General features: G+C 36.4%; 5 protein-coding genes across 5 annotated transcripts; 3 read left to right on the top strand and 2 right to left on the bottom strand.

The window, feature by feature from the left end:
• Positions 1–37: 37 nt before the first annotated feature.
• Positions 38–3860, bottom strand: LOC110915216 (probable LRR receptor-like serine/threonine-protein kinase At4g37250). Its single transcript, XM_022159881.2, has 2 exons — positions 1868–3860; positions 38–834 (listed from the first exon to the last, which is right to left on the bottom strand). Exons 1-2 carry the CDS (start codon positions 3474–3476, stop codon positions 134–136), a joined length of 2310 nt encoding a protein of 769 aa, XP_022015573.1. The 5' UTR covers positions 3477–3860; the 3' UTR covers positions 38–133.
• Positions 3861–7800: 3940 nt separating this feature from the next.
• LOC110917851 (glutathione S-transferase T3) lies at positions 7801–9225 on the top strand. Its single transcript, XM_022162290.2, has 2 exons — positions 7801–8644; positions 8730–9225. Exons 1-2 carry the CDS (start codon positions 8338–8340, stop codon positions 9164–9166), a joined length of 744 nt encoding a protein of 247 aa, XP_022017982.1. The 5' UTR covers positions 7801–8337; the 3' UTR covers positions 9167–9225.
• Positions 9226–34734: 25509 nt separating this feature from the next.
• LOC110915214 (DEAD-box ATP-dependent RNA helicase 28) lies at positions 34735–44500 on the top strand. The gene is made up of 19 exons (XM_022159878.2): positions 34735–34845; positions 35245–35593; positions 38942–39127; positions 39227–39295; positions 39444–39550; positions 40452–40533; positions 40837–41159; positions 41258–41353; positions 41462–41564; positions 41667–41729; positions 41821–41882; positions 42419–42515; positions 42614–42732; positions 42824–42866; positions 42969–43070; positions 43157–43246; positions 43675–43749; positions 43858–44129; positions 44298–44500. The coding sequence occupies exons 2-19, from the start codon at positions 35270–35272 to the stop codon at positions 44311–44313; spliced, it is 2229 nt and encodes a 742-aa protein (XP_022015570.1). The 5' UTR covers positions 34735–34845; positions 35245–35269; the 3' UTR covers positions 44314–44500.
• A 2097-nt stretch (positions 44501–46597) lies between these two features.
• LOC110920310 (protein FAM98B-like) lies at positions 46598–46942 on the bottom strand. The gene has a single exon (XM_022164527.1). The coding sequence runs from the start codon at positions 46940–46942 to the stop codon at positions 46598–46600; it is 345 nt and encodes a 114-aa protein (XP_022020219.1).
• A 190-nt stretch (positions 46943–47132) lies between these two features.
• LOC110915212 (60S ribosomal export protein NMD3-like) lies at positions 47133–50254 on the top strand. The gene is made up of 2 exons (XM_035977685.1): positions 47133–47241; positions 48525–50254. The coding sequence occupies exon 2, from the start codon at positions 48527–48529 to the stop codon at positions 50093–50095; it is 1569 nt and encodes a 522-aa protein (XP_035833578.1). The 5' UTR covers positions 47133–47241; positions 48525–48526; the 3' UTR covers positions 50096–50254.
• The last annotated feature ends 13442 nt before the right edge of the window (positions 50255–63696 follow it).

Genomic DNA, 63696 nt, shown 5'->3' with positions numbered 1-63696 from the left:
AATCACACTAAAGAAATCCTACTACTAAATAACACTATTTCAAATAAACATGCAAGACCTACCTTTCAACTTCATAATAAATACACATATCTCTAGAAAATTCTGTGTATTAATTTCTCCCATAATTAATAATTTATACGTGACCATAATAATACACAGAGGTAGAACAGGCAGAAGGGAACTTGTCGAGGGCATGAAGGACCTCTTTCATGTGTGGTCTCTTTTGTGGCACTGAAGATATACAATTATAACTTAATTTTAAAATTGCTAATAAGTGCTCTTCTTTCCCTTCCATCTCACCCCGAATTGTCGCGTCAACCATTCGTAACACCCTAATTTTCTCTTCATCTGTCAACGTGGAACTCCACGTCATGCTAGCGGGCCCAAACTCGTCTGACACAATAACCTTACCAGTCAACAGTTCTAGCAAAACAACACCATATGAAAACACGTCCCATTTTGCATTGGGCTTTAGGCTTCTTAGTGACTCAGGGGCGTAATATGGTGATATGCACCCCATCGCACTTGGGCTTGGGCTAGGGTTTGACCCCATCGTGACATCTTGGAAACTGTCACGAGATGCAGTTGACCTCTTGCTACCAAAATTCCGAGATGAACCTCCTACTTTACAACTGGTTTCACCCGTAACTAGTCTTTCAAGCCCAAAATCTCCTATCTTAGGTTCCATATCAGAACCCAACAGGATATTACTAGGCTTTAGGTTACCATGTACTTGTTTCTTGTCGTGAATGTACATTAGCCCTCGAGCAGTGCCTTTCGCTATCTTGAGCCTCACGTCCCACGGTAACGGACAAGGTGAAGATCCAACTTTTCCTGCATTGATGTACAAGTGATATTACTATAATGATTAAAGAGTAAAAGATAAAAGACAAGGAGGAAGATGAGTCTATATCAATTAGAGTGACCACCATGGAATACAATAGTATACATTAAAACTTTAGGACAAGTCAATTGCTATAATACGCCATGAGCTAAGTGGCAAACGCTACGTGACAGTTGACTTATGGTGTACAACTCGTTGCATTAATATAACAAAGGCTTCAGTTACAACCACTCCACTATCCACCGTCAGCTCACCTTAGTCAGCAGAAATATCCTATGGCTATACTGCGCATGCATGCTGATCTGATTACTATATTTGAGAATATATAAATAGGATCATGTAGTTTCCCATATATTTTTAGTAATAAAATAGCTAATTTTGATTTCATATACGTTTTAAATTCCAAAATTTTTATAAATTCTATCCAAAATGATGTCCATAAACCATTGTTCAACAAAAGATGTCAAATATCATCAATTAAATAACTTAAGAAACAAATTGTCAAAATTATTGTTAGTAAAATAATGTTATAATTCATTAGATTTTTAATAATTATACAAAGTTGTCAGACATACTTTTCCTAATTTCCTTCATTGCCAAGAAAATCTATAAGCTGGATCCAATTTTCTACTTCCCGTTTTACCCTAAAATCATTAAAAGCTTACATGCTATTGTGTACCTTTAAATGCTAACATGCACACTTTAGAATATGTAACTTTATACCCATCAAATTTTGGTTTTAAAAAAGTTTCAATAAACAAATGAAAGGGAAAAGTATTATCTATACAGTTTAGTAACCTAAAACAAAAGTATTAGCTTTATACATTCCTTATTTTGATTGTTTTTTTATGTAGATCTATAGTACTTTTCAAGGCTTTTGTGCTAGCTAAATTCTAAATGTCTTAACCGTTGGATCCTATTTGTCAAATATCCTGATTAACTGGTTTGGAAATGTATATTATTATTAATAACTAACAAAAATTAACATAGATAAAAATCAAGAAAAGAAAACAGAAAACTTACTATAACGTGCATTAGCTAAACTCCCATGAGGAACATAGTCATAGATAACAAGCTTCTCATCAACCCCCCAATAAAACCCACGAATCCGGACCAAATTCGGGTGCACAAGCTTCGCAATAACCCGAACCTGGTTCTCAAAATCCCTAAACCGCTCCAACCCACTCTCCCCAATCCGCCGGACCGCCAACGCGGTCCCATCCTCCAAAACCGCCTTGTAAATTATACTCGAACCGGTTGCACCCAAAATATAAGCCGACGCTTTCAAAAGCGTCTCAAGCTCCAACTCCTTCTCACCACCATCAACCGTTACCAACTCCCCTTTTTTCTCCACTTCTGTCATCAAAATGTCGCGTTTTGTTTGCGATACCGACGCCGCCACGTCATCCTCGTCGGTTTCCGAACTTATGTTGGAGGATTGATCATCTTGATTGGGTTTCTTTGTGAACAAACATGGCCATGAACGTAGCCATTTGTGTTCTTGTTCTTCTTCCGACGACCCCCAATCGTATTCTTTATTGGTATGATTGGTATCTGATGCAACTTTTCTACGTTTTTTCACTATGTAGATGAAGATGGTTGCTAAAACTGCGATCCCCACAATGTCTCCGACGACTATTACAACGATTGTGCTGGTTTTGAAACCAGTTTTTGATGCACTCGAAGTGTTCGATGAATTGTCTGAGTGAGATGAGTCGGTGGTTTTGGGTATGGCGGCGATCGCCGGAGGCGATGTCGCCGTTGCCGTTGCCGGTGCCGGTGAGGAGGCGTTGGATGAAATGATCTGGCATAGATTGTGTAACGGTTTGCCGCAAAGTTGTAAATTTCCGGCGAAAGATCTCTGATCTTGATTGAGGAAAACACTGGATTCCGGGATTGGTCCGGTGAGATTGTTAAACGACAAATCAATTGTCGCATTTGTGGGGATTTTGTTGGTGAATTCCGGTGGAATTATTCCTGAAATATTGTTGTGGGAGATGTTGAAGTAAACAAGATCTCCGCTTCCGAAATCTTCAGGTAATGACCCGGTGAGTAAATTCCCAGATAGATCTAAAAATTTAACCGAATCAAAACCTGCCGGAAGATTCCCATGAAGATAATTATTCTTCAAATTAACCACCGTTAAGTTAGGAAGACGAGAAACACTCTCCGGCAGCTTCCCGGTTAACGAGTTACCGGAAATGTTAACAAATTCAAGACTCTTTAATCCTCTAACATCCCGAAGCTCACCGGAGATCAAATTATTCGAAAAATCAAGAAACTTTAACTCTGTAGCATTGTATAACGATAACGGGATGGACCCGTTGATCGAATTATTCGATAAATCAAGTTTGTTTAAGTTTAGAATGAATCCAAGATTGGCGGGAATGGAGGCAGAGAGTTGGGAATTAGGAAGTGAGAGTTCGGTGACTAAGCGGTCGGGATTACTACAAACGACACCGTTCCATGAACACGGTGATTCATCTGAGTAATTCCAGCTATCTAGAACACCTAACGGGTCGTTTAAAACAGAGTATTTGAAAGAAAGTAACAGAACTCCGTCTGTGGTTAACTGAAAAGATTGATTGACAAGAAACAGAAGAATTGAGAGGATCAAATGGAGGTTGATCATGTTGTGGTTTTCAAGAGTGATGATCTAGTAGCATGTTTATTGTGGGTTTTAGAGAGAGAGAGAGAGAGAGTTGGTAGAATATTGAGTGAGATTTATTTATGAGAAACAGAAGTCATGTGAAGAGGAGTTAAAGTAAAATAATGAGAGGCAGAGGAACAGGAACAGTTCACCTTTTTATATAACCAAATTAAACCACAAATCCAGAAACCAATATGCTCTGTGTTCAGACCTTTTGACATAATAATAAACAAAAAATATTGTTTACCCATAGAGAGAGATGTAATGAATGAAACTTGAGACCAGTGTAGACATCTTGATCACTTTTTACCAACAAAATGTATTGTGTTTATTAACGACAGTATGTAATTTAAGTTTGTTGGTAAAGCAAATTGACCGTTTGTCAATTGTCATTATAGCTATATACAGATCATGTTTTTGTTTTCGATTTCACTTATGTTCTATCGTCCATGTTAATCAAACTACCATTTATCCTTTTTACTTCTTATTTTTAAATGAGTTAATTGCCAAAATCGTCCCTGAGGTTTGGGCAGGTTTGCCATTTTCGTCCAAAATGACACATTTGTACCAAATTGCCCCCAACGTTTGTAACTTTTTGCCATTTTCATCCAAACCACTAACTTAGTTTATTTTTTCTATTAAGTTGAGGATATTTGGATGAAACTAGCAAATAAATTTTCATCCAACCACTAACTAAGTTAATATTTCTATTAAGACGAAGGATGTTTATAAACTAAGACAGAAATTAATTTCCAATTTTTTATATAGATCAGTTTTATAAAAATAAAATCTACTTAAACCTCTAAATTTTATAAAACTAAAATGCTGATGACCTTATTGAAAAGGGTCAAATAAAAAAATATTATCATATGTACCAAGCTTGTAATTCATCTTCTACTCTTTTAAATTCGCTCCTAAGGAAAAACAGATTCCAGTTCCCCCACCCCTCCCCCCCCCCCTCTATCAAACAACGTATCGTTACAAAACCTTAAAATTACCCACCAAATTGTACTTATAATGCTATGAACCAAAAGTTTCTTTACTTAAGCGACTCAGAATAAGTTTTAGTTAGTTACCCTCATAATCTTAATTAAATAAATATTTTATTTCTACCAACATATTTCCTAGGTGCTCAACACATTTAAAAAATTTGTAACGTTTTACAATTTTTTCTATCTCTACAACTGATAAATACTAAAAGTTGTATCGATTATTATGTGTTGCACACCAATGACGTTTTCTCTTTATAAAGTTGATTTATATAAAGAAGCTGTAAATTAATTTCTGTCTTAATTTATAAAATTTAAAACATCCTTCACCTTAAAAGAAAAAATAATCTGAGTTAGTGTTTTGGATGAAATTTATAAAAATTATGTGACAAAACTATTAACTTTTTTTTTCTAAAAACTCCACGTATATTTTTTTTATTGTATATGTAACAAATATAATTAAATAAAAAAATTAAAAGGGTTCGAGTAAATTGCCAAAATCGTCCCTGTGGTTTTATATTTGCCAGTTTCATCCAAAATATCCTCAATTTAACAGAAAAAATAAACTAAGTTAGTGGTTTGGATGAAAATGGCAAAAAGTTACAAATGTTGGGGGCAATTTGGTACAAAAGTGTCATTTTGGACGAAAATGGCAAAACTGCCCAAACCTCAGGAACGATTTTGGCAATTAACTCTTTTTAAATATTTAAGATTTTGTAGTGAGATATAACATTTAAAAGATTAGAAACAATTAACAAAAGAATAAAACCATATATGATTAACCCCTCTATAACGCTTGTACGTATTATAATATCATGTAATATATTACATTCACGATCGGAGTTTAAGCTTTAAAAACATAGCTCGAACTGAGCCAAGCTTGAGGTCGATCGAGCTCAAACACGGCTCGACTTATTTACACCTCAAATAACAAGAAATATATGGTTGGGTCTTTAAAGAAAGCACTCGTGGTAGGTAATTCCCTTTCATTTTCATGTCATCATGTGGAACTATATAAATCATAACAGTTCAATTTATAATGTTAAATCATTTTTCTGTAGAGATACATGTGGAAGTGTTTAGCTAGATTTAGTTTCGTTTTTCTATAGAGGTATTTGTGGAAATGTTTTTAGTCCTTCACATAATGATTGCACTACTTGTAAGAATTTAACTGGTTAATAATTTTGGAACTTGTCAATGCACTTATGTATAATTAATTTTATAAGTTAACGTTTAGTAATTTGTTTTCTTAAATATGTATATATAAACTAGGAGGGTGCCTTAATGATATGGCGGGAAACACATATATTGTCAAAATGTGCATTGTTCGGTTTGTTTGGTTATTATCCTCAGCCAAAGACATTGATTAGTTTATTTTATTAATGAATCGGTTTTCGGTTAATCAATTTGGTTTATTCGGTTAGATTGAAGATTTTTCATTTGATTCGACTAATTTCAGTTCATAGCCAAAACCAAATTTGTGCTAAAGCTTTTACTTAGAAATACATAAAATTGAGGTATAAATACATGAAATGGAAATATAAATACATAAAATGTAAGTATACATACGATATACATGAACTGAAGGTATAAAAGCTAGAAATATATGAAATTATAAATAGTTTGGTTCGGTTAATTTTGGTTAAACGATGGTACAAAAAAAAAAATAACCGGTTTTTGTTCATTCGGATTTCGGTTAATCGGATTTCAGTTTAAATCAGTTTTTGGTTGATTTCGGTTCAGCTTCGGTTAACGATTAAGTTATTGTTCAACCCTAGACACTGTCAATCACGTATGTAACATCTCGGAAATTGGTGTCAAATAATATAATGACACGTGTCCGTTAAACTCTCATTTTATGCCACGTTGTTTGGTGAGAGGGACTATTTTTGTGCAAAATAATGGAAGAATGTTGTGGAGGGACCATATGTGTCAACATGCCAAAGTTTGGCCTCTGAGTGACACCATACGAACTGTAAGCTTATATTTCTTACGGACCGTAAGCAAGATAATTAATATTTTAGCTGGCACTTGGTTACGGACCGCAAGTCTTATAGCTTACGGTCCGTATTGAATTTGAAAACTAGGGGCGCCTACATGGCTTACGGACCGTAAGTCAGAAGGCTATACGGTCCGTAAGGGACTGCCAGTGGCAGTTTTGTTTGGGAGCCATGGCATTCTGCCCTCTGCCACATATCCACGAATTTGCCACCCATTCATTACACGTCCATGGACACTTGGATTGATCATATAACAACTCCTAACACCTAAACAATCCTATGCACTCTCTCCAAGTATAAATAGAGCCTTAGTTCAACACTTGAACTTGCTCATTTCTTCTTGATCAACTTACACTCTTCTCTGGAGCTCCTCTCTGGAGCTCCTGATAATAAAAGGACCTCCCTGTAGTTCTATTTTCATCTAAGGATCACAAGTAAGTGTTCCTTTTCTACTCTTTCTTTTTATAGGCTAAGATTTTAGCCGAAAGTCAAGTAAATTGACTTTTGCTTTGACTTTCGGTTTAGACCATTATGGTCTAGCCATTGTTTGAATCAAACGTGGCTACGTGATCGTAATAAGGTAGGTGTTAATCCCTAAAAAAGGCACCTCCTGAAAATCACGTTAAGTTGGTTAAATAACGGGTCAAAGTTAAGTCTAATGAAAAGTCAAATGACAGATTTTCGAAAAACTTATAAAATAAACTTGTAATCATTTAAACCCATGTTTTTTACATCATATGAATTGGTAATTAATATTAGAACATGTAAAGGAGTAAAGGAATAAAACAGATGCTATTTACATTAAAAATATTTAAAGAATGAATGTCCAAAGTACGTTAAAAAAGAAGATTGCTACAGATTACTTATTGAAGTTTTGCGTGTGTGTATATATATTCAAAGAACATTAATATTTTTAGAATTTAAATCAAATACGTAATATGTATATATGTTGAAGTTTTGCATGTAATAACGAGTTTTCAAAATTTTATTTACATTTTTTACTTTATATATTCATCTTATATTAAAATTTAACAAATATTAGTTTGAAATTTTTGGGTGTTACTAATAAATTCAAAACTTAAAAATAATTCTGTACATACATAATTGATACAAATTCAATATGTATTATCTTTTTTTTAATTGTTTAAAAGGGGGATTGCCATTAGAGCATTCACATCCATTTTATCATATTTTCACTCTAAATTACACTAAAAATTACTATATTTTCTCTCTTATTTTCAATTAAATAATATTTTTTATACCTTTATCATTACTCTTTCTCTCCCTTCCACTCACAACCACTTTCAAAATATATTAAAAAATTATAGCGGGTGAACAATGTCCCCCAAAAAATACAGATGAACAGTAACATTTTCTCTGTCCTCCACTCACAACCACTTTTTATACTCTTTATATTATAAAAACTCCACACACAGAATTTAATGGTATGGATGTAAATGCTCTTAGACCATCCCTAGTGGGGCGTTTTTTGTAAAAAAAAAAAAAAATTGCTCAATCACGCCGGATCACGCCCCCTGGGCGTTTTGGGGCGTTATTCGAGAAAAAAGGCGCTTGTCGTTTTTTGAAACACGCCTAATTTTTGCTTTGGGGGACGAGAAGACTGTTTGCAACGGTAACTTTCTTAATTTTTTTTTAAATCCAATATAAAACACTATAAAATACCCACTAGCTATACACTTTTTTTATAAAAAACTCAGACACCATCAAAACTTTCTCTCTACTACTTCTACAATTTATAAAAATATGAACCCATTCTGACCCCCATTTGGTGTCCCCTCAAGACCCGGGAACCCGAACACAACCCAACCGCAACAAACCTTTAACCTTCAAGACATGGACTCGAACATGTTATCGTATGCGGCTTTCTTGAGTAGCGCAACTCCATTCGTGCAACCCACTTTCGGCTTTTGCCAAGCCGGGGGCTCGCAACCATCACAAAAACAACCCGAACCCGATGTGGATGTTGTGCCGGAGACGCAACCCGAACCGGAGCGAGAGACATCGAAACGCGGCAAAATGTCGCATAAGAAGAAGGAACCGAACCAACCTCGACGTAAGCATTCTTACGTTAGTTGGACGAAGGACGAGGAATTCACGTTGGTTCGGGCGTGGGTCGATGTTTCGGAGGACCCCAATGTTGGTAAGTTTTATATTTTTTTTACTTTTTTTCCTACACGTCGATTTTATTTTATTTTTAACGTACAACTTTATTTTTCTATTTGTAGCAAACTTTCAATCAGGCCCCGAATTCTGGAATAGGATTCATGCACTCTTTTATAGCACGTGGGGTAAGGGCGAACATCGTGACAAAGATTCCATTTCTAGCAAATGGACCGACACCAACAATAAGTGTCACTCCTTCCAAGAAGTTTACCAACGTAACTACGATAATCGCCCGACCGGAGAAGGTGACGTCGGGGTTTTAACGAAGGCTATGGAAGAGTACAAGAGAATTAAAGGCGTTTTCCCGTACTATAAGTGTTGGGAACTACTACGAAAAAGTCCAAAGTGGGCAGGCGTAGTGTCCATGACGTCGAGTAGTAGACGTCGAGCTAAAAGGTCAAAAACATCATCCTCCATTGACTCTGAAACACCAACTTCCGATGCCCGCAATGTTGATCTAAATGTTGTTGTGGACGTTGACAAGCAAATTGAAGAATAGTTGGCCCGACCACCCGGTAGAAGAAAAGATAAGCGAACCGGGAAAAAACTGGTGGAGTGGTCTTCCGATCTCGACTTGAAGGAATATTTCGAGGAGATGAATCATTGTCTCCAAGACATTCGAGACCTCGGCCACCAATGTTTGGAGACTATGAAAGAACGCGTCGCCGAAAACAAAAAGTTTAACGAGATGCAAGCGGCGAGGCAAATGGAAAAGGACATTGAGTTTTTGTCCAACCGATCGACCACCCCCAAGGCGACGCGTTGATACTTGCGCAAACGCATCGCCAAAAAAATCGGGAAAAATACGGACTCTGGATTATCATCTTTTTTTTAAATTTATTTTTTTTATTTCCGTTTTTTTATGTTGCTTTTTTTTTATTTCTAGTAGTGTAATTTTTTTTAATTAATGAAGTATTTTAAGTTTTAAATTTAAAAAATTAAAGAATTTTGTAATGATTGCATGGGTGTTATTGGGCATTATTCCCATTACGGTACTTTTGCAATAACACCCAATAATTTCCTCATGCTGACTGGATTGTCACATGGCAGAAAAACGCCCCATGGTGGGGGCATTATTGGGTTAACGACTACGCGTGGTCTTACTAAAAATTAGAGAAAGTAAGTGTATTTAGGAGTAGACTTGGCTGATTTTCAACTCTCTCCTATTATTTTAGATTATGGGGTATGGGGCGGGGGTTGGGTACAAACATTCAAGTCACCACCCGGGTGGACTTGGGTTTCAGCGTGGCCCCTTGGGCGGGGGTTTCAGCCCGGGCGTTGGGCGGGCCTAGCGGTCTTTCGTGGCCGACTTCTCATTGGCTGGGTTGGCTAGGCTATAGGTGGCTAGGATTTAAAATTAAAAAACTATTGTTTGGCCAAGCCAAACCCATACCCCAACTACTATAAAACCCCCCACCGCCTGTCCACATCGCTACCCCAACCCTTCACTCCACCTACCCGAACCCACTACCCACACTTGAAAAATGGCCACATGGACGCACGAGGAAGAGATAGCACTTGTAACGAGCGTCGTGGACGCGATGAAGGGCCGCCAACCCTGTGAGACCCGTTACTGGCCGGAAGCTTTCGTTAGTTACCGGCACAACATGGGGAACGACCGACACAATCTAAACGCGTGCCAACACAACTGGCGCGAACTACGACCGAAGCTCGACCGTTTTAAAGTCTACTACGACAACGTCCCGGGCGATGATATAAGTCACGAAGACCGGGTGGCGGTGGCGAACATCGAGTTCCGGGGCAAGGAGCGAAAGCCGGTTGACAAACTCGCCCTGTTCGAAATCTATCTAACGCTTAATTATAGGTTTTTTTTATTTGTCTAATTATGTTTTTTTAGATTAGTAATCTTTTTTTTTCGTAGGATTTTGTAATTTTTAGGTGATTTTAATAATAATTTTAGGTTTTTTTTTTTTTTTAATTTTGTGTCTATTTTTATAATAATTGAAAAAAAAAATAACACGTAGCCAACCCACGCGGGCTAGTCACGTCCCGCTATACCGACCCAACATGCAACTGAGTAGCGATGTGTGCCAACCCATGTCCCAAACCCACCATACTCCAAGTCTATCTTGTTCATATGTGATGTGATGATGTTACATGTGGCAAATTATGCTACTATGTTGACTTTGCTATTCTCAATGCATTTTTTAGGAATTGGATAATTTATTTTGGTTGGATGATTATTTATTGATTTATTAATTCAAAGTTTATATTTAAATTTATTTGGATCCGTCGAAATTTATCATGACTTTTATTTATGAAGTTAATAAATTAGTCACGAATTCCCTATACATACAATTTCAAGCTGCTTACGTAAGCCGGGAATAGTTCCGACTCTTTATTGGCCGGCATGGCGGTAAAGGGCACAGTGCCAGGCAGCTGTCTGGCACTCCCCCTATTGGCCCACTTCATTTACGATTTTATCCTCGTTTTAAAATTACGACTTTGCCATCAGCTCGAAGTTATGCTTTTGCCCTCAGCTAAAAATAAAAATACGCTTTTGCCCCATCAGTTCCAAATTACATCTTTGCCCCAACTCCAAAAAAAAATTTTACACTTACCCCCAGCTAAAAATTACTATATATCTTTGCCCCGAATTCAAAAAAAAAATTTTGATTTTGCCCCAAGCTAAAAATTACGATTTTGCCCTTAGTTAAAAGAATATGATTTTGCCCCCGTTTCAAAAATTATGAATTCACCATCAGCTTTTTAGTCGTTTTGTTTTTTTTTTAATATCACAATATTGTGTTTTCTACACTCTTAATATACCATTGCAAGTTGTTTATCAAGTACTACGTTTCGTTATAAATTTTATTTAAAGCGGAGTCAGTCTATGTAATTTTATTGAAAGGTTTTTTTTTTCTTCAAAAAAACCTGTAATTATCCCTTTTGATTATACGTGGTCAGTTTTTCCTTTATACCCGTTACGTTTTCTATGTATAAGCCGGGTCATATATAATACATTATGACTATATGGTATAAATTTAACTTACTTTACAGTTTGATCAAATCACAATGCTTATATATGTTGCATTGAGTTCAGTCTAATACGTCAAAATGCGCGTTTTCATATGGTTAACACATCACATAACGCTTGGATTAATTCATTCAATGTTTGCGATGAACCCGCGCCGCAACGCTCGCGGGCTTTATTACTAGTTGTTTACAAAATACAGTTCTATAATTTTATTTATGAAGTTAGTAAGTTATTAACAAATTAGTTTTTTATGATACATAGAAAGTTATATCATAAATTAATTTTTTATACGATGAAAAAATACAAATACAAATGTAAACATTAAATTAGTTAAACAGTTTTCAAGAGTTGGAATATTGTTTCTAAAAGATTCAGTTTTCACTCATAGACAATTGTATATGTTGTTGTCAAGAGTTAAGAGCAGAGACAGATTTATAAAGTATTAATGTAGATATAGATGTTGGTTTGATGAAATACATTGTATTAAAAGAAGTATTTAGAGAGTTTACTTTTGTAAGTAATAATTCTATTTAAGGTTTTGTATTCTTTTAATCTAGAGTTAATAGCTAAAATAGTCTCTGAGGTTTGCTCACTTTTGCCACTTTAGTCCAAATTCCAAAATTTTTAAATCTGGGTCCCTGAGGTTTGCATTTATGCCATTTTAGTCCAAATTTCAAAAACCCCATTTTTTTACTGTTGCAACCAACCTATTTTGTCCTTTTGTGCAGGGGTATTTTGGTCATTTTTTAAATTTCATTTGTTGTAAATTCATTTAAATGTTTAGTTTTTTAGCAATAAAACACAGTCTCTCTCTCCTCTCTCTCTCTCTAAACTCATCTCTCTCTCTCATAAACCTTCACCCTTTTCTTTCCTGCATCTCTCTCTACTCTCCTGAGAGACGATTAAGCTGCAACCACAATCACAACCTGCAACCACCAACACCCAACCATTGGATTCCTCTCCACCACCACCATCCCCTCCCCTGGATTCCTCTCCACCACCACCACCATCCCCACCCTTCCCTAAATCAAAAGCCACCGCCTCCACCATCACCTAAACCTGCAACCACCAGATCGATTCATCGTCGTTGTCTTCACTATTACACCACCATTAAACCTGCAACACCATCTGATTTTTGAACTGTTACACCCTAACACGTTTAACCTTAAAAAAACGACGCAGCGGAAAAAGAGCTTTAAAATTTCTTTCCTTATTAACGACATTACTTTCACGAAGGTTCCAAATTCTAAAAATGTTGAACGTTCTATAAAGAATTCACAACATTCATACTAAAATTTAGATTTCTAGACATTATATACTTCAACTATGTGACCGATCTATCCGTACAATCCTTGCTCTTGACTCGATCTACGTCCGCTTCACTTCCTTAGCAGCAGAAGAAGTCCGTGTAGTACCTGTGGGCATCACATACAACTTAGCCATTAGTCAATGACAACATCATATAACATTAATCTCAAGTAATTAAAGATTGAATAACGTTCGATAATGTAACTTGATCCATTCGAATAACCCTTCTCCTTCTCTTGTTCCGGATTCGGCTTAAATTTCATAAGAATCCGATGTACTCATTCCTGCATTACATACCGACCTCAAACGCATAATTAGTAACGTTAAAATTCTAACAAATCAGTTCATGCATACATACGTACTTACATACAATCATACATACACATCTGCATACATACATACCTTTCCTACAACCTTACTTACGTGCATACACTCATACATGTCTTTACACATACATACATACACAACTACATACGTACATACCTTTCCTACATCTTTACATAATCATACAATATTTACATGGGTCTTAGACTTAGGTTTACAACTCATAAGCGTCAAGGGAACACTCGAAATCATGATTGGAAGGCTCGCCATAGACCACGGGTAATATACCGAAGCCTACGATGCATAATTAACATAAATAACTAAATTTCAGCTTTTTGGACATGGGGAGGGCGTCGGCGACGGCCCTAGGGGTCGTAGGCGACGGCCCTTGCATTTACACGTAGCCAAAAACCTCCGTAGGCAGCAAAATAACCCGTCAGCAAAAACTGACTTTCCAGGGGTCGTAGGCGACGGCCACTTAGGGCGTAGGCTACGGCCTCTAGAAAATCAGTTTTCCTGCTGTGTTGATTTCGTCGTTCGAACGCACTAAAACGCGCATAACTTTCGAACCGTTTACCCGTTTAACCTCCCGTTTCTTCCTACATGCTTGTAAATTTACATTCTATCATATTAACTTAAAATCCTACCTCCGGATTAAGAAAATTCTTAACTTATGTGCATTCAACATATTATCATTTTCTAACTATTTGACCCGTTTGTGCATTTATCAACATAATCTGTTTATTTGACCTCAATCTCATATGAACTTAATCATTTTATTAACGACTATCATAAAAGATTACAACTCTCGGATGCCTTGCATCCTCTTACCCATTTTCGCCCAAAAGCTCCTTTTTGACCCGTTATGGGTATTTGTGCATAAATGACATACAAAACCCTATACTTCGCTTTCATACTTGACAAAGACATTACTCTAATCGAATAACTCGTTTCCAAACGACTTTTAAGGTCGTTTGCCCCAAATACCCATCAAGGGCGTTTTTGTCAACCTTGCCCCATCCTTAACAACAAAGTACTATCTTGCATAAGTAACCAATCCTATCACTTAGCTACAATTCTTAATCACACCTACCTTGCTCGGATCAAAACGAAGATCCGTTTAACACTTCATCGATATCATACCATTCATTCCTATATGACCTCAATTATCATACTTAGTTTAAGTTGCACATAACTTCACATAAACAACTAAGAAGTAATTACGGAAATTACTTACCTTGTGCATCCGTGCTCGTAACCGCTTCATTGCCTCATCTTGACCCGTTAGCCTTCGTGCTTGGCCCATGCTCGTGTGATTCCAATTCTTTCATGTCGCCATGCCATAATCATGTTAGTATTCATGCTCATTCAAATTAACACATATTTAGCTATTCTTATCAACATCGGCTTTTACTAACATGCATACGACATGATTTGTCAACCATAATATTTAATATCTTCTAAATCCAAATTCATTATCACACATAACACATAATCAATGCTCACTTAATTATACTTTCATAACTCTACATTCGACAACCGTATTGTTCAACATTCACATAATCAAATTATCATCTTACATATGTACACGACATAATTCCAACATTATCACTTATCAATAAACTACGCATCTCACATTCGTACACATTTGCTCTTAATCACCATAAATCAAGCGCATAAAGTACATGGCGAGCATCACATCATTGGTGCATAAGATACAAGTTCCTAATGCATAATTTTACCAAACCATACATTCAAATCCGAATTCTCATAATGACTCTACCTTAAGCATACTTAACTTATTATTTTGCTAACGGCTACACCATAAGCACCTTCTATACATAATTACCCATAACCTTCATACAATTTCACAAGTTTGCTCTCTTAGGCATTTCATCGAACACTTGGCGGGTGTACTACTAACAAAACATTATGTACAAGCTTTTAAAACGTGATTCCTACTAATTCTTCACATAACTTATTCACAATCAATCAAGTTCATAACAATATTTCGTCCTAACTAGGAACACATGATTGTGACATCAATTAGTCATAACAAGATCATCAACAACAACCAATTAACAAGTAGAAACCTCAAAATTTCTAGTCATTCCTTGACATGCAAGTGGGTTTTGCTTAAATCCATGTTCTTATTCAAAATTCAACATATCTTGATGTCTACACAACTATGGCAACCATCATTCATACTAGATTCATCATTACATTCACGAATTATACTAAACCCACTAAATTAAACATCACCAAATTGCAAAATTCGACTTACTTGATGTAGGAAATACTTAGGTGATCATTAGTCCATGTTCCTTCTTGAATTTGAGCTACAATTAACCCCTCAATTTGGTGATCTTCATGATTAGGGTTTATGAACCTTCAAGGAGTTCCTGGTTCCTTCTCGAACACACGTACGTGTGTGTGTATTTGTGTGTTTATTTTACATATATTAACTCAACTTTCTTATTAACCCACCTTTAGTCCCTTGTGTTAGCCACGAAAGCACAAATGGGTACAACTTTAGTCATTTAGTACTTCTAACCACACACACACTTAACTAGGTTAAATAACCTAGTTATTCATTTCGTGCTAAGTCATATAAGAACACATGGCAATTATAAACATTCGGGTTTTGGGATGTTACATGAACATACATACCCAATACCTAAATTGCAAAATCAGACACAAATCTCACATCCACAAACCCTAAAACCCAAATCCCCCAAAAACCCATTAAAATTGGTTCAAGAAAGCTTACATGAGATCTTAAAACAGATTCCCTAATCTCACCACCCGGGTTTGGTCGGCTGTTGCCGGTGGCTCCGGTACCCACGATGGTATGGTAAGATTGAGGGGAAACCGATGATGGTGGTTGTGGTGGTTCCATGGTGGTCGTCTATTTCTGTTGCAGAGTATATGGTGGTTCAACCACCACAGCACCACCACCTAACCATCTCTCTTCTCTCTCTGATCTCCTGAACATACGTGTGTGTAGGCCTGAAATCAGAGTGTCGGCTGTCACCGAAAAACGAACCTGGTCGCCAGTAAACGAGGAAGGAGGTGTGGGTGTGACTGTTGGATGGGACGACGCCGGAGTGTTGGTGGTGAGAAGGGGGAGGAGGTGGTGGTGGTGCTATAGAGAGAGAGAAGAGAGAGAGGGAGGAGGTGGCGGTGGTGGTGGTGCTATAGAGAGAGAGAAGAGAGAAAGAGTTGATCTGAGTTTCAGGGACCATTTTGGCTATTAACTCTAATAGTTTATTAATATGTTATAAAAACCTGAGATGGACCAAAATGCCCCTGCACAAAAGGACAAAACAAGCAGCTTTCAACTGTCAAAATAGGGGGTTTTTTGAAATTTGGACTAAAATGACAACAAAATGCAAACCTCAGGGACCCAGATTTAAAAATTTTGGATTTTGGACTAAAGTGGCAAAAGTGAGCAAACCTCAGTGACCATTTTCGCTATTAACTCTTTAATCAATGAATTCATATAATTCTATTCAAAACATCTCTTACCAAAATATCCGTGTATCACGTTAGTAACTAACCCAGTGAACAAAATATATAATTCTATTTAAAATACATGTATGCTCCCTATGGTTTGCATTTTGTTACTCGGATAGTCCTCTGAGTAAATGTCAGGAGACTATCCGAGTAACAAAATGAAAAATCATAGGGAGCATACCTGCTATTTCTAAAAGGTAGGGACTAAACATGAAAAAATGTAAAATTACAGAGACCATCCGGACAATTAACTCTTATTTAAAATTCTAAAACTATTGATAACATAAACTAATGATCACTCATTTTGTTATGAGTACCGGTTTTATATAATATACAAGTCGACACCGCCTCCAGCTATCCCACCCCGAAAGCTTGGTGCCAAGATTTGGGCGGCTTCTCGTATTGTTTCCCGATTCTGCCGACTATATAGTCGTAAACATATTTAAATAAGATATAACTAAACTTTATATATTTTAAACAAATTAACAAAAATACATTAAAAAAACCACACAGCATTTATATCTCTCTCAACCTAAAATCTTAACCATTTCAACAAAGAGAACTACCACTATCCATACATCATTTTAAACTTGCACCCGCACCACCTAGTTCATCAAGTTCCAAGAAAGAAGATGTTCAAACGAAAGGAGTGATCTTTTGCCAGCATTGTCTGCGGTCGCGTGCTTATGTGGTCGTGTTTTGCCATTATTGGCTTATCTCGGGTAGTCGTGATTTTAATTCGTTGGTTGTTAAAAAAATATCGTACTATAGATGAATTGATAAATAACTATAAATTAATTTATATATTTTTTAAGTTATGTATGTCTCATACTAGTCATGTTTTTATTTGAAAGCTTGTTATATTTAAGTTTTTTATATTTCTATCCATACGTATGTTTGTGTATATATTACAACATGAAAGTTTATTTAAAAATAATATTATTAAGGATTCTAAATTAAATAAAACCAAAAAAAGATTACAACAAGAAAACAAAAAATACCAAAACAAATATTGATATATATAAATTTAAAAAATGACAAGGTAAACTTGGCCGTTTAACTATTTACTTTTAAGATGTACGTACAAGAGGTTAAAAAATAATTCATCCACTAACTTCCAAACTCTACTGATCAAACATATAGGTTAAAAAATAATGTATCCACTAACTTCCAAACTCTAATGATCAAACATATAATTGGGATAATAATTCTTGTTTTATTTATTACTTAAAATAGAAAGACGACATGTATTTTAAATCTAGTAAGAACTAGTAATTGATCAGCAGTGAGCAAAAATGGGACAATGACATCTTTACAAAAAAATACTTTTGGATGTATTCTCGTCACACGTTGGTCGCTATAGATATATCATATTTGTGTATGTATTTTCTTAAAAATAATTAGACAGAACAATCCTAGCGGGGCCGTGATAGATGTACGTGACAAAGGATCGAGTTTTGTCCATTCCAACACATGGCTATAACAAATAAATAGACCCATCGTTTTATACCATTTATTATTTATTTATTTATTTTCAAAAGTGAAAACTTAAATTTTGGTGTGACAATTAGGATTTTGCATGCAATGAGGTGGGAATCGGTATACGTACAAAACATAAAATAATATTTATAATTGTTTAAATAAAAGTTAAAACATAAAGTTATGAGTTATTAAGTTATGTTGCGTTAGGGTACTACTTTGATACAAGATCCTGAAAAATATCGAAACCCACTCATATATTGGAAATTAGAACCATAAAATTGAATACCGGTACTGATACTGATGTTGCTCGGGTGGTATCTTTTGGGAAAAATCTAGTTACAATGGTTTAATCACACAAAAGTTGTTTAATGTAACTCAAAAAAGTTAAGGCTATAATATGCTCAAAAGGATAACATTTGATTTACATAGATCGAAAACAATAAAAACAAATACCGATGTCAGTTTAATAATACCGATAATGTTGAGCCGGTGTTAATTCGTTTCGTTACGGTACCGGTACTTGTTGTAGTTTAATTTACAAATAAAAAAAAAACATTATGATAGTTTCATTAAACAAAAGCTTTATGACATAACCTAATAAAAAAGTCATTTCTACATTGACCGAAAATCATAAAAACGGATACCGTTACCCGTAACGATATTGTTTGGTCGGTATTAGTTCAATTACCGTGGTACCAGTATTTGCTATCGCTTACGATAAAAAAACTTGATTTTGAGTAAAACTCCAAGTTCAAAATAAAATATACCGGAATGTGAAGAAAACAAAACTAAATACAAAAGTGTAGTGGTTTTTTAAAATTTAATGAACAAAATTAATTAAAAAAATCAAATTAGTAAAAAGTTTAAATGCTTATATATGATATAAGGGATAACATGAAACTTAAAAAACATCAAATTAGAGCTCATCGAATATAGGTTCGTGAGTGGACCGACTGAACATGTGTATGTATGTGTACACACTAGTGACTGGTTCGTGCGATGCAGGATGTGTTAATGCTCTTTTGGATAGCGCAATCTAATCAGATATGCCTTAAACACTGATTATATTTAGGTATTATTATCATTATTTTTAAAATTATGTAAATATCTAGTAATTATATACTTGCAGTACTTAAACAAGATAATATTGCGAAATAAGGAGGGTGTCACCAAGGCTCTTTTGAAGAGAGCAATCTAACCTGATTTGCCTTAAACGCTTTTAATTATATACTTAAGTATACGTCAGTATCATTATTATAAATATTTAATACCTATATACTTAAGTATTTAAATAAGATAATACTTAATTTAAACCTAGTGGGATGACACGCACGATGTGACAGGTGTCACCGAACCTCATTCAGAGAGCGCAATCTTATCCGATTTGCCTTAAACACTAATTATATTTGGGTATTATATATTATTATTATTATTATTATTATTATTATTATTATATAAGAATTAAGTAATTATATACTTAACTTTTTAAATAAGATAATATTTAATTTAAATAGTATTCAATTATAAAAATATAAAAACTAATTGTAAATTTAGAGTAAGGTTAACATACAAAAAGCCTTATCATACATTACGTAGGAGACAATGGTAACCGTTGGATCAGGGGTATAATCACGCATGGGACCACATAATCACGCATGGGACCACATAATCACGCATGAGACTATAATCACGCACGTTCTATGATAATAACGCACGTTATATTTTTTGTCATGTATGTTAATGTAGGTTAAGCCTTGAAGTACATTATACTTTCCCTGTAAATTTAAATCTTTATTATATTATATTATAAATAAGATAATAGTTACTCTGATAAATTAAATAATATTATTTGCATTAAATAATATATTAACTTGAAGAAAAGTAAAATAAGACAAATAGAGACTATTACATAGAGCACTTTTACTTTATCATTTGAAAGTCTTAAAAAGTTTTTGAAATTACTATGTTGTTAATCTAAAATCTTTTATGATTTATTATCCTAGAATGTCGTCAAGTAGATTTTCAAAGCTACACTGCCCAGTAATAAAATTTTGTTTTATCTTTTTTTTTAACGGATAATGTTACTCTTTTACACCCATAATTCTAAATAATTACCTCTTGTTCATGTATAAACCTGAGACATCCCTTTTATGTGTCTCTATCAAGTAATGTAACTCACATTAAAGAAAAAAGTTTTATCAATGTCGCTATATAATACAAGTTAGACAGGCAAAATTGTAAATTCATAGTTATGTTAAGATAAATTTAATACAAGGCATTAGTTTAACTACCAATTTAATAGATTTAAATTTAATGAAGTTCGCTATTGATTAAATCATCTATTATTATTATTATTATTAAAATAAAACTTTTTGGCGATATTAAAACGCTATTAAAGCGTGAGATGTTAGGACCTAATACGATGTATTGGATTATAAAGTGAAAGCTTGAAATTTCATACAGACAGACTAAATCACACTTACCACAACACCGATGGCGAAAAATACCATTTCAAAGCGACTCTCATCGTCGGTCAATATGTGTGTCACAGTTCCTGGATTTGTCCTCTCCAAATTGTAGCAATAGAGTGGGAGTTCGGCAAAAGAATTTTCTGAAGTTCCTTGCAAAATTTGTAACACATTACATTTACCACACCAAGCTTGCATGTAGGATATATTGACTTGTAAATTTTGTCTACAATCTTTTAACGATATCAGTAGCTCGGTAAAAGCGTCTGCCATCCTTTAATTGTTCTTTTACGTAACTTCCCACCACCTTTGGGTTTGCTTGACGCAGACGTGGATGTGTCTGCGTCTTCGAACATGTATGACTATGGTTAAAATATTTTACGTAAAACACATCACTAGATCTGCGACTACATGCTTTAAAAAGCCACTCGCAGTAGTCAATTACACATGATGCCACAAAACTAGTTTTTGATCATCTATCTACTTTATACTCGAAACATTCTTCAAGACATAATTTCCTAATTCACTTTTCATATGTTCTTTGTTTGTAAAAATATACTTGTTTAAACCAACCTGATGAACAAGGTTTTTCTTTACCCGTTAAAGTAACAGGTAAAGGGTTTTCAAAAGAATTGTCAAAATTTGCTTTCCGACAATCATTGATATAAAAGTAAGCAGACCACTTCTATGCGTCAGCCAAACATCTTCAATAAACAACCCAAATATCTGACCACTCGAAGGCGTCGGTCCTTACGCTCTAATGCGTCGGGCTGACCACTAGAATGCGTCGGCCTTACAGTCTAGTGCATCGGGCTGACAATTTGTTGCGTTGGCCTGGCCTTAGATCTATGACGTCGGATAGACCACACCAATGCGTCAGCCAGGCATCTTTATTACATCAGCCATAACGCACGAGAGACGCAAGCCACATAACTTTTCTTTTCTTGACGCAAGTCGTGTAGGAGACGTCGATACTATGCGTCAATCGACGCAAGAGGTTTGTCGGACACGTGTCACCACCCCCTTAAGGGACGCAATATCTGATACATGGACGCCTCCCATGGTTGAGGCGCCATTCCATTGGACGCTTGAGGGTGAGATTTTGGTAATTTCCACTTTCTATTATCAACATTCTTTTTAACGCATATTCTTTTTATGTGAATTGGTATTTGCCAAGTAACAAGGTTTTACTTTTGCATCACCCTCAAATGCTTGAAGGTAGTTCTATTTTCGAATCTATAGATGCTTTTTTCTATAACGTTTTAATATGTGTATTATTAATTTTTCTGATTAGTTCTTTTGTATCATCAATATATTTTATCTATTTATCTAGTCTCAAGGACATGGCATGGTGGCAAATGTAAGGTGCTTCCCCTCTATTAAAAAAGGTAAAGGGTTCAAATTCTGTAAAATGTTAGTATATGCGGTTTATATGAGTAGATTAGGAGTCGTACTTATAGAAAAGTATTCAAATTACATCCTTTTAAAATTCTAACAATTGATATATATTTTCTAGAGATTAGTTCAATTCCCATTCTTTTTGTAGAGGACACTAGAGGTTGTATTGGATTAATTTTTTTAATATCTGAAACAGAACCCGACTGATTTATATAGAACCCAGTTCTGTTACCGGGGTAAACGATGTCCTATGATCAATCTTCACGTTTAACTAGACCGTATTAACCATAGTAACTATTTAATATGTATATTTTTTATATGAAATATTGGGTGTTAACATGTGAAGAACAGCAATTACTGTTTGTTGAACAGAAACATGGATGAGGGAGATTTGGAAGTTATGTAAAGGTACAAGAAGAAAATGACAAAAATGAACTCCCCCATCCCCTAAATATAAATGATTTGGGATCCACTTGAAAAGGGTGGTGAATGAGAAGGTGATTTGCAAGGTACTACTGCCTGCATGCCTTTAATTAATATTTTGTTGGTGTATGCATAATTGCAAATCGATATTTATCGGGATTGTTAGGTACTTGGGTGCCAGCCCTCTGTTGATTTCCTCATCTTTTCAGGCTGTACAGTACAAACTTTGGAGGTACCCTGCCACTAGGACCCCTTCAATTCCTTCACATCTTGTTACAATTTCTATAATTTAACAGGTTAGGTATCATGCATTGCAAATAGATGTACATGAGTTGTGGTCTAACAAGCCCATATAGGTTCAAGAATCGCAAGATGAGGCGTAGGCTTATGTAAACCGTCATGAGTTGACCTATGTTGAGTTGAACATATTCTATTTTTGGGGACAATTGAGCCACTGAACCAAACCGATAAGCGATATATATCATATGGTTCGGGTTTGGTTTGGTTTGGTTTGGTTTGTACACAATCATATAAATCGCCTTGATATAATTATAATAATATAAGCATGTACTACAATAATTTATAAGGTTATACAATGTATATTTATAAAGGCATCAACCAATTTAATCTAGAAATCTTTTACTACATATTGTGCTTCATCATTCATACTCTCATATAAAAAAAACAAGTGATGGCTTTTTGCTTCTCAAAGTAAGAAAAAAAAGAGATATGCAAATCATATTTGTATATACACTTTGCAATCATCCTAATAATACAACATACGTTCGTTAATACACACACACGTTAGAATCCCAAATGTAAATTAAAAGTTCTATTATTTTTATATATTTGGTTAAAGAAATGGAAAAAGAAAAACCAAAGATGTATACTGATTTTGGTTGGTTAACCAATTTAACCAAAACTCAAACTGAGCTATACAACAACCCAGCTACCATAAAACCGAATCCTATTTGAAGAAACAGTGATCTAATTAGGGAGTTAATTAGATTGGTTTATGTTCCTTTCATGATGGTTAATCTTCTTAAGGACATTTGAGTTCCGACTTGGTAATCAATCCTGCAAAACAGAACACCGTTACTCGTTAAGAGGGGAATGTGGGGGTTTCCCTCTTAACCAGGCTCCGGCGTGAGAATAAGCGACCGCTTTGAGAGTAATTAAGTGTAAAGAGTGAGAGTAGAGGGAATAGAATGTTTAACCTGTGGAATGAGGTCTCTATTTATAGCCGGAGAGGTGTAAGGGGTTATGGGCTGATGGGCCTTGGGCCGGAAGCGGACAACAAAACGGATATGCTCTTTGTCTCACTGGCGTCGACCGCTTAGTGGCTTCTAGACGTTCATCGGTGCTGGCGCACCTTGATTGGAGCCACGTGTCATTGTTGTCGGCCTTGTTGTCCTTCTGTCATCAGCAGACAAGTGGAGATCGTGGGACAGTTGTCTCCGTCCTCTGATTGGTGCCACGTAGGCGTCCTTGTGTACTTCTCGTCAGGCGATCGTGGCGCACGATTGTGCAGAGCCTGCTAAACGCTCATTGGCTCCTTTTACTGCCACTTGTACCTTATGTACCACTGTGGGTAGCTGTGCGCTTCCCTACTGAGTGGCTCTTGTTGGACAGCAAACTAATCCGCGCGGGGTTAGTATGCTCATTTGTTCCATTGTTTTATGCTAAGTGCTGATATCTGAGCCTCTTGTGGGCCTTGCCTCGCGCGAGATAAACTACAACGTGTGTAGCTCGCGCGTTGATATTATTAATAAGTTTTCTGAAATAAGGAGTATGGTTTCGCGCGCAACATGGGCGGAGGTTTGCGCGACTTTTTGGGACCATACCCCTTCACTATTGGTTTGTGAAATCCAACAATTTTATAGTTTGGTGTTGGATCATATACCTACATGTATCTAATCATGCTCACCCTAACAGTTTAACCCGTGGGTAATACATGGGTGGTGTGACTGGTGTCCACAAAGAGAGTCAAACTATAGAGTGCCCAACTACTGACAAAAAAAAAAAAAAAAAAAAACCCCTCAACGATGGCCTCTTGGCATAAGAGCATCAAGTTTTCTATTTTCGTCAAGTGGTGTGGCTACAACTACCACAAAGAGTAATGGGGGATTTTCGGAGTCGATTTAGGGGGTGTGTTTATCGTTTAGAAAAAACTTTGTGCTTGTTAACTTCAGTACGAGTTGAACCGATTGACAAATTTAGTTATACATATAGTTCCATGGATGAAAACTATATTCTTATTCAAGTTATGTTATTTAATAATAGGCACACTTTTATGAGGTTTCTCTAACCCCAAGCACACTTAACTATAGGGTTTCCTCTTATTTTCAACCAATACATCTAAAACATGTTCAATTTATGAGCTCAACATCTATTGTGTCGACGATAGATGTGACATTTGCCTAGGTGTTACAAACAATCTCTTTATGATTTCATTGTTCTTGATGCGATTTGTTCCACCATCCTAAATAACTCAGGCGACTTAGGAATGTGAGATTAATCTAAGTGTTATAAACAACCCATTGGATATCATTGTTCTCGATGAGGTTCGTTCCATTATCCCAAACATGACAAGATGAGTGATATTACTTATAAAATCCGGCCTCTCACGCAAACAAATATTTTCATCATCTGTATCCGCTAGGAACTCGTGGCTTTGTTTTTTTGTTACCCTGGTGGAGACTTCCCAACCACTCATCATGAACTTCTCTTACCCAAGCAAACTTAACTGTGGAGTTATCCTCTTATCCATACGAATTGTTTCCATAATGTGTTGTTGGCATCTAAGATCAGTTTTGAGTATAGCATCTTAATACCCATGACATATATCTGATTTATCTAAAGTTTACCGGTTAGGCGGAAGAGTTTATTATTGTAGGCTATTATTTCTATTCTGAAAAAAAAAAAACCTTCAACCCTAGTTCTCCCAAAGAGAATTTGCCCTCCCCTCCCCTCCCCATTTTTAAAGTCTTCTACTTAGAGATCTTGCTTTTTTTTACTCAAGTGTAATCTGATACATATTCAAGTTAGTGTCGTGTCGTGTGTAGAATGTAGATCTATTTTTTTTTGAACGGCAAACAATATTTTTATTTCACACCAAATTTTACATCAAAAACATATTCAAATGGCTAGTAAGAACTAGCTAACCACCTGAAAATTACTCACCAAAATTACATATAACTAAAACATAAAAATAGTCCTTTTCTAACCAATCATTTATTCCACTTTAGGTTTGATTTTTTTCCCTTGCATTTGATCCATGAGAAGAATGTAAATCTAATAACATTGTGAATCGTGGATATCCTCACTCCTCCATCAAAGCAATCTTCACATTAATATAAGGATGATCTATTCTTTAACTTTGTGTCCACGATCACAAGTTGACTAGCTAGTATCATGATTTTGGGGTTTTGAGTCACTAAATAAAAAAAACAACTTTATAATGTTATTTTAAATTGGGGAATTGGCCTGTAATAATCCCACCTAGACCTTGTTGGCCATTAATAATCCCACCTCAGATTATTCCCTCCACCAGTCCCACCTTTCACATATTTTTCCTACAATGGTCCCCCGTTAAAAAAACTTAACGGAGTTAAGCTTTTTTCCAAATTACAAACAGATTTTTTAGGGCTTTTGATCAGAACGATGATATGAGTCCGTTGATGTGAAACTTACTTCGAAATGGTGCTCCAAGTGAATTGATTTTGGTTAATTGGAAATTTAAACACCCGAATTGAAGCGCCGTTTTCATCGTTTGGAGCACCGTTTCGAGACAAGTTTTACATCAATGGACTCGTATCGTCGTTCTAATCAAAAGCCCTAAAAAATCTGTTGTAATTTGGAAAAAAGCTTAACTCCGTTAAGTTTTTTTAACGAGGGACCATTGTAGGAAAAATAAGTGAAAGGTGGGACCGGTAGAGGGAATATTCTGAGGTGGGATTATTAATGGTCAATAAGGTCTAGGTGGGATTATTACAGGCCAATTTCCCTTTTAAATTTTAATTGTTTAATTCTAAATTGGTCCTTAACATGTTTTATATAAAGAAACCTCTTTAATTATATATAACTTTAAGTTGAAGGACCTTTAATAGTTAAAATATCCTTTGAGATATTTACATAATAGATGTGAAAACATATTGATTCTTTTGTAGTATTTACATATCGTTTATGTACATAATAGATGTGAAAACATATTGATTCTTTTGTAGTATTTACATAACGTTTATGTAAGGGTCGTTGAAGTCAATATGAAAAGCATTACTCACACACAAAATCATGTTACAAAACATTTAGGACTTCTTTTTGCTTTAGAAATAAAGGCCTCATACTGTCATACATTTCTTAGTGAAAAAGTGATAGGATCAGTTACTTATCTCTCAAACCCGTCACTAAGAATTTGGAGTAACTATAAGATTAGAAAATATGAACCCTAAAATATAAAATTACATATATATATATATATATATATGTATATATAAAATCAACAATACGATGACAATTGTGATAAAAAAAACAAAAAAAAATGTTATTTAATTGGGTTTTAAATTTTGATTTTACAATAGGGTCACATAGGGTTAGTTGGTTAGATGAAACATGGGTTTAAATGAGACACAACTGAATAGGTTCATGAGTTTAAAATTCATGTTGGGTTATTAATATTATTAGGTTTTACATTTTTTAGTGTGTGTGTGAAATATATGAAAAAAAAGCCCCAAAGAAAGTAAACCCTGAAAGTCTCCATGTAGTTACCCTTCGTAAAGGCCGACCCTTTTACCTATCTGATCTAATTTAAAACAATATATGTTTTATTTTAAACCAAACTAGGTTTATGATATGGCTGTGTTACGGCGAACTTCTTTTATTATTTAGTTTATGTTTGCATGTGTTTTGAAACCACTACAAGCGCATTGCTCATGGAAACGCTGTAAGAATAAAAAAATATAGAAAAAAACACTAAAAGATAACTGAAATGAAAATCAACTAAAAGTTGTATGGTAATGATATTGTTCGTATGAAACCCATGGTCAGAGATAAGCAAATAATACTAGGTACCGGTACCGAATTTCCCGAACCGCAAGATCTTAAGTACCAATTCGGTACTGACATTTGGCGTTCCTGGTGTCGGTTCGCTATTGGTTTTTACCTTCATATACCGGTACCGTTACCGATTCGGTATTGGTATCGGTTGGCATCGAACTCATCCCTACCCCCTGAAACTAAAAAAAGAAATCATTAAAATTTGAAGAAAATCAACAAAAAAAATGAGTAAATTGCCAAAATCGTCTGTGAGGTTTAGGCCTGTTTGCCATTTTCATTCAAAACACTTAGTTTACTTTTTATGTTAAGTTGAAGGATATTTGGGTGAAACAGGCAAATATAAAACCTCAGGGACGATTGTGGCAATTTACTCAAAAAATATTGTAGAATACTGTTGTTGTTCGTACAGTACCCACGATTAGGGATGAACAAATGGTACTGGGTAGCAGTACCGAATTTCCCGAACTAAAAGATTTTTAATATCAATTCTTGGATATGTATATAAGGCCTTTGGGTATACAACCATCTTAACTTCACTTAAGTGTTACATCAACCTTTCTTTCTCATTTCACTTCCTCGCTTCAAGAAAATGGTTTAATGAATCTCCTTAACTTCATTTAACTCTATTTTTTAGTTGTTTTTGATTCAAAAAAGAAAAGAATAATTAATTCAGTGTTTTAACATCCGGTTAACATATAAACTCTTTAATGCCCCTTAACATAAGGAGTGAGTGGTGTACGATGTGAGTTAACATGTCCTATGGCCCAAACATTTACTTTTCTTGCTTTCTTCTTTCCTTTTTCCATATGAAATTACGTTTGCACCAAATAGATACGATGTCTTATGGTTTACCCCAAAGTTAAAAGATCTCATTCGATCCGTAAGAATAAAAGAGAATTTATTCTTTCATAAAAGCTTACAATCTTTTAAATGGTATTTGATGCAAAGGTCGATTATAATCTTGGTAGATTCAAACATATATAATAAAATTCAAACGCGATTAGAAATTTTCAAAGTTCACTTCTTACACTAGAATGTGGTTGGTGGGCATTTTATCGGTTTCTTGATATTTTTGTTTTTCATAATATTCAAGAATATTGCAAAATTTTGCCTAAAACATAAAAATTTGTTGTGAATGTTCCACTTTTTATAAACAAATATGGGACTTTTCCTATTTTGCCCATAGGTAAATCAATTGTGAAGCAAAACAGTTGTAACCTCTTCCCTTCAAACAGTTTAGCCACCTGTGATTTTAACAAAAGCCTTTTAGAAATTTTATGTGAATGTGATAATAATTTTCGCGTCGCATTGAATTACTATATATGTAATTGTCGGTTTCATGAATTCCGTGGATTTCACAATTTTTATATTTTTTTTGAACGACAAATTTCTTTACCCTTGTGTGAGACTTGAACTCAAGACCTTCCCACCCAAGGTGTTTAAAGGTTTTTTAATTTTGCCAATTAACCACCACCCCATTGTTTCACAATTTTTATATGATCCTACGAATTAAGCTTCACTTATACATTTACTAGTATACGAAACAAATTGTTGGCCATCAAGGAAATTCATGCACGAAAGCTAGATGTAGCGAAGATGAGAATGCTAAGATGGATGTGTGGGCATAAAAGATTAGAAGTCGCTAGTATTTCAGACAAGATAAGGGATGAGAGATTGTGATGGTTTGGGCATGTCAGGAAAGACCCAATTAGAATAGTCGAAACACTCACTGTAGATGGAAGGAGGAGTAGAGGCAGCCGAAAATGACTTGAGATGGGCGGATTAGACAAGATTTGCTAAATTTGCACCTCTTTGAGGACATGGTCGAGGACAGAATTTTATGGAGACGTAGGATTAAGGTTAAGGACTTTTAGGAGTGTGGCCTTGTTTTTGGTTTAGGTTCTTGTCTTATGAGTCTAATTTTTCAGTTTGTATGAGGTGTGATATACCTTTTTATAAGTTTTCACCTATTCCCGGTATCGTAGTTTTACTAACACGTACTTATTCTTTTATAACCAACTGGGGTAGCCCAGTTTGCCACCGACACCCACCTCTTCCCAAAGGTACCAGTTTCGAGTCTTGGGAGTGGCATATGTCGCTCAGGGTAAGAATTCGGCATGGGGAAGTCACCGCGGAGCTAGCTTGGTCGGGTAGCGGCTCCCGGAGTGAGATCATTCCGGCGGTTGGGAGGACCGTGCACTACCCCCCCCCCCCTATTCTTTTATGTGTTTATTTTTATTATTTTTCTTTCCACCCTTTTCAGTAGTTGTGTGCTTATATAATTTCCAAGAAGCTTATGTTTTGGTTATGGTTATGGTTTTAAGAGTTAGGGGTCTCACTTGAAGCAGGCTCTCTATTCCTGGGATAAAGGTAAGACTTGCCTACATTCTAGTATTCTACACTCCCCAAACCCTATCAATAGTTTCGCTATAGGTGAGATTATACTGGATATGATTGTTGTTGTTTATACATTTACTCGTATATTTAACTTATCACACTTGTAACATTCTAATTTCGTAACTTTGTTCGTCTCTAGCACCAATTCATGGTTTTATCAGCTCTAACGTTAGGAAAACTCTTCGCAATTAATAAAGCAGCTTACATCCATAAGGTAAAATAATTCTCAAACTCATACAACTTTCACTTTTTATTTTAGAACTTTCTTCACAATTAGATATTGTAAATCAGTTAAATATTCTTCGAAAATTCCAAAATATAATATGAAAGGGCCAAAATAAAGGTTTTATATAAGTCCATCGTTTAATATTTTAGTAAACATCAAATTAAGGAATTATTTGATATTATCGGAAGGGTGAACTTATCCTATAAAGTCTCTTAAAATGAGAAAAATAAAAAGACACAATAAATCGCAAAATATAACACAATGCCGAAAAATTTAACACATTGTCCATTTTATAGATAAATATGTTTTGATTTGCTTTAAATTAAAATTATGTGCAACAAGCCATACAAGTTTTCTATAACAAACTTAGTTTGTCCATTTTAACGGTAAATATAAAATATGTTTTGATGTGCTTTAAATTATGTGCAATAAGCCATTTGGATGATTTGCACGAGCTTGTAGATACAAATAATCACACACTCGTTCAGTGATGAAGCTTGAGATTTTCGACTGAGTGTCGAAAACGTAGATACCTAATAAATTTATAAAACCGTCCCTCTACAAGGTTACGCCCGTGCACTCATCAATGTTACTACTTGAACCTAAGTCGTTTGATTGATGGATAAATAGTTATAAGCAAACGAAATCACCTTTATTCGTGGTGAGACATTGGGACCAACATGGCATCAAATAACAATCTTTTTTTGGAAATCTAATCGCATTAACAACCCAAGACCGGGGAATTAAGCTTTCCTTTTTCAGCAAAAGATGAAGGTGTAGCTACTTTATGTTAATTATTATTTTAGATTTTAGATTAAACAAGATTAAAAAAAAAGTAGTTACACCTTTTTGTTTTTGTAGTTAATCTACTCTTATCTCCCATTAATGATATTGATTACCCACCATTACCACTTCACATCTATTTTTAACCAAACTTTTATTTTGAAATTTCATGAAATTCTTAGAAGTTATAAAAGACAAATAATAAGATCTACTTCTTTTTGAACTGCAATGCATCCTTAAAAGGAACCAAAAAATAACAATTTTGTATAGTTTTGCATTCATTTAAAACTCCTTTTATAGTTACACAAAGTTTAAAAAAAAATCAACCTCATTATTAAAACCTTCATATTATACCTTTAAGTTAATCAAGCATCATTTTAAATAGATGATCAAACACTCAAATATCTTTATTATTTGACATTTTACTTCTTTATTTTTTTTTGTAAACTTCTTATTTATTTATACTGTTTAACAAATATGTAACCCAAATTTATCAACAATATATTATATTATATTATTGTTAAGTATGGAGGATTTACTTTTATATTAGTTTCTAACACGGTGTTTACCGGCTCAGCTAACGATTTAGTCGATTTGTTTGGATTTGAATTATTTTTTCCCTAATCGGCAATGTCCTAGCCGATCCGAATCTATCTGAATTCAATTCAGTTCGGTTTCGACTAAAACCGAATTCAACCCGTAATTATTTTTCATTTAATCTTTCTAACGCTAACGTTATGTTGGAAAATAATATAAATTTGGAATAATTTACGCAACACATAAGGATCATAATTGATATCAAAATCAGTAGATCTAGAGTCTTGATTACAATAATTATTGTGATGTCGATATGATCTTATGTTGTAAATTTACTTTAGCCTGAATTATTTCATGGTAAATATCCGACTAGTCGACTACTTCACCTTTCGACCTTTTTTAATATGTTTACAAGAGGGTTTAAAGAAAACACTAATCAATTTGTTTGATTGATTGCATAGTGGCGATTAACTGAATGGCGATGGCCGGCGAGATTATGATAATTATCTATTAGCACTAAAAGTACACAAATTAAGCAAACAGGTTATCTATCTTCACTAAAGCTATCCCTTGCACTATATACTAGTCTGTCTTCTTTACTATTTATGTCATACTAAACAGATCATAAAACTAATATTAATAGTATATTACTTTTAAAATTTTACAAAATTAGAAAGGTATTTTCATACCACCAATATGAAAAAAGTGAAAACTAAAACATATGTACCAAAAAGTACATAATGATCATGAAGCCATCATCCACTCATAGATTATCTGTTAATTTTGCTTAAACAGTAATGATCTTCAAGTAATTAACTTAATGTTTAAGTGTGTGCCTTAAGGGTTAAGTATTTTGCCCTTATTGACTTAAACTGGATCACACTAATAATAATGTGCCAAAAAGTTCAAAGAAAAAGGAAAAAGGAAAGGAAAAGGATGGGGTATATGTTCTATGATCATGAACCCATCAACCACTCATAGATTTATCAAAAGTACTTTAACATCCACTTGTAAAACAATGAATTACCTGAGCTCAATATTTAGAGTTCCGATGATGACTTGTTTGTTAGGCTTGATGGTGTGGGGAACGTCTAACCCTGTTGACAAAAGACGACTTCCCCAAACTGTTGGGAATCATGGTATCAAAATATTAGCGGAAGCGGTTTATATAATTTACCAAAAGCCGATTATATAAATTTAATTTATTAATTCGATTAATAAATATTCCCAATCAGGATCAAGGTTATACGCATATAAACAAATAAACGGAATAAACAACCAAAGAGGGTTTTAATAATCAACCTTTGACGACTACACCGGAATTGTAATACACGGGTTACAACGAATCCTCGCTAGTAGGAAGTTCACAACCGAGCACAAGATACCCAAGAGTAGAACCGGCCAAGAAGGAGGCGGCGGCGATGCTTGGTCGACGGCAAGGGGATGGCGGCCAAGCTTAGGAGGGTGGCTAGGGTTTTGTGTTTTTATAAAAGTGTGTCTAAGGTTTCCACCTTAAACATCCTTTTATAAAACACAATCTTACATTAAGGCACTTTAAGATTATACAATTATAATCCTCTTAATAATAATCTAATTACTATTAAGTCCCTCAGGTTTAAACTATTATTATTTCATAAATAATAATCTACCTACTCGTGAACAGATACGATTCGTGTACCAACGTGTAACTCTTCGGGATCGTACCGAGTTAGTTACGTTGACTTTAATTAAGGTCGGACATACATATATCCAACACAAACACCCTCCCGCCAGGCTCGGCGTCGTCTCAAACGGCATGGCTGGGATGATGGCGACGGTAGCATAAGGACAAAAGTTGTTCCATCTTCTTCTTTCACACACATATACATACAACATATATATATATATTAGGACCATCCCCCATTTCCTTACCTTCATCCTTTTTGCCCCATCTTCACACCCGATCTACGTGGCGCTTACGTAACGGGTCATCCTCCAAGGATGAGCCTCAACCATACCGTCTAGCCTTAAACGAAGTTCAAGATAGCCTCTATTTTGTGCTAGAGGTCCTTCAAGCTTGGTTCAAATCGAGATTTTAACAAGTTAATTTGAAATAGAACACTATTTCATACAATTACAGTTAATGTTAATTCATTTAAACAATGTAAAGTAGTTAAGTTGCTGTGAAAATATAATATATACGTTATAATACTCTTTTTGAATTTCTAAGCATTTTCTTACACATTTAATAAACTATATATTATTATAAACCTGATTTACTTTTCCTACTCATACGGTTTAACATAATAGTACGGACTGGCAAAACCATAAATTTTATTAGGGGACGGTTGATTTGTGAAAAGTCCAAAATCTTTGGTTAGTCAAAAGTTTTGCTTAGCTGTAGGCCCACATGCTTATGTCTTAAAATAATTTCCCAAGATTGAAGCATTGCTGAATTTGGTGCATTATTATTTTTTAATTATGATAATATTTTTATTTTGTTATACATTTGTTAAAATGTAAAAAAAAATGTAATTAAAATATTATACAGAATCTCACTCAAGTGAGGGAAAATGAAATCCCTCCTTTTATCATGTCTCTAGCTTCTTGCTAGAGTTTGATTATGGTTTATTAATATACAACACCTTTAGCCGTTTATAAAAATTCACTATTAGGGTTTGAGCGACACCTTCACGTAAATGAATTGGCTTCATCAGGTACACCACCGTAACTATTGTGGGCTGTGATACAAGATCATTTTTTTGGCCGGTGAACCAGAAAAAGAAACCAAAGAGAGGGATTCAAGAAAGGGTTGGAAATAGGGTTCAGGTTTATCAGTATTTGGAAGAGGAGAGATCTTGTGTTCAAGTACCACAGATAAGGATTAAAAGAAATTTGTCGTTCAAAAAGAAAAAAAAAGATCCATCACATAGCTTTGAGAGTGCCCCTTCAACACCCCCCCCCCCCCCCCCCCCCTCCAACCGCTATTTTTTTGAAAACATCGATTTAGATCTGTTTCCAATATATTAATTTTAGTAGAGTCCACTCCACAATTTCAATGTAACACTTCAAGGGCTTCAATTTCATCTCGGTACATAAATTAAACTAGGCCCATTTTAGTTTCTAGCAGGCCCTAGAAGCCCACATTCCAGCAGCCCAACAATACCTATTCGGTACCTTCTTCGTACCTAAACCCACTAAAACCCTTTGCAGCCTTTCTTTCTTTCCGGTTTCAACTATCTTCGTCGGCTACATCTGCTATTCGACTCAACAATCTTCCTTTGGTAAGCCGCCAGTTGCATTGACAAAAGTTCAAATTATATTTGCCGTTAGTTATTGAAAACGGAAGCTTTATTTTTAGGTTAAATTGAAAGCTGTCAACACTCCTTACTGCAAAATAGAATTATTCCAGTCTTTTTTGGTTGAAATTTGCTTCGTTTTTGGATTTTCTTTCGCATATATGTGAAATTTATCTGTTTTGAAGTTGAAATTAGACTTAATTAGGGCTATTAATATGTTTCATTGAAAGTTTTATGGTTAGTTTCAGTTTAAATTGATTGTTTGTATCTGACTGTAAATAAATTATTGGGGTGTGGGTGTGTTAAAATCAGTGGTAGGTTGTTATGAATCATGATTCTGTTATTTCAGTTGTACTTAATTCACAACAAACATTGGCAATACAGGTAGTTCTTTTGTAAACCCTAAAGAATGATGGATTTAGAGTTTGCATTTGAACCTCCAAGTGATGAGGAAATCGATTATGACGATGTGAGCAGCGGTGGAGAAGACGAAGAAGAAGAAGAAGAAAACAGCGATGTAGAAGAAAAAATAAAAACTAAAAAGAAGACACAGTCTCCGTGGGACTTTTCTTCTTACACTGAATCGGTTGCTGAGGAACACGCTCGTAGAAGCACTACTTCTATTGATGAAAAAATTTCGAAGCTCATCCAACAGCGTGGTCATGCGGGAGTAATACCAGAAAAAGATGAGGTCGATGAGGATGGCTCTTCTGATTCTGAGCCAGACCGCCAGGTAAGCTGTGTGATTTATAATTTTTTGTGTACATAAAGTGATAAAGATCTATGCAACTAACTAGAAATAGATGTTTTAAATTATGCATCTTTGAAAGAAAAACTGCTAACGACGATAAGCTTAGTGACAAATAGATATCTTGTCAGAGTTTGTCAAATAAGTACTTGAGTTATATGACATGGATATTAAAATTGTGTGAATGAATGCAAACTGAATATCTTTCAGCTCAAAGTTCAAACACTTGCCACACCGACACTTAACAAGTAGAGGCAAACAGTTGTGTGTTTTATTAAATTTTCTGAATATATGACGGCTTTATGTTTCTGAAGAGATTTTTTAATTGCAAACTATTGGAAATGAATATAATTTCATCACTTTGTACTTCATGCTCCAAAGTATTGCGCTGCTTACTCATGGCAAGATAATGTGTTAGAAACTGGAAATTCGATTGATACAAACAAAAACAAGAACAGGATAGTGGGCCAATTCGAGAAGGCTAATCTCCGCTTCTAAGGTATAAAACCCTAATTTCAGATAAACAAAACAACGACCTAAAACTTGACAAATCTAGAAATATAAATACTAAAAATATGCCAGCAGTTTCTGCCCACGTCTCCACCTCCTTAATTCTCGACTAATCCCCTGTTTTCTTGGTCCTTTTTCCCGCCAATCAATTTTCCTCCGCCTCTTTTCCCCCCATCCAATCGCAACTGCTCTGACCCGATTTGACCTGACCCGGTTTGGCCTAACATCGGTTTCGTATCAATACTTCCTGCCGGGGAAAACAACTTGTCCTCAAGTTGGGTGACAATCAACTGAGCTGCTGGTCCAGAAGTGTGCTCCTCAAAGGGTTCGATAGCGAAGTGGTTAAATGTTGCGGATGGCTGCAGATTCGGTGGCAGTCCCATAAGCTTGTACTCCTTCCCATTGATAGTGAATTGTAGAAACATTTCCTTCCAGTTTGCTTGAACCGTGTTAAGCGTTGCACGCCATTGAATACCGAGTACCGCATCAGCTCCTCCCAAATCAAATGGGTGGAAGTCTTGTTTGATTTGTAGGTTCGCAATCTGCAGCACCAAATTCTTGCAAATCCGGTTGTATTCCAGGACATCACCATTCCCGATTTGGACTCCGAAAGGAGAGATGAAGTGGGTGACGAGGTTCAGGTTACTGACCAACTTATCTGAGATGAAATTGTGAGTGGACCCACTATCAATCAAAACTAAGATTTCAGCATTGTCTATATTGCCCCGAAGTTTCATGGTTGTTAGAGATGTCTGACCAAATAACGCGTGGAGGCTGATCTTAGCTAGTTTGTCGGTGCACTCCTGCTCGTTTTCAGCTGCTCCTTCCTCATTCGTGATCTCAAGGAGTTTGAACGTCCCCGTTTTACAACGATGTCCAGGGCCATATTTATCCCCACATCGAAAACATTCACCCTTGAGGTAACGGCTCTGTTTTTCTGCATCGGTGAGGTGGTTTTCAGTGGGTTTTTGGATGGGAACAACTTGGTTAACATTGCTTGAATAAGCTGGTCGTGGATCTGTTGTTGCTACGCCCGTAGACTTGATAGTTTTTCCTGATAAGGTGTGGCTGAGTTTGGACTCAAACTCGAGGGCAATGCTCATGGCCTTGTAAACCGTCCTTGGTTTATGAATTCTGACATCTGCCTTCGGTTCTTCTTTTAACCCATTCAAAAACACCCCTAGTAGACAGTGCTCGGGCCAGTTAGACACCCGAGAGGACCGTTTCGCGAATTCCTGTCTGTATTCTTGCACAGTACCGGTCTGCCTTACATTGCATAAGTGTTCATCCGGATTCTGAAACTCAGCAGGCCCAAAATTTTTATGAAGAGCATGGACCAGTTCATCCCAGAATTCAATCGCCTGATCTGTAGAAAGCCATGAGTAAAAATCAAGAGCATCACTTTCAAAATGCGTTGTAGCCACATCAATCTTCTCATCCTCAGGAATGTTGTAATACCGGAAATACTTCTCGGCCTTAAGGACCCACCCACGCGGATCTCCATCACTGAAAGTAGGAAAATCCATCTTGTTATGAGGTCTGAAGTGTCGATTATTGCTTCCAGAAGAATCTTCATCATCAAATCGGTTAAACCCCCCGCCAGTTTTTTCCTTCTTTTTGTCGCGTGCCTTGAGAGCAGCAACATCATTCTGTAGGGACTCCATAGAGGACGCGATGGCTGCCTAATTGGACAGCCACAGGGTCAGGGTTTGAAGGGTTAGGATCTGGATTCCCTCGTGTAGCAGGCATCTTCGATTTTGGATAATTGAAAGGGTGAAAGGGTTGAGTATCGGATTTCAGAAATTTCCGATGGAGTGAATGTTTCCCAGCAATGGAACCAAATGTTAGAAACTGGAAATTCGATTGATTCAAACAAAAACAAGAACAGGATAGTGGGCCAATTCGAGAAGGCTAATCTCCGCTTCTAAGGTATAAAACCCTAATTTCAGATAAACAAAACAACGACCTAAAACTTGATAAATCTAGAAATATAAATACTAAAAATATGCCAGCAGTTTCTGCCCACGTCTCCACCTCCTTAATTCTCGACTAATCCCCTGTTTTCTTGGTCCTTTTTCCCGCCAATCAATTTTCCTCCGCCTCTTTTCCCCCCATCCAATCGCAACTGCTCTGACCCGATTTGACCTGACCCGGTTTGGCCCAACATCGGTTTCGTATCATAATGCTTAGGGTATAGTTTCTATTATATATATTTTCTAAATGCTTCTCATTATTTACTGGTACTATTTGAACATAAGATCAACAATGATACCCACTGTTTTTAATAGCGAGCTTAGCGCCCACTATAGCGTTTAGCGTGGCGATTTGGCAATAGGTCGTAGTCTGATTTTGAAGCCGCCATAGCGTGAAAGTAGCGGGATTGTAGGTTTTTTTGTTTTAATGTAAATAGCGATAAAATATACCTATAAAATAGCGGATTTTAGTTTTTTTTTCCATAAAAACAGCGTATTTTGATAAAATATACACATAAAATATTTCTAAAATTTTCTAAAAACAGCGTCTTCTATATCGCTAAACATAAACTAGCGCCCGCTATTTCATTGCTATCGCTACGTAGTGTATAGGTAGCTTGTCACTATTGTTTACTATTCACTATTAACACCTATGGTGATACCTATTATGTCCTTAAAACAAGATAACTTATTATTGTGTTCATCAAATCAACCAAATATGTATATCATTTTTGGTCTGCCGTGGGGGTGATGCTGTTAGAATTTGGTATACCTTAATATTTATCAAATTGTTGAGTTGGTGAATGAGACTTAAAATTATCTTAATCTGTCATAAATTTGGCCTTTTTAGGAAGATTATAATCCTGAAGAAGAGGATGAGGCTCCTACCACAGCAAGTGGCGGAGATAATAGATCATTCTTTACGAAGGCAGATGGTGTTTCCTTTCATGCAAATTCTTTCATCGATCTCCACCTTTCTAGGCCACTGCTTCGGGCTTGTGAAGCCTTGGGATACACCAAACCAACTCCTATTCAGGTTTTGATAGTTTACTGCCACCTTTAATGAGATTTAATTGTTACATTCTTATGTTTGTATATATACACATATGTTAAATGTTAAGGTTTAATTTTATAGGCTGCGTGTATACCCTTGGCACTTACTGGACGTGACATATGTGGTAGTGCAGTAACAGGCTCTGGGAAGGTATGTTACAGAGTTTGCTCACTTCATTTTGTCAAGTGAATAATTGACTAATAATTAGAATATGGATATCCGCTCACTAATTTCTGTTATATACATAAAAGTTATGTCTTCGATTGAAGATGAATAAAATTTTGGTTCAAATTTGCAGACAGCTGCCTTTGCTTTGCCAACACTTGAGAGATTGTTGTTTCGTCCCAAACATAGACCTGCAATTAGGGTCCTTATTCTTACTCCTACAAGAGAGTTGGCAGTCCAGTAAGTTTTCAACTTGCGTTAATGTTTAACCTTATGTTTTCTTATTAATCTTGTTTGTCTTAGAAGTTAATATATATGATATTCGAAGTGTCACTAATTTTTAGATGCAAGGTAATTAGGGTGGAGGGTATGTTCAATCACTTTAGGGCGTTTGAGTTATTCTCTAGCCAATAATATCATGCCATGTCAAGTCCCCACTCCACATTTTGCACTCAATCACTGGCAATGGTTCAAACACATGGAGAGTGGTAAAGAATAAAAAAAATGTGATTGGTTGAAAGGGGTTGGGACCCACCATTAAACCCCCTCTCTCCTTCCCTCCACTTCCCCGCATCGGTGACTACTCACCGCACAAAAGAATCACCTCTCACCGATTTGGAGCCGGTTATCATTCACCGATCGGTGAATAATAGTCCCCGAAGGGTTCACCGAACCATACCGCCCACCCTTAGTGTTTAGTATCTTTATTATTTTGATTCACGTAATTAGTAATTGCAATTTCTATCCATTATTTTATGTACTGATCGATTTTGGTAATTATTTTATCTTATACAAATATGAGTCAATGTTAAAAATAAATAGTTAAAAACTAAATGATGGGTTGAAACTTGAAAGTTGATGTATGCAACCTTTTAAATGGTTTTTCTTATAGTATTTGTTAAAGTTTTATATCATCACATTTTTTATAATCATATTTAAGCTATTAATGTTTTATAAAAAATTAATAGAGAGACAAGGAAGTATTTGGTTAACTCTACCCTACATGGCCAGCTACAAAGTTAACAGTTTTTCACAAAACTTGCCCGTTTTGCCCCCCTCTACTTGTAACAGTTGTGCACTCTTTTGTTTAATGTTGAAGTTAGAATTTTATATATGATTGTGTTTTTGACTGATCAAACAGGATTCATAGCATGATTGGAAAACTTGCACAGTTTGTTACAGACATCAGATCTTGCCTTATTCTTGGAGGGCTTCCAGTGAAGGTATGCTTACTATGTCATACTTTCAGATCATTTCAGTTACCTACATCATTCTAGTGGTCACATAAAATTAGAAAAGAAATTAAAAAAAAAATTAATTGTAAACCGAACTATCCAATTTTTTATATCATAATTAAGAATAATCAGTATATTTAAAAACAAGGACTTACTAATCGGATAAGAATATGTCAACAGATACTTCAAGTTCAAATAGCATAATTGATTTTCTTAGAATTCTAAATGTAATTATTCCAAATATCTAATTTCTGTGAATTTTCTTCATAATGAATTCAAATTACTTGTCAGGCTCAAGAAGCAGCATTGAGATCCATGCCAGATATAGTGGTGGCCACCCCAGGACGTATAATCGATCATTTACGCAATTCTATGTCTGTAGATTTGGATGATCTTGCGGTTCTAATCCTTGATGAAGCAGACCGTCTTCTTGAACTTGGATTTGAAGCCGAGATTCGTGAACTGGTTAGACTTTGCCCCAAACGAAGACAGACTATGCTGTTTTCAGCTACTATGACTGAGCAAGTTGACGAGCTTATTAAATTGCTACTGAACAAACCATTGCGTCTTTCTGCTGACCCAACCACAAAGCGTCCGTCAACTTTAACAGAGGAGTACGTGCAATAGTTTTGTTTTATTTAGGACTTAGAGCTATTAATTTTCCGTAAGGAAAGTTATAAAAAATTGTCAATTTCTTTTCTTTCATTTACAGGGTTGTTAGAATACGGAGGGCGCGTGAAGGAAATCAAGAAGCTGTTCTTCTTGCATTGTGTTCTAAGACATTTACATCCAAAGTGATCATATTCAGGTAACTGTAAACATTAATTTGTTCAACACACTAACTAGTTTAATTATCAGAACCTGTTTGTTATCTTGTACCTACTCTTTGGACTGACATTTACGGTCCTAATGATAGTGGAACAAAACAAGCAGCACATAGGTTAAAGATTTTATTCGGTTTAGCTGGCTTTAAAGCTGCCGAGCTTCATGGAAATCTCACACAGGCACAGCGTTTAGATGTGAGTTTTGGTTCATTAAGCCTTTCTTCGTAAATAGAAGAAAACTTAAACAAGAAATTGATGTAGTAGCTTGTATAGTGACATTGTACCCTTGCTTTATAGGCATTGGAACTTTTCCGAAGGGAGGAAGTTGATTTTTTGATATCTACTAACGTTGCTGCTCGTGTAAGTGGCCACCTTTTCAATCTTCCTTTGTTTTTTTTATATGCTAGAAAATGCTAACGGTGAATATTAACCATTTAAATGGTTTGTACAGGGGCTTGATATTATCGGAGTTCAAACGGTTATCAACTTTGAGTGCCCACGTGACCTTACTAGGCAAGTTGTTATATTACTTATGTTTATTACTTACATAGTTATTAAAGGCGCATAGGCGTCACCTGGGGCTTAGGCGCAAAGCGCAAAAAAAGCGAGGGCCTGAGAAAAATAAAGCGCATAATGAAAAAAAATATTAAAAATATATTATGTATTAGAAAAAAAAATACTATTTTTCAAATAAAATAAACAAAATCTATTATATAACACTTTATATCATCTATTTAGTACCAAAAGTTCTAAAATATTAGTGTATTAGTGTAGACAAGTAGTTTTCCTCAGATAAAAAGTTGAAATCTTGCTAGAATCATGTCGGAATTTAGAGAATTTGGCCGGAATGTGTGCTTGAACCATCAACTCGAGAATTAAAGCGTAGTTTCCTCGACTTAAAGCGCAACTGCCTCGCCTCGCCTGAAAAATGGGCCTAGGCGCAAGAGGCGATGGCTTTTAACAACTATGATTACTTAACATAAATATGCTGCTTTTGATGTTTTTATATTCATCTTATGTTATGTGTGGATGAATATTTATTTATATAGCTATGTTCATCGAGTGGGTCGGACTGCTAGAGCTGGTAGAGCAGGCTATGCTGTTACTTTTGTCACTGATAATGACCGGTCTCTCCTAAAAGCTATTGTGAGTACCCTTATATGCTTTAGCATCGATTTTATATTTATTTTGTCTTTTTCTGTCTGTCTCAATATTTTTATGTATTTGGTTTTTATTTATTACAGGTAAAAAGAGCTGGTTCGAAGCTTAAGAGTCGTGTTGTTGCCGAGCCGTCAATAACCAAATGGAGCCAGATAATTGAGCAAATGGAAGATCAAGTAGCAGAAATTCTTAGAGAGGAGAGGTTCATATCATCTTTAATTAGCAATTTTCGTAGTTATATTCAATGTATGCCATTAACAATCGTAATTTGTAACGTGTAAACGTTGATCCAGGGAAGAAATGGCCCTAAGAAAGGCTGAAATGGAGGCAGACAAGGTATTTGCGTTTTTTCTATGTTTTTTGTAGATGTGTATTCAACGCTTATCTACTGGAGAATATCTATTGTATTTGATATTTCTATAATATTTGTGTTTGCAGGCAGAGAATATGATTACACACAGGGATGAAATATTTTCTCGTCCCAAGAGGACTTGGTTTGTTTCAGAGAAGGAGAAAAAACTTGTCGCTAATGCTGGAAAGGTGATATTTTCACTTATATCCAACTTTATCCTACTATTTTGTCCCCGAATTAATTGTGGTTTGGCTATTTACTCTTTCGTTCTCAGGAGGCCGAAAAAGGTTCTAAAAAGAAGATGATGAGTGCTGAAGAAGCTGAAGAGCGTAAGAAGAAAGAAAAGAAAAAGAGAGAGCATGAGGTGCTTATGTTTCCCGCTTTAACTAGTTTGAAAAAAAAAACTAAATAAAGATAGTAAGAAATTGAAACCAGATATTTTGAAGAGTTAATTACTTTTTTCGTCCCTGTGGTTTGTCAAAAATCACTATTTCAGCCCTTTAGTTTAAAAATTACGATTTCAGTCCCTGTGGTTTCACTTTCGTAACCATTTCAGTCCACCTCGTAACCATTTCAGTCCCTATACTTACAGAATAAATGGATAGAAATGGTTACGAAAGTGAAACCACATGGACTGAAATAGTTACGAAAGTGAAACCACAGGGACTGAAATCACAATTTTTAAACTAATGGACTGAAATAGTAATTTTTGACAAACCAAAGGGACGAAAACAGTAATTAACTCTATTTTGAAAAAAAATTGTACTAATGATTATTTACTTTTTGTGGCAGAGAAATCTTCCTCGAAAGAAAAGAAGGAAGCTTGAAGCATCTAGAGAAATGCTGGAAGATGAAGCAGAAAATGAGGTATATGCTAAACCGTTTTTTTTTTTTACTTCTGGTTTTTATGATCGATGAAACACGCATGAATATACTTGTGTAGAGAGTTTACTAATACTGTCGTATCATATTCAGGGTAACAATAGAAACAAGAAAGAGAAATCCGGTATATCTCTAGTTGATTTGGCTTATAGACGTGCAAAAGCAGCAAAGGGTGCTAAAAAAGCAGCTGATGCCGGGAAGGCCGTGAGGAGCAGTAAGAAAGGACTAAAGAAGTCTTCTTCTTCTCATTCAAGTAAATCGAGACCAGAAGAAATGAAGGAACTTTTTCAAAGCGATATGAGTGAAAAGAAGCAAAAAAGAAGCGGCTCCGTTGGCAAGAAGTCTTCATTTAAGAGCAAGTCAAGGTATTTACTTTACTATAACAGGAGAGATATGAGAACCACTTTATAGCCCTTTGATCATATTTTAGTTATGTAGTGGTTCTCGTTTGAACTCATCTAATAACAAAAGCGGCTCAGTTATACTGGTTTAGTTTTTGTGTTTGATTTCGTCTTTTAAATGGTGTGTTACAGGTACAAGCGAAGGTAGTAGTGTTAATTGAGATGAGAAGAAACTCATTTGTGGTCGTACAAGTTTTGGGTATCAACTGCGGTCTTGATCCACAGTTGCTATAATGTAGTTTTATTTGAGATGATCTTTATTGCACACTTGAGATACTGCTAAAGGAACTGTTTTTCTACCTACAATTTTGATTAAAAGAATGATTTAATGTTCTTATTAAAAGAAGGGTTTGGTTCGATGCTTGCCGGTTTTAACAAAACTTCATAGCTCGAATCGTGAACTACAAATAAGTTTTTATGTTTCAATATCATTAGTGTCTAATAAGTTTTTAAAAATGTTAAGATGGTTAATTAATACTATAAAATATAAATAACCTTAAAGTCCAAAATAAAAATATCATAGAGGGTAAATACTCGTTTTGGTTGACTGGTTTTAAGATCAAATCGTTGGTCTGTTAATTTGGTTTTATCAAATTGTATTCTTCCATTCAAATAGATTCAAGTTTTAATGTTTGTAAAAAATGATAATTTAGTCGGTATTCTTTGGTTATCACTTTATTATAGATGAAGTTATATTCATTAACTTGATTACATTTAATGTAAACAGTACCCCATGTTGTGGTGGGGGCGTGAAACCGTGCAAGTAGCTCTAATGTTATATACCACCGTGAGTGACCATCAACACCAGAAAGGTTAGTGTCTAAAAAGAAATAATCAAACGAAATATAAAACCAAACGAAAAGTAGATGATGAAACAATGTTGAACCATACACTCTAAATGTAAAACATAGAAAACAATAACTAAGTTGATCTAGAATCGCACGCTGCGACAGGGTGTTAAACAGGAAAACTACGTATAAAAACATTGAATCATACACGCATGTTATAAGTTATAACATGTTAAGTAGCAAAATTTGACCAAAACGTAACACAAAAAATCTGTATGGGGTTAAAACTGATTGGTTAAAATGTTAAAAATATAAAAATATGGGGTTAAGAGTAAAAAAAATTAAAGATAAAAAAGAAAAAAAAATAAAAACCAAAAGTGGGTACAACCCAACAAACATATGAGTAACCCCTTATTCGTACAAATGTTAATTTATACGTGAGATTTATTGTTGAAAGTAAAAGAAATTAAAGATAAAAAACCCAAATATAAGTACAATCCATCAAACATATGGGTACAATCCTTCATGCCTACAAATGTTACAAATTCACATTATATAAATTTATACATACGAAAACCAGTATATAAATATTTGTGTTAGTCGTGCAAACACACTTTAACTTAACCATTTATTGTTTGTTAATTGATCTTCTTAATATAAAATACCGTGCAATATTTTTTTTGTTAACTTTAATCATAAAAGTTTTTTTTACCCCTTCGCAAGAAGCTAGGCCGGGCCAAGCAAAACACAATTTTACATTTAAAACGAAAAATCACACCCATCCGTCCATGAAATATGTTTTAGTGATCTATTTCTAATCCAAATAAAAGCCAACCCCTTTATGATTTCCTAATTTTTTGGATGGCCACTGTTTCATTCGAAAATACACGACTTCATTCCTTACCATTCATAAACACCAAAATGCTATAACAATAATGTCATGAAAGATTTTGTCGAGCTCTAACAAGTCTCGGGTTGAAAAAGCAAAAATCTGCGGGGCACGTCACCATAATTGTTGTGTTTATATTAGATGTAAATATCACGAAAATAAAACAAAAAAAAAAAATCATTGTCACGTAATTAAGAGCATTCACATCATGTCCACCAAATTATGTGAGAAAGTCCTCCTCCTCCGTGTTATAGAGATAGTGGTTATGAGGAGTTGTGAGTGGAGAGAGAGAATATTATCGTTCACATGTACATGAAAAAGCTCTGTTCATCTAGGTAGTGTTTGGTATGCAGGAATGAGATGCGTTATGGAATAGATCATTATGATGGAACGAAGAAAATGGCGTTTGATTGGTCAATGGAATGGAATCACTCATTACATAAGTCATTCCATTCCCTCAAAACCATTTCATCCTTTCCCCATGTTTTTTTTCATTCCATCCTCTCCTGCACCCTTCATTAACAACAACACAAGCGACCAGTGGCGGATCTTGCCCGTTGAACATGTCAGGGCCGAAAGACATGGGCACTAAAAAAAGCCCGGACAAGCCCGGGCCAAACATAGTATATATAAAAAATTTCGATCGAAATGCGGAAAATTAGCACTACGCCCGGAAAACTTGCCCGGGCCGTGGCCCTGCCACGGCTCTTCTAAGAACCACCCCTGCAAGCGACCACCGTCGTCACCACCCACCATCACCACACACTGTTGTCACCACCCACAAGTCGCCGCCACCCGCTACCCCGACAGCCACCGCCGCCGCCACCCATTGCCACCGTTGCCACCCACCACCGACTTCGCCGCCACCAACCACCACCGACGCCCATCGTTGCCACCCGCCGCCGCCACCAACCACCACTGACGCCCACCGATCCTACGTGTGACCACCGCCACCATCCGCCGCCACCGCCACCCACTACCACCACCGCCGCCGTCACCACCCACCGCCTTTGCCGCCACCAACTACCACCACCGCCACCCACCTGTCGTCGTTGCCACCCGCCGCCACCTCCGCCCCTACCAACCACCGCCGCCGTCATTACCTACTCGTCACCGCCACCAGCGTCACTTGCCGCCGCCGCCACCACCCACCTCTGCCACCACCACCGGTCACCGCCGATTTTATTCCTTCATTTTTTCTTGCTTACCAAACAATACACTATAATAAAACGTAATGATAAAATAATAAAAAATAAAATATTATTAGAAAAATAGTGATTTGTAGTGTAATCGACTAACAGTGGGGGACAGGAAGTGAATACTGTGAGAAGCTTAAAAATCCCTAATCTCCATTTATTTTATCAGCTCGCCTTGTGGGTTCAGCGATCCGACTTCGTTGGTAAGTTTCTTTGGTTGTTTACAGTAATGAAATCAGTTGACTTGTGCTGTAATAATATATTGGTGATTAGGTTACAATCTTTGCTTTTGATAGAGTAATCGAAGATTCTGGAATTCTAATTTAGGTCTTATATTGGAATTGGAGTGGTTTTGTTTCTTCAAAGCATGTTCCTTAGGTTACAATTTAACGCAAAAGCATATATATGTATGTATGTTCAATATGATACAAGTAATGAAATCGAGCTGACCTGAGAGGCAAAGGCATAACTGTAGATATCAAGCTTTGTTAAATGAGCTTTTAAGTAAATATGACAGTGGGCTTCTTTGTGACTTTCTCTGCACATAACTTCTTTGACATTTTGACCCCCTGCTGCCTTAAGAACAAATAGGATATAAGATTACAATTTCGACGGTAATGAAGACGCAACTTATAATTTTTCTAGATAGTTACAGGGCAGACAAAGTTTTGATTGCAGTTCTCATGCGTTGTCCGTATAAATAAGGTTATAAATCCTTAGGTTATAGCTTAGACGTTGACGAAGGCCCGACCTGCCCATATTACACAACACTTGCTATATACATAACTATTGCTTGTCTTTTTGACCTTTGATCACCAATTTTACCCATGACTTACAAGATTGATAGCCTTTTCTTATCATTTTGACTCGTGATCTTATCCAACACGCCTGTTGGCTATCTACCCGGACTTGCAACATATATAACTTTTGCTAATTGCTTGCCATTTTGACCTTTTCGAACCTGGCCCACCCAACAAGTGTTAGATATTTTAGTGTAATCGGGATTGACTTGGTGATCAAAGCGAATAATAATACACATCAAGCAAGTTAGGAGGTGCGGGAGTGCATGCTTGTTTGAGTTATTATAATTCGAAGTGTACGGGTACGGGCGGAGCCCGTACTCTACGGGGGTTCCAAGGGAGCAACGCCCCCTTGGCGGGGGTCCGGGGGCAGTGCCCTTGGGAGCAGGGTCCAAGGGGCAGAGCCCCTGGCTGGGGTCGAGCTGGAAAATACCATAATCTCGAAACATCAAAATTATGGCAGCTTTGTGGCAGTTGTGTCTTAAAAATTGAGATAACTGCCTAATGGCAGATTGGCAGTTAATCATCCCCAACCCCAAATTCGTAGACAGGTTTTGATTATTTTTTCTTCTGGTTCAGGTTCAGACAATTTTCGCATACACACATAACCCTGGTTCAATTTCTCGAAAATCAGACTAATATTCCAAACACCAACTTAGTGACGTTTGTTTTGTTTCTGTTGGCAGTGATGGCCGAAGAATCAGGAATGTTTACAGTACAACAAACCGTAGGTACTGTTTTATGCTGCAAATGTGGCATCTTAATCCCCCCGAATGCTGCCAATATGTGCGTCAACTGTCTTCGTTCTGAAGTAGACATAACAGAAGGACTACAAAAGCATGTTATCATCATTCACTGCGCAGAATGCGATCGCTACTTGCAGCCACCAAGAACTTGGATCAAAGCCCAGTTTGAATCTAAACAACTCTTAACTTTCTGCGTCAAAAGAATAAAGAATCTGAATAAAGTAAGATTAGTTCACTCAGAATTCATCTGGACCGAACCTCACTCCAAGAGACTTAAAGTCAAACTCAAGGTTCAAAAAGAAGTTCTCAACGGTGCGGTAATCGAGCAAGCGTGTATGGTCGAGTATGTGGTCCAAGATCAGATGTGTGAGTCGTGTTCTCGGGTTCAAACCAACCCGGATCAATGGGTGGCTGCGGTCCAGCTAAGACAACACGTTTCTCACAGACGAACTTTCTTTTATTTAGAGCAACTTATTCTCAAACATAATGCAGCTGTCAGAGCTATCAGAATTAAACAAACAGATCACGGGCTTGATTTCTTTTTTGCTAACCGTATTCACGCGGTCAAGTTCATAGAGTTTATTCAGAAAGTTGTCCCGATTAAGAGCCGCCATGATAAGCAACTTGTGTCCCACGATATTAAAAGCAATAACTACAACTACAAGTTCACTTTTTCTGTCGAAATTTGCCCGATTTGCCGTGAGGATCTTGTTTGTCTCCCTCCGAAGCTTGCAGCTAGTCTTGGAAACCTCGGGCCGCTCGTCGTTTGTACGAAAATCAGCAACAATATTGCTTTACTTGATCCGTTAACTCTGAGGCATTGTTTTCTTGACGCCGAGCAATACTGGAGGGCACCATTTACTTCACTTCTTTCGTCTAAAAAGCTTGTGGAATATGTAGTGCTGGATGTCGATCCGATCCCTTCTGAAGTCAATATTGGCGGGTCAAAGTATGTGATGGCTGACGCACAGGTGGCGCGAGTTTCTGATTTTGGGAAGAACGATACCATGTTCTTTGTAAGGACTCATTTAGGACATCTTTTAAACGCTGGTGATTATGCTCTTGGTTATGATTTAAATGCTGCTAACAATAACGACATGGAAATCGACAAGTATAAAAGTCTTGTGATCCCGGAAGTTATTTTAGTTAAGAAAAGTTACGAAGAAATGAGGCAGAAGACGCGCGGAAAGCCTCGTTCTTGGGTGATTAAATCGATTGTCAAGGAGGTTGATGTGAGTGAAACTCGGGGTAGAGTAGATGAAGAAAAGATGATCGACGAATATGAACAGTTCTTGAGGGATATTGAAGAGTACCCGGATATGAGATTTAATATTTCGTTGTACCGAAACAAAGAGTATCAGGCGTCAGAAATGGCTGATGTGACTGATGGTGAAGAGGCGCCTTCTGTGCCGTTAGAGGAACTACTTGATGATCTTAAAATAAGTAATGAAGATGTTGTTGATGACGATGGTGATGATGATGATGATGATGATGTTGATGAAGGGGTATGATGGAGTAATTTCATTTGGTATGAAACCTGCTGCTTCTTTTGAGTGTTCTGATATTGGATGTTGATTTGCTTTTTAGTGTGAAAATTTATATGTTTTCGCCAGTTTTGAGATCATGTTTAGATTTTAATCCAAGAGTAAAGGTTCTGTTTTCTACTTTTATGTGGAATTCTTGTCATGGGGTAATGATAGAGGTGTACGAAATCCGGTTTGGTCACAAACCTGTCCAGTTTTAAACCGGCCTGTTTTTTTGTGTGTGTGTGGGCTCAAACCAGTTCGGGTTAAGAACCTTTTTTTTCAGGCATTCAAACCGGTTTGGGCTGCACCAGTAATTTTGAAAAAAACCAAACTTGTTCAAACTGGTAGGCCGGGTTGGGCCCAAACCAGTTATTTTACTAGGGTCGGGTCGGGTCGGCTCAATTTGTCGTGGGCCCGGAACTAGTTTTTTTTACACCTCTAGTAAACGAGCGCATCATAGTTAGTTGGGCTCATTAATTATTTATAGTAGGGGTGTTCAAAAAACTCGTGCCTCGCAGCTCGCTCGAAAAAAACTCGAAGAAAGCTCGGCTCGAAATTGGCTCGATTGTAAACGAGCCAGCTCGGCTCGGCTCGCTTTGTAAACGAGCCGAGCTCGAGCTTGGCCTGGCTCGGCTCGTGAGCTGGCTCGATAAGGTTTACATCCTTCATTTTTTTTGTCCCACATCGCTTACAAAACAAAAACTAAGGGAGTATCTCTCCTATAAAAGAAGGTAAAAGACAATGTATAAAGTGAATTAGCTATTTATACTTGCATATTTAGTCATATGGTTAAATTAAATGGCAATTATGGCCCTTAGTCTATGAAGAAATTCATTTTTAAGGGCTTTTTAAGTAGTAAATTTTGCAGTTTTTTGTTAGTTCGAGCTAGATCGAGTCGAGCCGAGCTAGCTCGAATTCTAATCGAGTCGAGCTCGAGCCTCAAATCTCAGCTCGATTTGAAATTCGAGCTCGAGATGGGTCTAGCTCGGCTTGGCTCGACTCGGCTCGTTTACAGCCCTAATTTATAGTTATTTAATCATTTTACTTGTATAATATTTATTACGTAACATGTTGATTAAGCTTGGGTTTGAGTTTTTTTTCCCTTTCAAAAGAGCTCCAATTTACGCTCAAACTCGTGTAAGATAGGTTCGATTTGAGCTTTTAACAAGTTGATACCAGGTAGTTCACATGAAGTTCGACTCGTTCTTATCTTTTAAGTTGTATTGAGTCTTAAGTAATTATGTTTAGGTAGATGGTCTCACAAGCTCTTTGTTTAGTAAATATAAGAGGCACATGGAAATATATATTTTATGTTCAGAAACAGCTTTTGACTTTTTGAGTTTGACAAAGTGGTTTCCTGAAGCCGAAGTAATCATGGGGATGCGCTAATTAGTTAAGTAAGCAACTTTGGTACAATAATTGGAGATGAAAACGACAACAAACAAAACAAAAGTTAGAGAGACCAAGGCGGTACTTCATTAGTACGATGACCGCATACATACGGCTTATGTTACCGGGAATCCTGGACTAAAGCATGGTTTCCTAATAAAATAATATACCCAATCACTTATCTAAGGATATCTTATTAATAATTCGGCTTGTAATTTTGATTTACACTTTTGTAAAAAAGAATCAGTTGTATAATCATCATAAATCTACACTTGATTTTCACTCGATTTCGTTCACATGATGAAACACATATTTCTTAGAGGAGAAGGTTTAGATCAAAAATCCATTTTGGTACCATAGCAAAATCGAATGTGGCAGTTGGGTACCATCCATTGTGTTTCGTACCACAGGTTTTCGAGAAGGGAGGTGATTGATTCACTCATCATCCCGTTCATTCATCTCATACCCATAATTGTTCACATAGTCAATCATCTCATGCTAAACATTCTTTTTAAAATTTTTATAATGAATTGGTTGTGAGATGGTTGGGAAGGAAAATATGGAATTGAAATATGGCGATGCGACGATGATGTGGGAAGAAAAGTATGGATACCTTATGCACGAAATCGAGTGAAGACCGATATAAATCTATAATGATTATCTGAGACTACTATTTGCAACAAAAAATGAAAGTAAATACAAATATAATTAACATATATGTCATAATTATATTATACTATATATTAATTTACATCATTAGCTATAGCAAACAAAAAGTCCTTACTTTTAGGTTTAATTACCAAAATGTCATTATAATATATAATAGAATTTTCATTTACACCCTCTAATTTTTGATAAGTTTATCATACAACCCCTCTATTTTAGTAATAATATGTTTAGGCTCTTAATCTTAATAATTGTTGTTACACTGTATTACAATCTTTATTTGACTCACAACTTTAGTTTTTCCCTTTACATTTTATTGTAATTACTATTTAGACCCTAAAATTTTAGTTTTTTTTTTCCTTTTACTTATTTATTGGCGTTTCTTTTTAGTTTTTCTCAAGGTAAAGTCTTTCTAACTTTCGTATATACCGTCGTAAGTAGGTTATTTTATTCACGTTTCGAACATGTCGCAAGTATTCACTTTTACGGTTATAACGAATGTCGATACCATCACGGACTAAATCGATAACTTTTTGTGACGTTCGAATATACCGTCGTCACGTGGTTTTCTACCTTTACGTAAAAGGTCCATTCGCGATTGCTTTTTTTTTAATCTATGGTTTGAACCCGCCGCGAAACGCAGGTGATAACCCACCAGTTTATATTAAACATCACAAAAACACAACTAGTGCAGTGGATTTTTTTTTATCTTTTTTTCTTGTTTTACTTTTCGAAGTTTCAATTTAACTCTTGAACTATAAATAATATACAACCAATAGTTTTATTTTCTTCTTATAACTTTTCTTCGTTAGTTTAGAAAAAAAAAAACTAAATAAGCAAATATAATTTCTTTTGAAAACGACGCAACACCACATAACCATCACTATTTTTTCGTTCGTTCTTTAGGAATTTCGATCATTACACTACGTCATAGATACCACATCACCATATTTTCTTCTATTCAATATTTTTTTTTTTTGTTTTTTTTTTGTTTTACACATTTTATTTTGCAGCTTCATACTAATATTTACTGTTTGGTTCATACGAAGATTAAAATAAATATACTTAGATTAAAAATAAAAATAGTTTTTTTTTCTTTTCTGAAACGTGTTTATAAAAAGTAAAATACATGGATAAGCAAGTTCGATTCCTAACCTCCCCATTATTTTCTGCGACACCTGGTGATGATGAGAGACTAGGCGAAAAAGGTGGAGATCGCTAGTTCGATCCTTGAACTGAGCGGGTTTTACCTCATCGCAGTGTCGTGCATTCGGGCGAGTGATCATGAGCTTCGGCCCTAGGTGAGGGTTTTCCCTGGTTCGGAGACAAATGTATCCTGATATGGTGAATTTCGCCAGTAGCTCATTTGAAGAATTCGTTGACCCTTAAAAAAAACAAGTCGCACGTGTGGGGTGATGAACAACTCCACGTGATTGTCACATGCATGGTAACGGTTGATACCCAGAGAATATGTACCAGGAGGGGAGGAGTTATTGGGTGGTACAGTAAGTGGTACGTGATACGGCTTCACAGCTGGAAAGTCTAGTACCGTACAACTCCTTTCCACATAAGAGGGTTCCATAACTTCTCCTTTTTCTCATAAAGTGTTACTTGGATACAGAGAAAAAAAAGTGATTGTTTACATTTTTGAAAATATTAATTTTAATAAATATTTCAAGGGTTACATAGTTTTCCTGGTTGATTATAAACTTCGGTAATTAAAAATAAATTTGTTTATGTTTTTTCTTTTCTAAATTTATCTCTATAAACAAAATATATATTTATATATGAAGAACTCTATTAAGAGCATTCACAATGGATCCTCTATACGTATGTGAGTGTATAGCCTCTATATTTGTGAAAGTGGTTGTAAATTGTTGTGAGAGGAGCAGAGAGAACAAGCAGAAAAAGTTACTGCTCTTCAGTAAATTTGGAGGAGATACTGTTCACCTCTAGAATTTTTTAATATTTTTTGAAAATGATTGCGAGTGGATGAGAAAGAAAAGATAATAGTAAAAGTATAAAAAATATTATTTAATTGAAAATGAAAGAGAAAAAAAGTGTTTTTAATATAATTATAGGAGAAAAATGCCCGGATAGTCCCTGTGGTTTCGCCTTTTTTAACCTATAGTCCCCAACTTTCTAAAACTACCTGAATAGTCCCCAAGTTTTCATTTTTTGTTCCCGGATAATCCCTGGGTCTAACTTCAGTTACTTTTCTCTGTTAAAATGATGTGAAATGACAAAAATACCCTTTCCTTAAAAGGCCAAACCACAGGGACTATCCGGGCATTTTTCTCTTTTTATTTATAAAACCCCACCACCACACTTCATCTTCAACCTCCACCCACCATCACCCCCTTTTCCAGCGTCGGTTTTCCGATTCGAGCTGCGGGGATGACAATGTCAAGATAAGAAGATTTGAGGTCTGAATAGCTACATCATCAGCAGAAGATGCAACAGGCATATGTTTAAATAAATACATGAGTTCAATTCAAATACCTACAACATGAATAAACATAAACCAAAACAAAAACAAAAATAGTTAACTCAAATCCATCATATAATAATAATAATAATAATAATAATAATAATAATAATAATAATAATAATAATAATAATTACCAAGTCAAAGCAAATATCAATTTCTTTACAAAAGTCATCATCCATCACCCCCTCTCAACTCAACTGCACTTCCCCCTCTTCTTTATCCGCCGTAAAAAAACCAACATACCAGAACCATCATCAAAAACGACTCTTATTCGCTCATGAAACAGAAGAACACATATCACACGTTTGTAGCATCGAAACTACCACCACCCATCGTGTTCGTCCTCTTTCTGTCTCTCCAATTCTCCCCCCAAACTTTCGCTTCCGCCACAGCCCGTTCCCGATAAAGGTCCCGGTTCCTAGCCCAACTCGTATTCGCCGGACTATTCTTTTGGTTTCATCTAGTTCAACTCAGATCAGATTCAATGTCATCCCCGCAGCTCGAATCGAAAAACCGACGCTGGAAAAGGTCTCGGGAGGTGCGATTTAAGGGGGTACACCCTGGTGGAGGGTGGAGGTTGAAGATGAAGTGTGGTGGTGGGGGTTTTATAAATAAAAAGAGAAAAATGCGCGGATAGTCCCTGTGGTTTGGCCTTTTAAGAAAATGGTATTTTTGTCATTTCACATCATTTTAACAGAGAAAAGTAACTGAAGTTAGACCCAAGGACTATCCGGGAACAAAAAATGAAAACTTGTGGGCTATTCAGGTAGTTTTAGAAAGTTGGGGACTATAGGTGAAAAAAGGCGAAACCACAGGGACTATCCGGGCATTTTTCTCTAATTATAGAGATAAAGTAAGAGATTTAATTGTAGATGTTTTAAAAGAACTCAATTAGAAAATCATAAACATTTCCATCAACGTTCCTTATACCTTCATACCTGTATGATTTTATTTTTAGTTTTAATTTTGGTTGTTTTTCGAATTGTTTAATTAACTCTGTAAGGTTTAGTTAATACATATATCATCACATTAGGGGTTTTTAACGAATCAAATTTCAATTTGAGTTCAATATTCAAAATTTCGATTTCAAATACTGAACTCAAATCAAATTCAAAATTTTGAAACTGGTTTTGAATTCGATTCGAAATTCGATTGCTAGATTGAAATCTATCTTCAAAATTTAAGTGAGGGCTAATTTGAGTAAACTGTCATTTTGGTCCTTGAGGTTTGGGCAGTTTTGTCACTTTAGTCCAAATTTGAAACTTTTTGCATCTGGGTCCCTGTGGTTTCATTTTTGTTGTCATTTTGGTCCAAAAGCAAAGTCAGCTCAGATTTAAAAAAAACTCTGGTTTTTTGTCCTTTTCTGAAGGGGCATTTTGGTCATTTAAAAAAACCCTGTCTCTCTCTTCTCTCCTCTCTATCTGCAGATTATCACCAAAAAACCCCTGTATCTCTCTTTTCTCTCTCTCTCTCTATCTACAGATCATCACCACCACCACCACTTCTACAGAGCCACCATCATGAGCTCGGGGGAAGAGAGGAGTGTAGCTTTTGAAGAAAATGAGAGGTGATGGGAAGATTATGTTTAAATGTATATTTATGTTAAAATGACTATTTTTGTGACAACTCGTAATTCGAACCTACCTTGTATAACGATATGTGCTTATGTGAACTATTACGATAATGGAGGTTAGGTTGTTTTATGCTATGTGATTGTACATTTGTTACACAAACCGAATCGCACAACACTACACACAACCACACATGCCGATTGGGCTTTACACTAGTAATCGGACAAGGGGCAGCCCAAGTGAGGGCCGACCCACTTCTCTTGTACGTACAAACACCCACCTCTAGGGTTGTTCTCCTATTTTGTTACAACACTCGAACACACAAAACCCTAGTGCTTATCCTCTCTCTCAACACCCGACGGCAACAACTCTTGGTGATCGAAGATTTTGCCCTTCATTCGGATCACTTTCTCTTGGCTTGATTCTATCTCAATCGGTTAGTGTTTGATGTATTGCTTGAATTAATGATGTTGTAATCTATATATATATATATATATATATATATATATATATATATATATATATACTTTTAGATGTCTTGTGTGATTATTGTAGGTCCCTCTCGGAGGATGACGAACCTAAACCTTGTTATACAAACCCACTAGCGAGTGCGGAATCCAAGCTAGCAAGCAAACCGAGATGAAACAAGTATAAACACAAACACACAAGGTTCACCGATTAACACCACTTGTATTAATACGTATGAAAGGTTTCGGTTACAAGCTCAATGTTCACAAATGTGTTTTGCAAACTCTCTAGTGTGTGTGTGTGTTTTCGGACAGAATGCTCTCAAGAACTCTCTATCTTTCTGTCTGTGTGCATCTATCTGTTCTCAACACACTGCATGGGTATTTATACCCATACACAGCATGTCTGGTCGAAGGATCCGATAGATGATCGAAGGATCATCTATCGATGACAAAGTGTTCGAAGGATTCACATATACTTCGAAGGATGGCATATCCTTCGAAGTCCAACATTATCCTTCGTAACATATCTTTCGAGGTCATCGAAGGATAGAATCAATCCTTCGATGGACCAACCTTCGACACAGAACAATTACAAACATTTTCTAACTGTTGGTCCAAGTCAAACCAGGAGGACGGTTGACTTGGTCAACTTACAGGACTGACAAGGACATCGTTTACATCGTGACCGAATACAGACAAAGTACAGACACAAGTGCACCAACAAACTCCCCCTTGGCTGTAGCTTTGTCTCGATCTTCGATGGTTGCAGATTTGTCTCGATCTTGATCGTCTTTGATCTTCATGTCTTCAAGACTCTGATGTCCTTTCAAGTCTTCAATGTCGGAGGATCTTCAAAGTCTTCACGTCTAGAAAGCAGAGAGTGTATCAACAAACTACCCGTATCATGTAGGAAGTGTGTTGACAAACTCCCCCTTAACATAAGCTCCCCCTTGAGTTATGCTCGTGAAATACTTGAACTTTATGAAGTGAGATCCTTGTGGTGTTGATGATGGTCTGCGGCAACTCGATCATCTTCATCTTTTGAGTGCCTTCACGTCATGTCTTCATTCCGAAGCTTTGTCATCGACCATGTTCTCCTAGCCTTTAGAATATGCACATGCAAGAAATCTAAACGCGTAATGAGAACAACTGCTTGGAATATAGATAGCATAAACAAGTGACACACGTATGACCATGTCACAATCAAACACCGTCCGACAGTTTGAAAGTTTAATAAATTTATCAATTTTAGTTTTCAACTTTCAAAACTTGCAAATTTCGACCGTTTATGAAGATTTAGTCAGTTCGGTTTTCAGTCAGGTTTCAGGTAACAAAGACTCGAGCTCCAACATCGTACGATCGAAAATAAAATAGAAATAAAATCTTTTTGGTATTTTTGAATTTTTCAAATGTAAAGACTGAAAGCAGTAAATAAATATATACAGACATTCTTTTTGCGAGTTTAGAGGGTAAGAGAATCATATCAGTGTACGGTCATGCCAAAACACTCTTGTTGTTCAATTAGTTAACATTAAGATAAGCATCCTATAACGATTATCAGTATTGTTGTCCACTTAAGCTCAACTTATCAGATGTAATCATGGCGAGGGGATACGTTAAGGTATGATTTATACTTACCGACCGGTGTTCATCCACATCACGACACATTCCCGTATCAAGGTATGCACGAGGGTTCATCTTACCGGTGAGTATACCGATTATCATCTGTTTGACCGTATAAACTGTGAGATACTCACTTATTTTGATTTGAAAAACAAGCCCTATGTGATATAATCACTTATTGATGAGGAACTTGATTTTCATATGCATGAGGGCACAGGTGCAAGTCCGTGAACAGGTCAGTACTTCCGTACAGCAGAGAGACGAACTTGGCACCCGGATAAATGTGATATTTTATCACTTATTTGTTTGGACATGTGATTGTTTATCACTTATTGAGGTCGAATGCAATATGCAGTATATAATATGTACACGTATGTATAGTATCATGGAAGATCTAGACTTGCGTCCCCGTTATTTTTCGGTAAAAGATACAACCATGATACCCAGATGATAAGCAGCATAAAAACCAAATATCTCAGAACCTCGGCAATCTATCAAACGAAATTTCGGTACTAAGACCATATGCCAATGAATGGTTCCCACCTGGTCTTTAGTCGATTAAGATTTATATCACCCTGCACACTTTAAAATGATTGTGAGCCTACCGATACATCTTATATAGAGCTGCTTATCGTTTTTCATTTTAAGGTTTAAAGAGGTTTGGATAGACCACTGATGTACTATCATTTTCTCTTTTGCTCGCCAGGAAACTCATTTTTGTTTTTCTATTGTTTTTGTGTTTTTGAAATTTTTCAATGTTTTTGGATTTTCAGATTTTGGATTTACTCCCCCTAAAATCAATAAACTAAGACAAATTTAAAACACAAAGATATTTACAAAAATGATTTTCCGATGTTGGTTTTACTCTTGCTTGACCTTAATGCCGTTTACCAATAATAAAAAGTCAAATCTTGATTTATCAAAAGCTTTGGTAAAAAGGTCGGCACGTTGGTCATCGGTGTGGACCTTAACAACATCGATTAGCCTTTTCTCAAAGCAATCACGTATGAAGTGATATTTGATTTCGATGTGTTTGGTCTTTGAGTGCTGCACAGGATTTCTAGTGATATCTAAAGCAGCAGAGTTATCAACGTAAATAGGAGTAGTTAGGAATTCAAAACCGTAGTCCCGCATTTGTTGTTGGATCCAAAGAACTTGGGAGCAACAACTTGAGGCAGCAATGTATTCAGCTTCGCATGTTGATGTAGCGACGCATGTCTGCTTCTTGCACTGCCAGGTGACTAGGCGATTTCCTAAAAACTGACATCCAGCCGTTGTGGATTTGCCGTCGATTTTGCATCCGCCAAAATCAGAATCACTGAAAGCGACCAATTCAAAGTTATTATCCCTAGGGTACCACAGACCGGTGTCAGGGTACGCCTTCAAATAACGAAAAATCCTTTTAACAGCTGCAAGATGTGAGGCCTTCGGATTAACTTGATATCTGGCAAGCAGGCACGTTGGGTACATTATGTCTGGCCTTGATGCTGTGAGGTACATAAGAGATCCGATCATTGCGCGATAGTTTGAGGGGCTAACAGCTTCTCCCTTCAAGTCAGGAGTAATTCCGTGATTTGTTGGCAATGGGGTACCAATGGGCGTTGCATCAGACATCTGGAACCGGCTCAAGATGTCACCAACATATTTAGTCTGATGGATGAATATCCCAGACTCAGTTTGTTGTACTTGTAAGCCCAAGAAGAAGGTCATTTCCCCCATAGCACTCATCTCGAATTTATCCTGCATGATGCGCTCGAAATTCCTACACAAGACATCATTAGTAGAACCAAAAATAATATCATCAACATATACCTGAACCAGAAGAAGATCTCCATCTTGTTCTTTGATGAAGAGAGTACAATCGATAAGACCTCTTCGAAAACCATTCTCCAGTAGATAGGTAGATAAGGTTGCATACCAAGCTCGTGGCGCTTGATGAAGACCATAGAGAGCTTTATTCAGCAACCAAACCCGATCGGGATGGATAGGATCTTCAAAACCTGGAGGCTGTTCGACGTACACCTCTTCTTCGACCACACCATGTAAGAATGCACTTTTCACGTCCATCTGGTAAACCTTGAATCCTTTGAAGGACGCATAGGCTAGAAAGATTCGAATTGCTTCGAGACGTGCCACTGGTGCATACACTTCGTTGTAGTCGATCCCTTCAATCTGACGAAAACCTTGAACGACTAAACGTGCTTTGTTTCGGATAACAACTCCGCGGTCATCCTTTTTGCATTTGAAAACCCAACGGATATCAATCTTCTTGTATCCAGCAGGTTTCTCTACGAGTTTCCAGACACCCAGCTTCTGGAATTGTTGCAGCTCTTCCTGCATTGCTTCAACCCAAGCGTTATCTTTCAAGGCTTCTTTCCACGTTCTTGGTTCTTCCTGTGAGACATAGCACGCGAAGGACCAATCGTTCTGCTGCCCGGATTCTCGAATAGCTGCATACAAGCCTGCATTGTTGTTGTTTCGCAACATGTTTCTTGTTTGAACGCCACTTTGCACATTTCCAATGATGTTTTGTTGAGGATGGGTATTATGAATCCTTGTTTCAGGATTTTCTCGAACTGGAATATTTATACCCAGGTTGTTAAGATTAAGATCAACAACCAAATCAAGACCCGGAATTGACGAAGAGGATGATGCAGTAGCCTCAGCTGTTCTATGGGCATCCACTGGAGGAGTACCTTCTGAAGTACCATGAACTGCTGTTGTTGGGGCTTCTTGATCTGCATCTAGAAATTCATCATCCTCTGAAGATTCGTTCAATTCGTTTGCATCATGAAAATCCTCATTGTTGAGAGTATTATTGTTCACCGAAGAAGATGGTTCTTGATTAACAAGAATTGGACGAACCACCGGTGAAACTGTTGCATTGTCACTCTCGAAAAACATCCTAGCCGCAGCACTTTCTTCAACGGCTTCAACATTGATCGAATTGAAGAAGTCATCATACTCAAACATCCAAGGTTGACCCGGATATTTGACTGGCAAGGTGTGCCTTTGTACTCTGACCTCAGACCATTCCTCGACCCTTTTAGTCTCTAGATTCCAGACTCGTAAGTTAGGGGTGGCATACCCAAGAAAGTATCCATCAATTGCTTTTGCCCCAAACTTTCCATTAGGATCGATGATTGTGCATGGAGCTCCAAACGGTTCAAGATAAGACAAATCTGGTTTCCGTTTTTGAAGAAGCTCAAAGCAGGTCTTATTGTGCCTTTTGACTGTAAGGACTCGGTTCAATGTGTAACATGCAGAGGCCACAGCTTCAGTCCAGAATGGAATGGGCAACTGCGACTCTACCAACATTGTCCTAGCAGTCTCGATCAATGTGCGGTTCTTACGTTCAGCGACGCCATTCTGTTGAGGAGTATTGTAACACCTCAAAATTTTGTGTCCAATAATGTGTTAACACGTGTCATTTGTTTACACGTGGCATCTATAATAAATAAAGGACTAATTTTGACAAACCTTGAAAGTATATAAATTCGAGGGTTATAAATGTCAACAAGGGTAAATATACTGTATAGTAACCCTAAATAAATGCTTAAACCTTCAAACGAATAAATCATAAATCGTACGGGAGCGAAACGCGGAAGAAAGTGAGAGATTACGAACTACAGGGGTTAACTGTGTCAACATGTTTAATTATACCTCTGAGTGATCCTTTAACGTTCCCAAGGCTTCGTAACAGTATTATACGCTCACTAGAATATACTGTATAAATTCCGCGAAGTTCCGTCTTAAAACGAAAGAGTTATACTCAAATTCGTATGAGAAGGGTTAAAAGCGTCAATAATGAAAGTTAAGGCTTTCTGAATAATTATAAATAAACCGGGGACTTTATAACGCGGGTAAATAACACGAGGCTCCTATCGGTAAATAACCGAGGGCCAAACCGCAAAGTTACCCCTTCAAACCCGAAAGGTCAGGTAAATCATTACGAAAGATTTCGTTATTAATTACCAGATTCTGTAATCATGACAAAAGATTTAAAATTTCTGAATTATAAACCTCAGGCGGCCCGCGTGAGGTTTAGACTTAAGTTGAGGCGGGCCGCGAGCCACCTCAATTACGCGTCTGAGTTCTTAAACTCAGGCGGCCCGCATTAAAATGGCATGGAACTCCCATGCGGGCCGCGTGGGACGCCCAGATGCAGAAACATTGTAACTACTTGACCTTTGGACCATTTGAACGACCAAACACCAATCAATGAGGCATGGGTGACCCCTACTCGACCCATAACCCTCTAATACACCTGCCATTCATCCAAGGGCACTTGTAGAGTTGTGTGTAATGATCTTGAGCCATGACATTTGCTATAAATAGCACTAGTAAGTTCATAACATTCATCACACTCAAAGACACATTCTCTGGTCATCTCAAGAGCTAATAAGCATCCTTCTCTGCTCCATATTCAAGTTCTAACTTCTGTAAGTTACCTTGATCATCCGTAGTTCAGTTTATGCTTAGTATTTAGCTAAAAACCAAACCGTCGTAAAAACGGTTTGACTTTAAATTATGTCCATGATGGTTCTGTCTTATGACGAATCAAAGGTGGTTATAAGTTGGTATCAATGGAGGTAATAAACCCCTAAAAGGGTTCCCCCTGATCACCACTCTAACTATGTCAAATGTCGAGTCAAACGTGCGGTTAAAAAGTCAACAGAAAGCTATTTTAGCGATTTATGCATAATCTGTAATGTATATGTTATGAAACCTGTTTTGACACTTATAAAATATGATAATAAGTATATAAACTTGTTTGCGCTCGTTTGAATCGATCATTCGCTATATTGAACCGGTTCGGAGCCGAAAGTCGCAAAAGTTTGACTTTTGCTTTGACTTCAGTTCTGACCCGTTTTAGTGAGGTATAAATATACCTTAGGACTCTCTTAGGACCAGGTCACATGTTGGTATAAACCTCTGTGGTCGGTTCATGAGTTATCCGAGTCTTTTGCGCAATTCCGTCATTCGCCTAAAAGTTGACCGTAACGGCCTTTTAAAATTAAAACGAGTATTTCGGACACGTGAACGGACCAAAACCTTGCTTACTAAATTATAAGCATGTCCTTAAAGTTTCACGTCAATCCGAGGTCTAGAACGAGAGTTATGCTAAATAGCGCAATTAAAGTAAACTTTAGTAATTAACGGCGCAATTAGCATAACGCCTATCTAAACCAAGATTTCGTCACCAAATCTTTTGCCCACTGTTATAAACTAATATTTTGGGAATTTTAAAGATTTTTAATAATTTTTACCTCGCTCATAACCTGCGGTTATGGCTACGATTCGGTAAATACCGAATATGCCCTTTTCGGCCAAAACATGAGTTCTACAAGGTCTTTTGACCCGATTCCAGTTGCT

Source organism: Helianthus annuus, chromosome 9 (assembly GCF_002127325.2).
Source record: "Helianthus annuus cultivar XRQ/B chromosome 9, HanXRQr2.0-SUNRISE, whole genome shotgun sequence".
Lineage (NCBI taxonomy): Eukaryota > Viridiplantae > Streptophyta > Magnoliopsida > Asterales > Asteraceae > Helianthus > Helianthus annuus.
The sequence above is the reverse complement of the archived record's forward strand: the minus strand, read 5'-3'. Positions and strand labels throughout refer to the sequence as shown.

Coding starts and splice junctions, on each gene's coding strand:
- LOC110915216 (XM_022159881.2), bottom strand. CDS start 3,476: ATGATCAACCTCCATTTGATCCTCTCAATTCTTCTGTTTCTTGTCAAT. Junction 835..1,867: donor TTTAGCTAATGCACGTTATA/GTAAGTTTTCTG, acceptor ACATCAATGCAG/GAAAAGTTGGATCTTCACCT.
- LOC110917851 (XM_022162290.2), top strand. CDS start 8,338: ATGGACTCGAACATGTTATCGTATGCGGCTTTCTTGAGTAGCGCAACT. Junction 8,645..8,729: donor TTCGGAGGACCCCAATGTTG/GTAAGTTTTATA, acceptor TTCTATTTGTAG/CAAACTTTCAATCAGGCCCC.
- LOC110915214 (XM_022159878.2), top strand. CDS start 35,270: ATGATGGATTTAGAGTTTGCATTTGAACCTCCAAGTGATGAGGAAATC. Junction 39,551..40,451: donor ACAAGAGAGTTGGCAGTCCA/GTAAGTTTTCAA, acceptor CTGATCAAACAG/GATTCATAGCATGATTGGAA. Junction 42,733..42,823: donor GAAATTCTTAGAGAGGAGAG/GTTCATATCATC, acceptor ACGTTGATCCAG/GGAAGAAATGGCCCTAAGAA.
- LOC110920310 (XM_022164527.1), bottom strand. CDS start 46,942: ATGACGGCGGCGGTGGTTGGTAGGGGCGGAGGTGGCGGCGGGTGGCAA.
- LOC110915212 (XM_035977685.1), top strand. CDS start 48,527: ATGGCCGAAGAATCAGGAATGTTTACAGTACAACAAACCGTAGGTACT.